The following is a 72,089-nucleotide window of genomic DNA, read 5'->3' as shown; positions in this document are numbered from 1 at the left end:
CTGGGTTCTGTTAAACAGGTCAGGAGACCATTACACGAAGGAAGCGATATACGGGTTAGCGGTGGTTGTGTGGAGCGGACTGGGCGGTTGTTTAGGTTAGAGGGTCTCTGGAAAGTGCAGAAAAGGCTTCAGTTTCAAAGGGTGCGCTACGAACACTGGAAGAAGGTAAACTGTGGTAGCTGTGTTGGAAAAGAGCCAGAGTTTCAATCGCTATTAGAAAGCACTAAATCTCGTATGTTATAGATACAGAAAACTGGCATTCGGGAGGATGACGGTTCAATCCCGCATCCGGCCATCCTGATTTAGGTTTTCCGTGATTTCCCTAAATCGCTCAAGGCAAATGCCGGGATGGTTCCTTTCAAAGGGCACGGCCGACTTCCTTCCTCGTCCTTCCCTAATCCGATGACACCGATGACCTCGCTGTCTGGTCTCCTTCCCCAAAAACAACCACCACGAACAACAACAACAACAGAAAGCTGGCTAGAGCTGGAAATATTTCACCCGAAATGTTTGCAAAGGACGTAACCGTGTTCAGAAAGGACAGAATAAATACAATTGGTAGTGGAGTGTTTATTCCTGTCAAAAGTAGTTTACCTGGCAGTGAAACTGAAGTAGATAGTTCCTGTGAGTTAGTACGGGTAGATTTTACACTTGTTTTCTCTTACCAACCCCTCCCTCCGACTCAGATGATAGAGTTGACAACAGTAAAAAAAAAAAAAAAAAAAACTTGAGTGTCATTTCATGTGAGTACTTCAATCTACCCTTTATATGTTGGCAAAAATACATGTTTAAAGCCACCGGCAGGAATCAAAACGTTGTCCGAAATCGCACTAATGCCTTCTCAGAAAATTATTTTGAACACCTAGTTCAGGAAACAACTCGAAGTTCAAATGATTGCGAAAACATACTTGACCTCTTAGCAAGAAATAATCCTAGCCAAACAAGGAGCATCATGACAGATACAGGAATTAGTGACCACAAGGTTGTTGTAGCTAGACTGAATACCGTATCATCCAAACCCACCAAAGATAAATGCTGAGTACATCTATTTAAAAGAAACAGATTAAAATTCGCTTGACAGCATCCTAAGAGATAGTCTCCACTTCTTCCAATCTGGTTACGTAAGCGTAGACCAGATGTGGTTTAGATTCAAAGAAATAGTATCGACGGAAATTGAAAGACATATATCAAATAAATTAATGAGAGATGGTACTGATCCCCCGTGGTACACAATTAGGTCAGAACACTACTGCAGAAGCAACGAAAAAAGCATGTAAAGAACACAAAACCCCTCAAGATTGTTAAAGTTTTATAGAAGCTCGAAATTTCAGTGCGTGATGCTTTGAATAATTTCCACAGCGAAACTCGGTCTCGAAATCTGGCAGAAAATCCGAAGACATTCTAGTCGTATGCAAAGTATACCAGTGACAAAACAGAAACAATACCGTCACTGCGCGATAACAATGGTAATATTATTGATGACAGGGCCACTAAAACAGTTACTAAACACGGTTTTCCGAAATTCCTTCACAAACGAAGACGATGTAAATACTGCAGAATTCAAATCAAGAACAACTGCCAACGTGAGTAACTTATAAGTATATATCTTTGGTGCAGCGAAGCAGCTTGAAACGCTTAACAAAGGCAAGGCATCCGATGGAGATTGTATACCTGTCAGTTTCCTTTCAGAGTATGCTGATACAATAGCTCCATACTTTGCAATCATACACAACCGCTCGCTCGTAGAAAGATCAGTACCCAAAGGCTGGAAAGTAGCGCAGGTCATATCAGTACCCAAGAAACGAAAGAGGAGTAATCCGATGGACTACAGACCCATATCACTAACGTCGATTTGCAATAGGATTTTGGAAAATATCCTGTGTCTGAATATTATGAATCACCTCGAAGAAAACGATTTATTGACAAATAGCCAACATGGATTCATAAAACATCGTTCTTCTGAAACGCACCTAGCTCAATGAGTGATATCGACAAGGGACGCCAAACTGATTTCTTATTTATAGATTTCCAGAAGGCTTTTGACACTGTTCCTCAAAAGCTACTTGCCGTCATTTATCATCCTGTAACGTCGTCAGGTGATCAAAACGAATTGCGGAATGATTTACACAAGATATCCGTATGGTGGAAAAAGTGGCAATTGACTCTAATCCATGAAATGTGTGAAGTCATTCACATGAGCACTAAAAAGAATTCGCTAAATTTCGGTTACACGATAAATCACACAAATCAAAAGTCTGTAAACTCAACTACTCACATCAAAAAAGTTTTGCATCACTTCGGTTCTGAGAGTTCTGGAACCTGTACAGAAAATTGGTATAGAGATCAACATAAACATCATTTCCCCCATTTTTACTGTTCATGAAAACCACACACTGCATGTTGTACCACCATACAGCGAGACCTTCAGAGGTGGTGGTAAAGATTGCTGCACACACCGGTACCTCTAATACCCAGTAGCACGTCCTCTTGCATTGATGCATGCCTGTATTCGTTGTAGTGGACTATCCACAAGTTCATGAACGCACTGTTGGTCCAGATTGTCCCACTCCTCAATGGAGATTCGGCGTAGATCCCTCAGAGTGGTTGGTGGATCACGTCGTCATAAACCGCCCTTTTCAATCTGTCTCAGGCATGTTCGATAGGGTTCATTTCTGGAGAACATGTTGGCCACACGAGTTGAAAGATGTCGTTGTCCTGAAGGAAGTAATTCACAAGATGTGCACAAAGGGGGCGCGAATTGTAGTCCATGAAGACGAATGCCTTGCCGATATGCTGCCGATATGGTCGCACTATCGGTCGGAGGATGGCATTCACATTCGTACAGCCGTTACGGCGCTTTCCATTACCACCAGCAGCGTATGTCGGTCCCACATAATGCCACCCCAAAACATCAGGGAACCTCCATGTTGCTGCACTCGCTGGACAGTGTGTCTATGGATTTCAGCCTGACCCTGTTGCCTCCAAACACGTCTCCGACGATTGTCTGGTTGAAGGCATATGCGACACTCACCGGTGAGGAGAACGTGATGCCAATCCTGGGCGGTCATTCGGTATGTTGTTGGACCCATCTGTACCGCGCTACATGGTGTGGTTGCAAATATTGACCTCGCCAGGGACGTCGGGAGTGAACTTGCTCATCATGCAGAATATTTCGCACAGTTTGAGTCGTAATACGACGTCCTGTGGCTGCACGAAAAGCATTATTCAACATGGTAGCGTTGCTGTCATGGTTCCTCCGAGCCATAACCCTTAGGTAGCTATCATTGACTGCAGTAGTAGCCCTTGGGCGGCCTGAGCGAGGCATGTCATCGACAGTTCCTGTCTCTCTGCATCTCTTCCATGTCCGAACAGCATCGCTTTGGTTCACTCTGAGACTCCTGGACACTTCCCTTGTTAAGTGCCCTTCCTGTCACAAACCTCGGCATTGACCGTCTAGGCATGGTTGAACTACAGACACCCCTCTTGGTGGAATGACTGGAACTGATCGGCTGTCGGACCCCTCCGTCTAATAGACGCTGCTCGTGCATGGTTGGTTACATCTTTGGGCGGGTTTAGTGACATCTCTGAACAGTCAAAGGGACTGTGTCTGTAATACAATATCCACAGTCGACGTCTATCTTCAGGAGTTCTGGGAACTGGGGTGATGCAAAACTATTTTTGGTGTCTGTATGTACTTAGGGATTACAGTTACGAATAACTTAAACTGGAACGATCACATAGTTAACGTTGTGGTGATAGCAAACCAAAGACTGTAATTTACTGGCAGAAGACTTATAAAATATATCAGGTCTCCGAAAGAGACTGCTTACACTACGGTTATCCGCCCTCTGCCGGAGTACTGCTGTGCGGTGTGGTATCGGCATCAGATAGGATTGACAAAGGACATCGAAAAAGTTCGAAGTGGGAAAGCTCGTTTTGTACTGTCACAAAATAGGGGAGAGAGTGCCACGGATATGATACACGAATTGGGGTGGCGGTCATTAAAACAAAGGTGTTTTTCGCTGCGGCAGCACCTTGTCATGAAATTCAGTCACCAACTTTCTCATCAGAGCGTGAAAATATTTTGTAGGCGCTCACCCACATAGGGAGAAATGACCATCATAATAAAATAAGAGAAATCAGAGCTCGCACGGACAAATGTAAGTGTTCATATTCCCACGCAATGTTCGAGAGTGGAACGGTAGAGAAGTAGCTTAAAGGTGGTCCGATGAATTCTGTGTCAGGGACTTATTTGTGAATTGCAGAGCTGTCATGCAGATGTATATGTAAATGTAGAGCAGTGTCCGATGTTGAAAACAGTCAATGGTTTGAAGATTTGAATGAACTGGCGTATCGCAATAGATATAGCAGTATAGTGCTTTTGTTAGTAATGATGAAACAGGACAAGAGTAGTTGTAAGCAGGCAGTAGAGCTTATCCATTGATAACAAAAAGATTGCTACGTTATTGCTACTAGTAAGTCCTTTATTATTTCAGGATTTTATTAAACCGGGTGTCTCTCCTAAGGGCCGGCAGGCTCATTTTCTCCGGTGTTTCGGCAGGTATTTGCAATTTCGTTTTTGCTACGTGTAGCTGGAGTCAGCCCAAACAAATACTGCTCATGACGCGTTTCATGCGACGCCCAATGTCAACAGAAAGCGCTGTTTTGTTTCCTGTTGCGATCAAAGTGATTTTTGAGGTGAAATATTACGTGCCCATTCGAAAGAGCTGTCCTAAATTAGTGAAGTGCGCTATTAGTTTTATCAGTACGTATTGACAGTAACAGAAAAAAAAAAGATTAATCAGTTCTGTAGCAGTGACTAAGCAGGACTGCTGCATGGCGGTAGCAGTCAGGTCGGGCAAGGCAGCGCTGTGGCTGCTGGAGTACAGAGCTCAGCATTTCGATGAAAACAACCGCTCGAGCATTTCCCATTTCGTGCCGCTGCTCGACGGCTGGGAAGGGCCCACGCTGCGATACTACTGTGGCCGTCTAATGCACCATGTGGCCGGTTGTCCTGCACCTGTCGGTTGTCGGTTGGACTGTCGAGCACTGCCGGGCGCTCGAGCGTACTCACAATCTCGACCGGTGACAGTACAACCGCCGCGCGCTCTACAGTGCCGAATCGCATTAGAAACCGTGTGTAAACGCAGTTGACGACCTGGCTTTGAGCAGCGCAGACAGCGTTATGGATAAACCAAGTATAGGTCGTAAACGTTCCATTCATGAAACGAAGAGAAGTATTACGGAGAGAATTAGGAGTGGCTCATTAGTCCTGAAGAAGAAAGACATGTCGGAAGAGGAGGCGAAAAGTGAAGCTTGGAAATCGTTTGCACTTGTAGTGGATCCTGTCACGCCGGCTTCTGCTCGTTTCGTGCAATGTACCACATGTGATACCATACTTTCGTACTAGTCAAGCACAACAGGTATGATTCGGCACTGCAAAAGTAAATGCGGAGCAGAAGTCCACCGGCCACTTGCAGTACCAAGTAGCATAAAGAAAGTTGTTGTTGATAGGTTGGTCGATATGAGTGGAATAGCTTTGCTGCCGTTAAATACTTTTAGTAAGATTGGCTTCAAGAATTATTCGCAGGAGCTCATCAATGTTGGCGCCACGTGCGGCAAAGTCAGTATAGAAGATGTTCTTCCGCATCCTACCACTGTATCGCGGCATATTAAAGAAAAGGCTGACAAAATACGGGTGACATTGATGCCCAAGCTAATATGTGCCTTAAGGGAAAAAAATGTGCGCTTTAGACGCTGATCTGTGGTCTGATAACTACAAGAAGAGAAAGTTTTTGACTGTGACGTCGCCGGCCGCGGTGGTCTAGCGGTTCAGGTGCTCAGTCCGGAACCGCGTGACTGCTACGGTCGCAGGTTCGAATCCTGCCTCGGCCATGGATGTGTGTGATGTCCTTAGGTTAGTTAGGTTTAAGTAGTTCTAAGTTCTAGGGGACTGATGACCATAGATGTTAAGTCCCATAGTGCTCAGAGCCATTTGAACCATTTGACTGTGACGTCGAATTATGTGAATGATGAGTGGCAGCTAGAAACGCTTGTTTTGATGACAACTGAGTTTCCGGACTTACCTAAGACAGGAGAGAACATACGGCACGAAATCGAAGAGCGGATGCTTGAGTTAGGAATTAACAAGAATGATCTTACGAAATGCTACTTTGTCACCGACCAAGGAGCTAATATGAAGAAGGCACTTGAATCTTACGACCGTTTGCCTTGCTTTGATCACTGCTTGATGACTGCGCTTCGTCACACATTTCAAGAGACGTTTTTAGAAGACGAAGCCCCTGAAATCCTGTCGTGTCTACTATCAGCAAGAGCTATAGTATGCTATTTGAAGAGATCGGGTCACTCGTGGCGTCTGCGACACTCTGTGAAGCAAGTAGCTGTAACTCGGTGGAACAGTATATTGCTAATGCTCAGTTCCGTCATAAGTCAAATCGACGATATTCGAGATCTACTAGAATCCCGGGGGCAATCGACACTCTTAGAAACCTTCCAAGAAGGGTGCGTACGAGACGTTGTCGCCTTTCTAACCCCCTTTGGAAACTGAAAAGATAACGCTGGAACGTCTGCTGCCGTGGTAAAAGAGTCTGTTACATCATTGTGAACCAATAGACAGTGACAACGAGGTAAGAACACTTTCTATAGGTTACGATCCTTTATACAACTGTTGAATTATCAGAGTGTAGTTATGTATATTGGATTTCCTTTTCAGCTCATGGCGAAAATAAAAAGGACAGCAGCATACTTCATCACAGAGAAGTGCAAAATTGAGGCTATCCATTACGTTGACAGGGTTCTATGACCATCACGGCGTCATTTGAAGAAACTCACAGCAGACGAAAAGCAAGCCGCGTTTGCTGAAGTTCGACGATTATACTCGGAACTGCCTGTAAATGGTAAGGTTCATTCACTGAAACCAATTAGTAGGCCGGCCGATGTGGCCGAGCGGTTCTAGGCGTTTCAGTCCGGAACCGCGCTGCTGCCACGGTCGCAGGTTCGAATCCTGCCTCGGGCATGGATGTGTGTGATGTCCTTAGGTTAGTTAGGTTCAAGTAGTTTCTAAGTCTAGGGGACTGATGATCTCAGATGTTAAGTCCCATACTGCTTAGAGCCATTTGAACCATTCACTTGAACCAATTAGTAAACGAATGTTTGTTTGTCTAATCTGCCATCTTTCGTTACATCAACATTTATTACGTCTGCAATGTGATATTTGGGAAAGGTTTCGCAGCTTAAACACTCCACAGTGCGTTTTGATGTAATTTGTGCGATATATATAAAATGTCACCGTAAATATAGTCGTTTAGTAACCAGTAATTCTAACTACGGTGTATACATATTTGAAGGTGACAGGAATCAGAATGAGATTTTCACTCTGCTGCGGAGTGTGCGCTTATATGAAACTTCCTGGCAGATTAAAACTATGTGCCGGACCGAGACTCGAAATCGGGACCTTTGCCTTTCGCGGGCATGTGCTCTACCAACTGAGCTACCCAAGAACGACTCACGCCCCGTCCTCACAGCGTTACTTCTGCCAGTACCTCGTCTCCTACCTTCCAAACTTTACAGAAGCTCTCCTGGAGAGTAAAGCTGTGAGGACGGGGCGTGAGTCGTGCTTGGGTAGCTCAGTTGGTAGAGCACTTGCCCGCGGTGACAGGAATATCTTACGGATGTTTTCATTCATGTTTAGAGTCCATTCAAGCAAACAGTGACCACGTTCTTCCCATGAAAAAGTCCAGGATGGACTGGAGTTCGGATGAGGACGACGAAGATGGACACACAGTTATTACCAATGAACTCGACAGGTACCTTTCGCTCTCCAAATCTGACTGTAGCTGTGCCGAAGGACAAGTTTTGCAGTGGTGGAAAACGCACGCGGGGTTATTTCCAAGGCTGTCGGTAGTAGCCAGAAGAGTTATCTGTATTCCTGCCACCAGTGCTGCCAGCGAGAGAAATTTTAGCCAGGCCGGTCACCTGCTGTCCAGCAAAAGATCGTGCTTGGAATCAGACAAGGTGGATGATCTCTTATTGATCCATCACAATTACGTAATTATTCAGAACATACCACGTAATCACAAGGAAGGAAACATTCCTCAAACTCTATAAATGTATGATTCCACTTTCATTGACTTCACAGGAAGAAGTTCAAACCACGAGCTGTAGTAATAGCTCCAGGAACACAAATGACGTCTGTGTATCAGGGAGCACCAATGGCGAAAAACGAATTGTATAGTCATGATTCACTTGTAACGTTATTTACAAGTCATAATTTGTTCAGAAATTAACGTTTGTGCAACAAAATTTCGTGAGTATTACTTTTAACTCCGTCATTCCTTCCCGATCCTGCATTCAATATTAGTACAACGTATACGTGGCCGAGTTTGGAGATAGGCTACACATAGTCCATGATGTGTTCCCGTTTGTCTACCGATCGGAACAAAATACTAAATACAGACATTACAGTTTTTAACGTTAGAATTACTGGAATACATGATAACCTGAAAGGCAGTAGTCTGCAACATATTAACAAACATCAAATGTAACATATACAAGCGTATTATTTAGGTCATAGAACTGGTAGTAAACAACGAAAGACATTTGTAAAAGAAATAAGTGAGTGGTTAATGTGAAGCGGTGGCCTCTGATCTCAAGGAGTGTGACGAAGCGCCGCTCGCCAACACTGAGTCCACCGGTTACTGGCGACCGGCCGAGCGTTTGGCGCACTCGGCCGGGCGCTGGCGATCGGCTGCCCACAGCCGTCGGAAGAGGACGCTCGGCCGCATACTCCCCAGAGCCAGAGGGGCGAGCGGGACTCGCCGGTAAAAATCGGAGATAATGCAGACCTCTAGTACAGGGTATTCTTTACGTTTTACTTTCCCTATTAATACACAGCGATAGAAAGAGTATCGGAAGAGACTAATTTCGGACCGCCCTGTCAAATGTGCACATGAAATTCCACTTTAAAAATAATTTTATTCGAAAAAAAAGAAAAACCAATGCTTTCTGTCGGCCCTGGGTGTCGCATGAAAGACGTGATGAGCAGTATTTGTTTGGGCTGACTCCAGTTACAAGAGGCAAAAAATAAATTGCAATATCTGCCGAAACACCAGAGAGAATGCGCCTGATAACTCTTAGGAGAAACATCCCATATATTAATAACTGTGAATTGTGGAATTCATTTGTGATAATTTTAACCCATCTCTTGATATTTTCTTTTTGAGTTTCGTACCAGTTTTTATTACTGTCATCAGAAAAGTTGTTTTTATTTTATGTAACTTAATCATCATCATGGGGCATTTGGCCTTCACCTCATGCAATGATGTAGCCTCACATAAGTTTTTCTCCTTGTGTTTCATGAAGTGCTATAGAAGCTTACTCGTCGTATAGGTCGTTTCTTACTATAAAGACTCCTCCAAAGAATTTTCTTCCCATATCTTCATCAGTTCTTCCGCCTCTTCACCCATTTTGATATTGTTTTTAGACTGAGGTAACAAAAGTCATAGGATAGCCGTATGCATATTTACCCCTGGTGGCAGTCGTATCATGTACGCAAGGTATAAAAGGATACTGCATTGAGGAGCTTTCATTTGTAATCAGATGCTTCATGTGAAAAAGTCCCTCGTGTGATTATGGCCGCAAGATGGAAATTAACAGACTTTGACCTCCTAGGGGGCTCACAGTTCTTTGGTGAGTTCGTGCGTGGCCCACAAAGGGCCCCCGAGCTATTGCAGCCCATTCTTCCTTCCCTGGCTGTCTTTCCTTCACTTCTCCTCCCTCACTATCCTGGCTTCTTCCCCGTTGCCTCCTCTTTCTTCTTTCTCAGTGTTCTGATTTATATCGACCTGGCTATCCACCTGGTTACCTGTTTTGCTTGCAATTCTGGTCCTTCTGTCTATTCTCTTTTATCCTTTTTTCATTTCTAAATTTTCTGTTTTTAGTGTGAGCCATTTGGGGAAGAATTCCCTCCCTACCATCTACAGTGGATTCCTCTCCCGTGTTTCTTCCCCTCTTCCTTCCCTGCCGTGCCCCCTCCACCCTGCTAGGTCACCAACACATGTAGCCAGTCCATATGGTGGGACTGTTATGTACCCACCTGACTGAGCCCCCTGATACCTTAGCTGTTACCATGTATGCCAAGGAGTGGTTGCTTGTCTTCCTGGAGCATCGGAACTCCCGGAAATGGCCGCCCCTTATCGGAGTAGGTGGTATCAGGGCAGATATTGGCACAAGAGGGGTTTCAAGCAGCAAAAATCTGGCCGTTCTCAAATGGCCGTCTCTTCAAACAGTGAAGGATCATTCAATGCTGATTCTTATGACCTGGTAGCCTTCCTTTGCCTGGCTATACCATGGGAGGTGGGCCAAACTCGCCGTCTTGGGATGAAACGGTTCCCCATTACCTCATCAATACTAGGAGGGATGGGGACACATTCATCACCACAATGCCATTGTTTTTTGTGGAGAATATAGAGGACAAGTTTGGTGAAATGGAGTCTCCAAGTAAGATGCGGTCAGGCTCCCTGTTGATCAAAGCTTCTTCCGCCACCCAATCTGCAGCTCTTCGTGCTTATGATCGTCTCGGCAATGTCCCAGTGTCTGTTACGCATAACCAATCTCTGAATATGATCTCGGGAGCGATTTTTCATAGGGACACCATCCTACAAACTGATGAGGAACTCCAGGCTAATCTGGAGTGACACGGTGTTCATTTTGTTTGATGTGAGTAGAATGGTTGCAAAGACAACCGCACCAATACCGGCGCCCTCATTCTGGCTTTCGAGGGAGATATTCTCCCAGGGAAGAACAAGGTTATGCGCTACAGACGTGACGTGAAGCCGTACATTCCACCAACCAAGAGCTTACGTTTTTAATCTGCCAGGAAGTTTCATATCAGCGCACACTCCGCTGCAGAGCGAAAATCTCATTCTGGAAACATCCCCCAGGCTGTGGCTCAGCCATGTCTCCGCAATATCCTCTCTTCCAGGAGTGCTAGCTCTGCAAGGTCTGCAGGAAAGCTTCTGTGAAGTCTGGAAGGTAGGAGACGAGGTACTGGCGGAATTAAAGCTGTGAGGACGGGTCGTAAGTCGTGCTTGGGTAGCTCAGATGGCAGAGCACTTGCCTGCGAAAGACAAAGGTCCCGAGTTCGAGTCTCGGTCCGGCACACAGTTTTAATCCGCCAGGAAGTTTCATATCAGCGCACACTCCGCTGCAGAGTGAAAATCTCATTCTGTATGACTCTTCACCATCTTTACTGTGCTCTGGTCTTGTCCAGACTAAATTATGGTAGTCAGGTTTATGGCTCAGCGGCTCCTTCCACTCTGCAAACACTTGACTCTGTTCACCATTGTCGGGAGCATCTGCCAGTGGTGCCTTTCGCACTAGCCCCATTGTCAGTCTCCTCACAGTAGTGGGGACTCTTTCTCTAAAAATACGTTGGAGCCAACTCCTATTTTCGTATGGAATCGGCATTCGCCAATTCCCTGACCATCCCCTGTAGCCTGTCCTCTTTGCAAACGAGGTATGTCTCCCTCCTGACAACCACCCATGTGTGGGATTGTCGGTTGGAATGCGCTTCACTCCCTTCTGTCAGGATCTCCATCTCCACTCGCCGAAATTCGCCCCATGTATTTACTCCCACGCACCCCCTTGGATGATGCCTAGACCACGGATTAAGACCGACCCATTCTGGGCTCCTAACGTCTCTGTCGTCCCTATGGTTTTCCGGCGTCTTGTATGTCACATCCTTGCAGAGTTTCACAGTGCCACCATCTTCTACACTTTCGTTGTAGGGCAATAGGTAAGGTGGGATAGGCTTTCTCGTGTCCTACTGACTTAGAATTCCATTTATTGCTGGGATCATATATTGTGTTCACGGCAGAGCTTCTAGCCATTCACAGAGGCCTTCATTTTGTTTCTCAGGCCTCCATCCACAGTGCTTCAAGTTGTACAGAGTCAATGAGCAGCCTGCAGGCTATCGACCGATGCTACTCGAATCATCCTTTGGTCTCTGCTACCCATGACCTTCTCTCTGTCCCTGGCCGTGCTGCCTGCTCAGTTGTCTTTCTCTGGGTCCTAAATCATGTAGGCATCCTGGGGAATGAACTGGCTGACCATTGCTAGAGAAGCAGATACTTATCCCCCCATTCGCTTTCATGAATCCAGCTATGGATATTCTGATCTCCATCAAATCTCTCTTTGCTCAAAAGTGGAATGACATCTGGTGCGCTACAGCTCACAGTAATAAACTCTGCTCAATCAAGAAGTCTACTGCAGTTTGGCGCTCTTCCTTCGGCCCCTCTCGGAAGAAGTCCACTGTTTTATGCTGTCTACGTATTGGTCATACCAGACTCACCCACTGTTTCCTCATGCATAATCAATTACCCCTACAATGTGGCTGTGGAGCCAGACTGACGGTACACCAAGTAGTGTCGGAATGTCCTCTTCTTTAGGCCCTTCATGCTAAGTAAAGTCTTCCAGATTCCTTAATTTCAATATTAACAAATGATTCATGGATGGTTGAACTGGTCCTCAGTTTCCTCCACGAAAGTGGTTTTTATTTCCAGATATAAGGTTTTGCTTTCCTCCAGGAACAGGGACAGGGTGGTTGTGGTTGAGACATCTCTTCATGTTTTCTTGGTCTGGGACCCCATGACCACTCCTCCATGGAAAGGCCGCTCTTTTTTCCGGTTTTTAGATTTGGTCTCACCTTTTATGCTTTTTACTGTGTATGTTTGAAGTTCATTGTTTTACAATTTGACTCACCTGACTGGATCCGTCCATTTTTAACGGACCCTTTTTCTTCTGTGAGTAACTTCGGAATTGTGGGGCTGACGACCTCGTCGTTTGGTTGCATAAACCCTCTCTATTAATCACTCAATCATCAGGAGACTTTGGACGTGGAATGGTAGTTGGAACTGGAAGCGTGAGACATTCCATTTCGGAAATCGTTATGGAAATCAATATTTCGCAGTCCGTAGTGTGAAGAGTATGTCGAGAATACCAAATTTCAGGCATTACCTCTCACCACTGGCAACGCAGTGGTCGACGGCGTTCACTTCACGACCGAGAGCAGCGGCGTCTACGTAGAGTTGTCAGTGGTAACAGACAAGCAACACTGCCTGAAGTAACCACAGAAATCAATGTGGGACGTACAACGAACGAATCCGCTGAGCAATGGTACGAAAGTGGGCGTTGATGGGCTGTGATAGCAGGCGACCGACGCAGATGCCTTTGCTAACAGCACGACATCGCCTGCAGTGCCTCTTCTGGGCTCGTGACCTTATCGGTTGGACCCTAGACGACTGGAAAACTGTGGTCTGATCAGATGAATCCAGATTTCAGTTGACAAGAGCCGATGGCAGGGTTACAGTGTAGCGGAGACCCCACGAAGCCATGGACCCAAATTGTCAACAAGGCACTGAGCAAGTTGGTGATGGCTCTGTAGTGGTGTAGGCTGTGTTTGCGGGTATGGGACTGGTCGTCTGGTCCAAATGAATCCAGAAAATCTGCACCCATTCATGAACTTCATGTTCCCAAACAACGATGAAATTCTAATGGATGGCAATGCGTCGTGTCACCAGGCCACAATTGTTCATGGTTTGAAGAACATTGTGGACAGTTCGAGCGAATGATTTGGCCATCCAGACGGCCCTACATAAGTTTCATCGAACGTTTATGGGACATCACCGAGAGGTCAGTTCGAGCACAAAATCCTGCACCGGCAGCACTTTCGCAGTTATGGACTGCTGTAGAGGCAACAGGGCTCAGTACTTCTGCAGGGGACTCTCAATCAACGAGCTGTTGAGTCCACGTCAAGTCGAGTTGTTGCGCTGCACCAGACAACAGGAGGTCCGGCACGATATTAGGAGGTATCCCGTGACTTTCGTCAGGGCAGTGTATACTCTTAGCATTTATACATTGTTCGAATAAAGAAACAAAGTGTTTGACAAGTAATTACTTTGCAGTATCATTCATACTTATGAAATGTTTCCCTATTGAGATATTGGTAGGGAATATTACGAGGGTAATCCCAAAAGTAATGTCACCTATTTTTTTTATAAGTACATAGACCTGTTTATTTCTACAACGGTTTACATCAGTTTACAGCTTGAACATTTAGCTATTTTCCGACATAACCACCATTTCTGTCGATGCATTTTTGTAGACGCTATGGCAGTTTTTGTATGCCCATGTCATACCAGCTCGCCGCCATGCTGTTCAGAAAGTTATGAACCTCTTCTTTCACCTCGTCGCCGGAGCTGAATCGCTGGGACCACAATTAACGCTGACAGGTACTGTGAACCTCAAACGGGCAATTCAGAACCGGAGAAGAGCAATGTTGAGCAAGGGCGTACACATTCTCCATGACAACGCTCGCCCACACATCGCTCGGTAAACCGTTGATCTCCTGCAACAGTTTCAGTGGAACATCATCACCCACCCATCCTATGATCCTAACTTGGCGCCCAGTGACTATCACCTGTTCGCTATGTTAAAAGAACATTTGGCCGGAAAGCGATTCAGCTCCTACGACGAGGTGAAAGAAAAGGGGTCATAACTTTCTTAACAGCATGGCGGCGAGCTGGTATGACATGGGCATACAAAAACTGCCGCAGCGTCTACAAAAATGCATCGACAGAAATTGTGATTATGTCGAAAAATAGCTAAATGTTGAAGCTGTAAACTGATGTAAACCACTGTAGAAATGAACAGATCTATGTACTTATAAAAAATAGGAGACCTTACTTTTGGGATTAGCCTCGTATTAGCGCTTGACACGGGAACACAATGGAAGGCAAACAATCTTTTCGTGTTTGAAGATGAATGTAATGTTGTTCACGTTTTTCTTTATTAAATCTCATGACAGATTTTACTAAACTAATTTCTGTCGCCTTATTATAATTGTTTACCAGTTTAGCAGCATTAAAATTTAGACTTTGTTTGTTTGTGTGTGTGTGTGTGTGTGTGTGTATGTGTGTGTGTGTGTCAAAAAGAGTGGATAAGAGGGGGAAAGGCGTAAATACAGCTCACTTCCCATCCGTAAAACTACTATTAAGCGGCCGGTGCTACTTCAGACGAGGTAAAAATTGAACAATTTAGCTGACTCATTTACTCTATATTATACACTGAATTTAATTACATTACTTGTAATACACCACAGTTTAATTTAGTCGCAGAAGCCCATTTCATATCGCAGGAATTTCGAGAACGGATGAGCACGTGAGTAGAATGGCAGGGCTTCAGGAAATGCAGGCACGTCATGCGGGGACGTGGTCGATCTGGACGCCAGCCACGTAGGAGATCCAGTCGAGGTAGAGCGAGACGACGGTGAAGCCGGTGACGGCGTTGTTGCAGCCGTCGCCGCCGGCGATGAAGGTGTTGACGCCGATCACCACGGCCGTCTCGTTTCTGTACTGCACCAGCGGGCTGCCGTAGTCGTCCTGCAACCACACGCGCACGTCCTCACGTGAGAAACAAGATTTTCGCGACGACGTTATTCTATAAATGTTTCTAAGCTATAATGCCGCGTCAGATTCGTTTGTATTTTCCAGCTTCCCAAGACTTCCTCTTTAGTCATCGACAGGAGTCGACGTCCGTGTTAACTGACCGTGTGTTGCTTAAAATAGGAAAATCTATGGAGTAAGCAAATAGAATTATTCTCGCCAACATACAGGATGATTATAATTAAACTTTCGCTATTTGAGAGGGCCCCTAAGAAAAACCACTGCTCGTAGGACAATGAAATTTTGTGGAAACTTCTGTAAGGACGTGCGGAAGAGAAATAACGAATAAAGCATTGAAAGAAACACATTTTAATTTCCACATGAGAGGGTAATATTGTACCGTGTTTACTTTCCAGGCTACAAAGGTTGCTCAGTGTGACGACCATCTGCATCCACGACAGCCTGTAACCACACTAGAGATTCCAGGATTGTTTGCAGCACATTTCGCATGGTGGCCAACTAATGTACGAGGGTGAGTCAAATGAAAACCTTAAATTTGGAATAACAAATGGAAATTTCGCTCCGTTATCCTGTAAGTTGGTAAACGTGCTACAAACTGCGTGCAGAATGACCTGTAGGTGGCAACATAGTGCAGATAGACACATACCGTCGCAGTTTCAGTATAAAGATGGCCGCCCTACTTGCGACTTGCATCAAGGAAGAACAGCGTTCTTTTATTCGGCTTTTGCGTAGTGCAGGTGTGAAACCTATTGAAATTCATCGACGAATGAAGGTTCAGTACGGTGACGCATATTTTGTCACAGCAGCAGGTCTATGAATGGAGTAGGAAGTTCGCAAATGGTGTGACTTCAGTGGAAGATGCTCCTCGCCCAGGTCAGGCACAACGAGTTGTGACTCCACGGAATATTGCAGCAGTTGAAGCAATAGTGAGGGAAAACCGCCGAGTGACACTGAATGACACTGCAGCATGTTTACAGATTAGTCATGGGTCGGCACACCACATTGTGCATGTTGTGCTCCAGTTTCACAAAGTGTCTGCAAGATGGGTGCCACAGGCACCTGACTCCTGAAATGAGAGAACGACATGTTGATCCTTGTGAAGAACTTCTTCGGCGCTTTGAACGAGAAGTTGATGGCTTCCTTGCAAGGATCGTTACTGGAGATGAAACCTGGGTTCACTTCAATCAACCAGAAACGAAGAGAGATAGCAAGGAATGGCGCCATTCCTCATCACCAAAACCAAAGAAGTTTCGAACAGAACCATCAGCAGGGAAGGTTATGCTGACTCTCTTTTGGGACGAAAAAGGCGTCATTTTGGAGCATTACATGCCTAGAGGGACCACTATCAGCAGTGCATCATACACAGGTCTAGTAAAAAATCATCTGCGGCCTGCAATCAAATCAAAGCGTTCTGATGAAAAGGTACGCCACGTGGTGCATGAGTGGTTGCGTGGTCTACCAAAAGAATTTTTTTCTAAAGGAATTTTTGCACTTTGTAAGCGCTGGAGGACTTGCGTTGAGCGTGGGGGAGAATATGTTGAAGAGTGATACAGCTTTGTACCACTTCTGCACAATAAATATTATTTAAAAAAATCTTTAGGTTTTCATTTGACTCATCCTCATACGTAGGTCTTCAAGAACAATGTAATAATTGCTATTTCAAAGAAAGCAGTTGCTGACTATCAGTTTAATAGGTCATGATTGCAAAATACTAATACGAATCCTGTACAGAAAATGGAAAAAATGGTAGAAGCCGATCTCGGCGAAGATCAGTCTGGATTCCGGAGAAATGTAGGAGCATGCGAGGTAATACTGATCCTCCGACTTATCTTAGGAGACAGGTTAAGGAAAGACAAACCTACGTATATAGCATTCGTAGACTTAGAGAAAGCTTTTGACAATGTTGACTGAGTACTCTCTTTCAAATTCTGAAGGTAGCAGAGGTAAAATACAGGGAGCGAAGGGCTATTTACAACTTGTACAGGAACCAGATGGCAGTTATACGAGTCGAAGGGCATGAAAGGGAAGCAGTGGTTGAGAAGGCAGTGAGACAGGGTTGTGGCCTACCCCCAATGTTATTCAATCTATACATTGAACAAGCGGTATAGGAAACCAAAGAAAAATCTGGAGTAGGGATTAAAGCTCAGGGGAAATAAATAAAAACTTTGACCTTTGCCGACGACATTGTAATTCCGTCAGAGTCAGCAAAGGACTTGGAAGAGCAGTTGAACAGTATGAACCGTGTCTTGAAAGGTGGGTGTAAGATGAACATCAACAAAAGCAAAAGAAGGATGATGGAATGTAGTCGAATAAATACAGGTGATGATGAGGGAATTTGATTAGCAAACGAGGCACTTACAGTAGTAGCTGAGTTTTGCTATTTGGGCAGCAAAATAACCGATTATGCTCGAAGTAGAGAGGTTATAAAATGTAGTCTGGTAATAGCAACAAAAGCATTTCTAAAGTACAGAAATTTGTTAACATTGGCTATAGATTTAAGTGTTAGGATTTTTTTCTAAAAATATTTGCTTGGAGCGTAGCCACGTATGTATGTGAAACACGGACAATAAACTGTTCAGACAAAAAGAGAACAGAAGCTTTCGAAATGTGGTTTTTCAGAAGAACGTCGAAGATTATGTGGATAAATCACCTAACTAACGAGGAAGTACTGAATAGAATTGGGGAGACAAGAAATTAGTGAAGCAAATTGACCAAAAGAAGAGATTGGTTGGTAGGACACATTCTGAGACATCAAGGACCACCAATTTAGCATTGGAGGGAAGTGTGGGAGGATAAAGATCGTAGACGGAGACCAAGAGGTGAATACAGTAAGCAGATTCAGAAGGTTGTAGGGTGCACTAGTTTTTCTGAGATGATGAAGCTCGAACAGGATAGAGACACACAATATTCCCCGTCTCCTTTTACACTGCCGCATAAGTTTCTGGTGACATCTGGTCGTCAGTTTCGTATTACACGGGGCTTCCGGATACTCCTGATCACGTAGAATATGTACAGATAAATTAATCATTTGTAAAAGTAACAGAGTTACTGCAGTGAAGTATATGTCTTGAAGGGACATAAGTTTCCAGTATTACTGCTTAAAACCTTTATTGGTTATTACGACAGCTGTTTCGCAAGATATGCACATTCAAGTACGTCTACGTTGTCCTGACGTATATATAACATCTGGCGTGACCGTAGCTGCTGACTGTTCTCGTTATATTTCATGTGAATTCTAAAATATCGATTTCTCGTCGATTTTATCTGTTTTATACAGTTCGTCTTAATATTCTGATATAATATTGTAAATATGGTGTATACTGTCAAAAAATTACACGAAATATTTACAGTACCATTTCAAAATGTTACGCCAGACAGTATAAAAGTTGCACCACACTGAACAAAACAGTATAAAATCGACGTGAAATAGAATTTTAGAATTTCACGTGAAATATAAGGAGAACAGTCACCAGATACAGTCACACGAGATGGTATATATACGTCAGGACAATGTAGACGTACTTGAGAATGTAAATCCTCCGAAACAGCAGTTATAATAATCAATAAATGTTTTAATCAGTGGTACTGGAACCTCACTAACAATAACAATTACATTCATAATACGAGTAAAACTCACACTAATCAGTTTCCAATTTTCCCAGAACAATGATTCAGTTTTAAAGTACGAGGGTTGGAACTTTAATAGGGGCAACTATTTATTTACAGAATGAGATTTTCACTCTGCAGCGGAGTGTGCGCTGATATGAAACTTCCTGGCAGATTAAAACTGTGTGCCCGACCGAGACTCGAACTCGGGACCTTTGCCTTTCGCGGGCAAGTGCTCTGGTAGGAAGGTAGGAGACGAGATACTGGCAGAAGTAAAGCTGTGAGGACCGGGCGTGAGTCGTGCTTCGGTAGCTCAGATAGTAGAGCACTTGCCCGCGAAAGGCAAAGGTCCCGAGTTCGAGTCTCTGTCGGGCACACAGTTTTAATCTGCCAGGAAGTTTCATATTTATTTACAGTTCGTAAAAAATAGATATCTGTTTCAAAGTTTTACTGATCTTCAAAGTAGTCACTAGCATTGTGTATAATCCGTTGCCAGCGATGTGGAAGTCATAGGATAGTCTTAGCAGTGCCAGTTGTGTTGACAGTTTGAGCGGCGCCGTCTATTGCCCGACGAATTTGTAGCAGTTCTGAAGTGAATACCTTGAAGTGTTTCCTTCAGTTTAGAATTCGAGTTGAACTCACGAGGGCTTAAGTTAAGGGAGTGCAGTAGGTGGTGTAGCACTTAGCACCCCGTCAGTCAAAGAAATCAATAACAGCTTGCACTGTAAGTGCTTGAGCATTGTCATGGAAAACGATGCTCAGGTCCTGCAGAAAGTGTCATCAGTCTCTAAGCTGGTCGTGGGTTGTGTTCCAAAACTGAACAGCATAATTAGTGGTGACACTTTCTGCAGGACCTGACCATCATTCTGCAGGACAATGCTTAAGCACGTACAGTGTAAACTGTTGCTGATTTGTTTGTTTGATGGGGCTGCTAAGTGCTATACCACCTACTGCACTCCCATGACTTAAGCCCTCCTGAGTACAGCTCGATTTCTAAAGTGAAGGAGACGCTTCATGGCATTCGCTTCAGAACTGCTACAAATTCGTCGGGCAATAGACCGCGCCGCTCGAACTGTCAACACAACTGGCACTGCTAAGAGTATCCTATGACTTCCACATCGCTGGCAACGGGTTATACACAATGCTAGTGACTACTTTGCAGGTCAGTAAAACTTTGAAACACGTATCTATTTTGTGCGAGCCGCAAATAAATAGTTGCCACTATTACAGTCCCAAACCTTGTACATTACCATCAAAGCCAGGAGCTCGGACCCCAACCCGATTTGACAGAGAGTAAATAGCCCAAGTTGCGACTTTACTAGTTTTCTTTTTTGCGTAATTATGCTAAGAGACTAGCAGGATGTCTGCCTGCATAAAGAATCCCAGACGCAGATGGCTGCGAAATCAGAAGACTTGCACTAAGGGCTGGCACACAACACCTCACAAAGGGGAGCGTGTGCCTTTATCCTTGTGATCAGATGGTTTTATGGAGTCAGTATTACAGCCGTACTTACACAGCCTGATTCTCCGTTGTGTCCCTTGGCACGCATGGCCCAACCTTCGTCTCCGTCGTCGATCACCTCCAGGGTCGCGTAGTTCAAACTGTAGTCGGAGATGGCGTCTGGAACACAACATGTAACTCATACTGTGGAAGAAAATCAAAAGTCGTTGGGATGGAATTGATGCATTAAATATGTAACATATTTACTTTGAAGTGAAAAGGTTCTGCCTGAAAAAAGGGGCGGGGTGTAAGTCAAATATCCTTCAAAATTCTCTTCAACTTTCAGCCGCATCAAGTCGTGTAAAATCATTGTAGATTTCAAACCACGTGACGCGGCTGGAAGTTCGAGAGAATTTTATCAGTACATATTGTCGAGAAACCTTAAATTTGGATATCAAATATCTTTTGCAGCAAAAGATCTAAGCTTTTTACAAATAAAGGTATAAACTTCGGTAGTAAATGATAAGCAGAAAAATATATCACCTGTAGTTTCAGTATAAAAACTCAGAAGGCAGAAGTGAGTTGTGGAATTGCAATGCGACACGATCTGACTGTGGAACTATTATTTTAACTTCACGTTCAGCTAGAGTTCACAATCGTATATCATTTTTGAAAGGACCCCATGATCGCCTTGGCTTTAAAATTATTTATTTATAAAATCTACTATTGCTGGAAGAAGCATACTGCTGAGCTCTTCTGCCACTTACGTTCAGCTACTTCTACTCTTTGCATGATGCTACTCTTGGAAACAAACCAATTAACTTCCTGGCACATTCTGGGTATTTCCACTCAGTTATGTCTAATGGAATAATTTTCTGGGGTAGCTCACCACAAAAACAACGTATTGATTGCACGTAAGCGAGCAGTAAGAATAATACACTACTGGTCATTAAAATTGCTACACCACGAAGATGACGTGCTACAGACGCGAAATTTAACCGACAGGAAGAAGATGCTTTGATGTGCAAATGATTAGCTTTTCAGAGCATTCACACAAGGTTGGCGCCGGTGGTGACACCTACAACGTACTGACATGAGGGAAGTTTCCAACCGATTTCTCATAAACAAACAGCAGTTGACCGGCGTTGCCTCATGAAACGTTGTTGTGATGCCTCGTGTAAGGAGGAAAAATGCGTACCGTCACGTTTTCGACTTTGATAAAGGTCGGACTGTAGCCTATCACGATTGCGGTTTATCGTATCGTGACATTGCTGCACGCGTTGGTCGAGATCCAATGACAGTTAGCAGGATAAGGAATCGGTGGGTTCAGGAGGGTAATACGGAACGCCGTGCTGGATCCCAACGGCCTCGTATCACTAGCAGTCGAGATGACAGGCATCTTATCCGCATGGCTGTAACGGATCGTGCAGCCACGTCTCGATCCCTGAGTCAACAGATGGGATCGTTTGCAAGTCAACAACCATCTGCACGAACAGTTCGACGATGTTTGCAGCAGCATGGACTATCAGCTCGGAGACCATGGCTGCGGTTCCCTTGACGCTGCATCACAGACAGGAGCGCCTGGGATGGTGTACTCTCAACGACGAACCTGGGTGCACGAATGGCAAAACGTCACTTTTTCGGATGAATCCAGTTCTGTTTACAGCATCATAATGGTCGCATCCGTGTTTGGCGACATCGCGGTGAACGCACATTGGAAGCGTGTATTCGTCATCGCCATACTGGTGTATAACCCGGCATGATAGTGTGGGGTGCCATTGGTTACACGTGTCGGTCACCTCTTGTTCGCATTGACGGCACTTTGAACAGTGGACGTGACATTTCAGATGTGTTACGACCCGTGGCTCTACCCTTCATTCGATCCCTGCGAAACCCTACATTTCAGCAGGATAATGCACGACCGCATGTTGCAGGTCCTGTACGGGCCTTTCTGGATGCAGAAAATGTTCGACTGCTGCCCTGGCCAGCACATTCTCCAGATCTCTCACTGATTGAAAACGTTTGGTCAATGGTGGCCGAGCAACTGGCTCATCACAATACGCCAGTCACTACTCTTGATGAACTGTAGTATCGTGTTGAAGCTGCATGGGCAGCTGTACCTGTACACGCCATCCAAGCTCTGTTTAACTCAATGCCCAGGCATATCAAAGCCAGAGGTGGTTGTTCTGGGTACTGATTTCTCAGGATCTATGCACCCACATTGAGTGAAAATGTAATCACATGTCAGTTCTAGTATAATATTTTTGTCCAATGAATACCCGTTTATCATTTGCATATCTTCTTGGTGTAGTAATTTTAATGGCCACTAGTGTACATGGACGGAAGAAATCGCAAAACCAAGGAGGAGTTGTTCGACGTAAACGAAAGTTGATAAACGTACTTCTAACATCTGAAAGATGATGTCTATTCAGATTTCACGCTATTCTCATAAGAGTGGCCCTAGTACGGTCACGATGAGGATGCGAATCAGGTTTCCTTTAAATACACACTGTAACAGTCTTGAACGTTAATTACCTTCCAGATTTGACGTGGTGAGTTGATGTCAGTCAATAACGCCATTAAGGCGACAAAGACCCCATTATTAGCACCTCACTGAGTTTGAATGGGGTCGTGTGATAGGGCTACGAGAAGTTGGATGTTCTTTCTACGATACTGCAGAACGACTTGGCGGGAATGTAGCCATTGTACATGCTTGCTGCCAGCGGTGGTCACCAGACTGTTCTGTTGCAAGAAGACCTGACGGCAACGTGGCACTACTGAGAGGGAAGACCATCGTGTTCTGCGTATGGTTCTAGTGCATCGTATTGCATCTGCAGCAGCAATGTGAGCCGCAGTTGGCACCACAGTGACACAACGGACTGTTACAAATCGGTTGCTTCAATGACAGCTCCGAGCCAGACGCTCTGCACCGTGCATTCCACTGACCCCAAACCATCGCCGTTAGTGACTTCAGAGGTGTCAAACGAGAGCTCATTGGAGGAGAGGGTGGAGGTATGTCGTGTTTTCTGATTGAAGCTGTTCCTGCCTCGGTGACAGTGACGGCCGTGTGTTGGTTAGAAGAAAGCCGGTTGAGGGCCTGCAAGCAACCTGTCTGACCTGGAGCTATGGTCAGGAGTATGATTTCGTATGACAGCAGGAGCGCTCTCGTGCTTATCCCACGCACCCTGACTGCAAATTTGTACGTCATTCTGGCGATTCTACTTGTATAGCCATTCATGAGCAGCGTTCTAGGGACTGTCTTCTAACAGGATAACGCTAGCCCAGATACTGATGTTGCAACTCAACATGATATACAGACTGCGACTTGTTGTCTTGGTCAGCTCGATTACCAGATCTGTCTCCCATCGAGAACATATGGGACATCATTGGACGACACCTGCAGAGTCATTCACAAACGGCATTAGCTATCCCTGTATTGACCGACCAAGGCATGGAATTCCATCCCACAACCTGACATCCGGCATCTGAACAATACAATGAATGCACGTTTATATGCTGGCGTTCAATATTCTGACGGTTACACTGGTTATTAACGTACCTGCATTTCACATCTGCAATGCGTATCTCGCGCTTACATTAACCTGTCATCTTGCAATGTCAGTCACTTACGAGTTACCAAGACAAGTGCATTCCCGAACTTTCCATACCCTAATTATTTTTTCCTGTTGCGATCTTTTCCATCAGTATATGTGGTTTTCACCCAGGCCGTCACGTAGATACTCCTTCACAGAGTTAGGCATTTTAGCTGTACCGTTGCAATAAATATATTCGCTAATAAATTCGTCGTAAGTAATCCATCACAATTTGCGAATAACAGTGATGTCCATACAAACAACATTAGAGGGGGAAAACGAAATTCATTACGTATCATTAAAGATATGAATGGCTCAGGAAGGAGTTCAAATGGCTCAAATGGCTCAGAGCACTATGGGACTTAACATCTGTGGTCATCAGTCCCCTAGAACTTAGAACTACTTAAACCTAACTAACCTAAGGACAGCACACACATCCATGCCCGAGGCAGGATTCGAACCTGCGACCGTAGCAGTCGCGCGGTTCCGGACTGAGCGCCTAGAACCGCTAGACCACCGCGGCCGGCTAAAGGAGTTCAATAACAGCAGCAAAAATTTTTGATCATTTGTCCAATAACATACAATAAAAAAGTTTTAAATATAATTTCTTCTGGAGAACTCTGTCCCATGAACGAATTTCTATTTGAAAGTTGAAAAACTGGTAGCCTGGAAAAGAAATTAATTGAATTTAACACCCTATACCTGTACGTTTCTTATAAAATGATTCGTTCCACGTCATTTCGATTAAAGAATCGTTCAAATGCACTGTGCAACATGTAACTAACTAACAATATCGTCCATGTGGTCATAATCAAATTGAGTACTATGAAAACTTTCTTCGGGATACGTCGAAACTTTAAAAAATACCTGACATGAAAAGCAGCATATGTTGGACATTTAGTTTAAAAAAGTGGGTATTTAATGAAAAATATTATTTTGCATCAACATAATGACCATATTTTCGGTATTTAAATAAAAAATTGGTTTGTGATTAAAAGTGCAATTTTACGACAGTGCGCGGTACTACTTGAAAGGCAACTACGTAATCTGAAGAAGGCTTGTGGTAGAAGGTTCTACGGGATATATTCCAGTTCAGAATGCTCTACAGAAAGCCACATCCGAAGGAGTTCTATAACTACAATAAAAACGAAATTCTTCATCGCTTATCGATTGGAAACAAACGGAAATTTAATTGTGAATTTCGTAGAAAGTTATTCAGTATAAAGTTAAGAAACATGGGATGCAATGCGACGCAATCTAAGCGAGATCTAAAGCAACCTCTACCTCTTACCGTGCCTGTATTTCGAAATTAACTATAGTTGCAGCAAGAATATTTATCACCCCGAAGTTTATTTTTATTCATCCAAAGGAAAACGAGCTACACCGTTAAAATTTTTAAGGTACTTTATCCATTTCTGAATTAGCATACGATGCAATTTCTGGAAGACTCGAACTGAATTTCGGAATTCGTTTCCCTCCCATGTTTACATGTTAATGCCTGGATCGATTTTGCTAGCCCCGTCAAATATCGGTTTTCCTATCGAAAGTTGTCTTACACGAATCGCTTCTAGAAATCAGCCCTTCCAGTTTGAAGTTACTCAGCGATTCTCCGCGTACTTTCCTCCCGGGTTCTACCCGCCTCTGCACAGAGCGTCGGTCGTTATTAACTCTGCAGAGGCGATATTTTGCAGTCTCTACCATGACGAAGTTTGGTCGCCATACACAACACACTGTTGTCTATTATAATTTGCAGTACATCAAGAATGTTTTGCAGTACTCCGAAATTGAAAACGTTTAATGACAAGAGACTGCAGCATTTCTGTACTTGCGGACGCAACAGTAGTGGTTCCAAATCCCACGAAGACGCCCTCCTGTCCCAAGTAGACCTTGCCGATCTCCGAGCGAGCGGGCAGTTTGGCTGGCTGCACGTAGGCTGCAACATAAACAAAGAACATGTTTTTTCACACGTCTTGTAGGATTCAAAGCTGATATATCACACTGTCAAGACGTGACTAAACACTAAGAGGAAACGAAACCCACAGGACAAAATATTAGTGACGCCCTTAAAATAGCATAATGGTAGCTTTGGAGTGCACCCATCATGTGACCCACCATTGCTGCCGTTTAAGTGACAGCCAAATGAAAACCGAACATTCAGGACAGCCGCACCGTGAAATCGTTCCATTCAAAAGCAATCACCACACACTTTAAGACATCTATTCCACTGGGAGGCGATACGATCAGTCCATGTTTCGTTAGAACGCGGTCGGCCGCTGAAGGATCCGCAGCTGCACACACTCTTACACTCCCTCTTCCGACTGAAACCGTCGTCCGCACATTCATTTCTGCAAGTAGCCAAATATGTGAAAATCGCATGATGTCCGGGCTGTACAGTGGATGTTACAGTGTTTCCTAACCAAATCGCTGAAGCGTATCCTTCGTCTGACTGGCAGTGTGATGGCGGGCGTTGCTTTATAACAGGATGATACCGTCCAACAGCATTCCTGAGCATTAATGCACATCGCAGCTACTGCAAGTGTCTTAATACCGCCGCTTATTGATTGTGGTTCCACGCTCGAGGAACTCGACGACCAGCCGACCTCTGTAGTTGAAGAAGAAGGTCATCATGAGCTTACCGGAACTTGTGTGAACAACTTTGGATTTCTTTGATGGGATAGATGAGGGGTGTTTCCACCGCTGGCTTCAGCGTATGCCCTCGGTTTGTCGTAATGCTGTTGGACGATATCATACTGTTGCAAGATAACACCCACTCACATATATTACCAATCAGGCGAAGGCTACGCCTCAGCGATTTGGTTGAGAAGTACTACAACATTCCCCCTACAGCCCACGTCCTTCACCGTTGATTTTCACATCTTTGGCGACCTGTGGAAAGGCGTGTGTCGACGCCAGTTTCAGTCGGACGAGTAACTGCAAGAGTGGGTACAGTTGTGCACCCGTCAGCGGCCGACCACGTTCTACAGATCAGGAACTGATCGTCTCGTCTCCCAGTAGGATAAATGTTTTATCGTGTGCTGTGGTTCCTTTTGAATAGAACCATTCTATGATCCTGTCATAGCGGGTGTTTGGTTTCCGATTGACTGCCTCTCGTAAGTCATGGCAGTAAAGTGGTGTACATTTGTCAGTCTACTGAATGGTATCAGGGCAGTGAGATGGGTCGACCGAGAGTCATACGAGTACGGTAACAAAACACCAGAGACAAGCAGCCGTGTTTGAGAGTGCCTATGACTATACGGAGAATAAAGTTGCCCGATTTGTAGATGTATCAATACGGACTGTCCAACGATTCTATAAACAATGGTGTATCACTTGCAGCAGTGTAACAGGGCGTAAGAACAGTGGTCTTAAAAAGATCCATACCGACAGTGACTGAAACGTGTGTGATGTGCTATCAGTGAAAAACGGTTTCAAACTCAACGGGAGTTGCTGCTGTCAGGTACAGCTCAACCAGTTTCCTACCGAACATAAGGTAGTATGAATGAAACGGAGAATGTACATTATTCTCGGAATTTCAGCGCACATTCTCACGTTCGCATGAATAAAGCGAGTCCGAGAATATACTTCATCTGAGAATGTTCTCAAGATGGATGTAAAAAGTTGTTCAATGAAGAAAACGTTCTCCGGTTTCATATGAATGAAACTAAACAAGTTTCCCACTAGCGGGGAACATTCTCGCTTTTTTTGAAGTGAGCGACATAACAGGCACTGAGATGACAAATGTCGTGGGATAGCTATGAGCAATTATACAGATGACATTAGTATCGCGTACCCAAGGTATAAAAGTACAGTGCATTGGCGAAGCTGTCATTTGTACCAAATTGATACATGTGAAAAGGCTTCCGACGTGATTATGGCCGCGCGACGGGAAGTAACAGACTTTGAGCGCGTAATGGAAGTTGCAGCTAGACGCATGGGACATTCCTTTTCGGAATTCGTTAGGGAATTCAATATTCTGCGATCCACAGTATCAGGAATACCAAATTTCAGGCATTACCTCTCACTAAAGCCAACGCACTGGCCCACGGCGTTCACTTCACGACCAAGAGCAGTGGCGTTTACCTAGAGTTGTCAGTGCTAACAGACGAGCAACACTGCCTGAAATAACGGCAGAAATCAATGTGGGGCGTACGACGAACGTATCTGTTAGGACAGTGCAGCGAAATTAGGCGTTAATGGGCTATGGTATCAGAAGACCGACGCGAGTGCTTTCGCTAATAGCACGACATCGCCTGCTGCGTTTCCGCGGGACTTGTGACAATATTGGTTGGATCCTAGACGACTAGAAAACCATGGCATGGTCAGATGACTCCCAGTTTCAGTTGGTAATGCCTGACCGTAGGGTTCGAAGGTGACGCTGACCCCACGAAGCCATGGACCCAAGTAGTCAACAAGGCACAATGCAAGCTAGTTGTGGCTCCATAATAGTATGGGCTGTCTTGACTAGAGAAGGTTATGTTCGGCTACTTGGAGACCATCAACAGCCATTCATGGACTTCATGTTCCCAAACAATGTCGGAATTCCTATTTCGCTAAGTTACTGAGCTACCGTTGTTTGAGTTTGATTTGAAGAACCTTCTGGACAATGGTCGAATGTCGTCGTTGTTGTTGTTGTTGTTGTGGTCTTCAGTCCTGAGACTGGTTTGATACAGCTCTCATGGTCGAATGGGCACTAAAAATTCCGTTTGAACTCATTTGGTTTTGTGACGGGAAACAAAAAACGCTTTCTGTTGACAGTAGGCATCGAATGAAACATGTGATGAGCGGTGTTTGTTTAGGCCGACTTCATCGACACATTTCAGAAATAAAATGGCAAATATCTGCCGAAACAACACAGAAAATGTGACTGAAGACTCTTAGTGAGGCACTTCATGCAATTAAAGCAATTACAAAATAGTATGTTTCCTTATTGCAGTATGCTAGCTATCGCTTGAGCCTTGACCTGCAGTGTCAGCCATCGTTAATCGGATTTGGCATGTTAATGTTTAAGGGGTGGCCCGAGTTCCCTTCCTGCCGCCACCCCGTTCCCCCTGGGACCGAATTAGTGCACCCCAGCTGTCTGCGTCGAGTATAAATCGTGAAATAGTGCGAAAGTGTTCAGATGTCTGCGAGCCGTGTAACTGAGGCGGAACATGGGGACCAGCCCGGTATTCACCTAGCGGGATGTGGAAAACCGCCTAAAAACCACATCCAGGCTGGCCGGCACACCGGCCCTCGTCGTTAATCCGCCGGGCGGATTCGATCTGGGGCCGGCGCTCCTACCCGAGCGGGTTATGTTTCCTTATTGCAGTATGCCTATCCTAAATAATTGCTGAAGCCTTAACTTTATGCCGGAAAAACTACATATTATTACTACTGTTATTATACACACTGAGGCGACAAAAGTCATGGAATACCTCCTAATATCGCGTCAGATCTTCTTTTGCCCGGCATAGTGCGGAAATTCGACGTGGCATAGACTGAAGGAGTCACTCGAAATTTCCTGCAGAAATATTGAGCCGTGATGCCTCTATAACCGTCCACAACTGTGAAAGTGTTGCCGGCGCATGATTTCGTACACGAACTGACCTCTCCATTATGACGCATAAATGTTCGATGAGATCTATGTCGGGCGATCTGGGTGGGCAAATCGTTCTCTCAAACTGTCCAGAATGTTCTTCAGACCAACTGCGACCAATTGTGGCCCGGTGACATAAGCATTGTCTCCATAAAAATTTCATTGTTTCGGAATGTGAAATCCATGAATGGCTGACAATGATCTTTATGTAGCCGAACATAACCATTTTCAGTCAATGGTCGTCTCATTTGGACTAGATGACCCAGTCCATTCCATGTAAACGCAGCTCACACCTTATGTAGCCTCCACTAGCTTGCACAGTGTCTTGTTGACGTACATGGCTTCGTGTGGTCTGCGCCACACTCGAACGCTATCATCAGCTCTTAGCGACGCCTCTGACCAGGCCACGTTTTTCCATTTGTTTAGGGTCCAACCGGTATGGTTCACGAGCCCAGGAGAGGCGCTGAAGGCATTGTCTTGCTGTTAGGACAGTCGCTGGCATCGGCCGTCTGCTGCCATAGTCCATTAAAGCCTAATTTTGCAGCTCTATCCTAATAGATACGTTCGTCGTAGGTCCGACATTGATTTCTGTGCTTATTTCACACAGTGTTATTTGACTGTTAACACTGACAACTCAACGCAATCGCCGCTGCTCTCGGTCGTTGTGTGAAGGCCATCGGCAATTGCGTTGTCCGTGGTGAGAAGTAATGTCTCAACTTTGGTATTCTCGGCACTCTCTTGACACTGTGGATCTCGGAGTATTGAATTGCGTAGCGATTTCCGAAGTGGAATGCCCCTTACGTCTAGTTCCAAGTACCATTCCGCGTTCGCAGTCTGTTAGTTCCCGTCGTGCAGCCGTAATCACGTCGGAAACCCTTCCACAAGAGTTACCTGAGTATAAAAGACAGCTCCGTCAATGCGCTGCCCTTTTAAACCTTGTCTAGGCGATACGACCGCCATCTGTGTATGATCATACCGATGTCCCATGACATTTTATGCTGTTCATTTTTGTAACACAACCTACGACAGCTTAGAAACACAAGTGATGACACTTTCTGCAGGACCTGACCATCATTTTGCAGGACAATGCTCAAGCACGTACAATGCAAGCTGTTACTGATTTGTTTGACTGATGGGGCTGCTAAGTGATATACCACCTACTGCACTCCCCTGACTTAAGCCCTCGTGAGTTCAACTCAGTTTCTAAACTGAATGAAACGCTTCACGGCATTCGCTTCAGAACTGCTACAAATTCGTCGGGCAATAGACCGCGTCACTCGAACTGTCAACACACCTGGTACTGCGGAGAGTAGCCTACGACTTCCACGTCGCTGGCAACGGGTTATACACAATGCTGGTGACTACTTCGAAGGTCAGTGAAACTTTGAAACACGTATCTGTTTTCTACGAGCTGTAAATAAAATGTTGCCACTATTAAAGCTCCAACCCTCGTATCATCTCAGTGTATAAAGGAACCGACAGTACTGTCCATAAACATATCACGTTGCTAATTCAGCTATCGTATCAGTTTATGAGTTACGATTTACTTCGAGTCATCTGGTCCTGGCGTGAAATGAATGAAGTAGTGGTAGTAATATGAGTCGGGTACTTGTAATATGGTACTGAGAAACCAGTGTGATGGTACTTACGGGAAAGCGGCACATTCGCGCCGAGGTCGATGAGTCCGATGTCGCTGGTGAGCCCAGTGAGTGCTGTGTCATAGCCGGGGTACTTGAGGCCCCTGACGGTGGTGACCACGGTGCGGCCCGGCTCCACGGCAGACAGGTCGGCTGCGCCCAGGTACACCTCCCAGTGGGTCAGCCTGCAATACCCACCAGGAAACTACAACCCTGCTTCTCTTGCAACCCTAAACTCCAGCCGCCCGGAGTGGCCGTGCGGTTCTAGGTGCTACAGTCTGGAGCCGAGCGACCGCTACGGTCGCAGGTTCGAATCCTGCCTCGGGCATGGATGTGTGTGATGTCCTTAGGTTAGTTAGGTTTAATTAGTTCTAAGTTCTAGGCGACTGATGACCTCAGAAGTTAAGTCGCATAGTGCTCAGAGCCATTTGAACCTAAACTCCAGAGCGCACTGCGGAAAGATCAACTGAATGCTTCGGTGCGCGGATATCATGTAGTTACCCTCCAAGTGCATTGATAATGCATACACAGGAATTATATGGGGGTTGCACGTACATACGGAAACAGCGCGAGAATGTATGCTTGAACGTAATGCAGATGCTACCGAAGCCAGCAGGATGTACTGTTGCGTTTGTACACTAACGGCAACTGTGTGATGTCATCTACACCGTCAAAGTGCCAGTTGTGATGCGAACAGTCTACTATGTGGTTGTGAGTGCATTGTGTCGGAGCTAAATGAATTCGAACGAGGTCAAATTCTTGGTGTTCGTGTGATCGGTGCTCCTTAAACAAGGGAGCCGAAGAGTTTGGTGTTTGAAGAGGCACCGCATCGATGATTTATGCTGCATACAGTGAACGTAGAAGACCATCATCCACCAAGTCACAACAGGGACGAATGTGTGTGTTGAGTGATTGACAGCGGAAAAAGTCACTAAAGAACTTAATGTCGAACTTGTTAACACTGTCAGCACCAAAACGACTCAAAGAGACCTCCATAAGTAGGGAACCGCAGAGTGATCTGGAATTCTTCAGTCATAGAAATGCCTGAAACAGGGAAACGTGGTGTCAAAACCGTAAAGCCTATACTATGAAGTAACGGAAGGAAGTAATTTGGTCGGCTGAGTCTTGTTGCGCACTGTTTCCAGCTTCTGCCGGAGTTTACGTCCCAAAGGTGAAATATGACGACCGTTCGATGATGATTTGGGCAGTCATATCGTAGTATTTGGTGGACACCATGGTACCCCAGAGAGGCGCATTACTACCAAGGATTATGTGACCATTTTGGCTAAACAGGTACATCGCATGGTACAATGTTTGTTTCCCAATAGTAATCCTGTGTTTCAAGACGACAGGGCACCTATGCACACAGCTCGCGACGCCCAGCACTGGGTTCGTGAGCGAAAGGCTAAATTGCCACATCTCCCCTGGACTCCTGCCACCCTTCTCAGTGTTATTGAATCTTCGTGGTATGCTTTGGGAAGAATGGTACATAGTCGCTATCCACCTCCATCATCAGTAGCCGAACTTGCCACTATTTTGGAGGAAGAATGGTACGACATTCCCTTCAAATCCATACAGGACTTCTATTTATCCATTGCAAGACGGCTGAACGCCATTGGGTTTTTTACACCGTATTAGGCATAGTAATGTCTTGTGTTCTTGGTATTTCCATAGTTCTGTCCAATCCTCTACATCTACATCTACATGGATACTCTGCAAGTCACATTTAAATGCCTTGCAGAGGGTTTATCGAACCACCTACACAATTCTCTATTATTCCAATCTCGTTTAGCGCGCGGAAAGAACGAACACCTATAGCTCCCTCTAGTACCATGGATGTTATTCCCTGTATGTCTAAGGCAGTCTCTCAACAACACTTTTCTGCTCATTGCCCTTCTTGCAGTGTTGTTATTGGTATCCTCAACCCACTTGGTATCTAGTTCGTAATTCCGGCTTGTAGGTGGAGGTCCTTCTGTCTGAGGGAATCCATTTCAAAATTCTTTTGTTACTTAGCTACCTTTTTTCCTCGACACCTTCGTAGTGAAGCAGAAATGATTGCGACTGGTTCCTTTACTCTCGTTAACGCACTTGTGATGATTCATTCCAGAGATATCACTTATTCTTCTCCAAATATGCACTTCCAGTGAGAATTTCGAATATATCGTTTTACCTTTAGTTCAACCCTTAAATTTGGACTTTCTGGCCCCACCAGTCATTTTATTCTTTATTTCACACAATAATAAAGACCAGACGTTGTTCATATCGTTATAAATCGTCACTAGAACTTCCCTTAGTGCAAGAGGTTTGGTACTCTGTATTCTGAGTCCACAGAGAGCGAAAAAAGGATGGGTAGCAATCTCGTGTCAGGAGGCAGCACGATTTATTTATTCATTTATTTTGAGTCGTCAGTCTTCTGACTGGTTTGATGCGTCCCACCACGAATTCCTCTCCTGTACCAACCTCTTCGTCTCAGAGTAGCACCTGCAACCTACATCCTCAGTTATTTGCTGGATGTATTCCCATCTCTGTTTCCCTCTACAGTTTTTACCCTCGAAAGCTCCCTCTAGTACCATGGAAGTCTTGACAGATGTCCTATCATCCACTCCCTTCTTCTTGACAGTGTTTGCCACATATTCCTTTCCTCTCCAATTCTGCGCAGAACCTCCTCATTCTTTATCTTATCAGACCATTCAACATTCGTCTGTAGCATCACATATTTCGATTCTCTTCCGTTTCGGATTTTCCACTGTCCACGTTTCACTACCATACAATGCTGAGCTCCAAACGTAGATTCTCAGAAATGTCTTCAAATTAAGGCCTATGTTTGATACTAGCAGATTTCGCTTGGCATGGATTACCCTTTTTTCCCGTGCTAGTCTGGTTTAGATGACCTCTCCGCTCCGTCCTTCATTGGTTATTTTGCTTCCTAGGCAGCAGAATTCCTTAACTTCATCTACTTCGCGAGCATCACTCTTGATGTTAAGTTTCTCGCTGTTCTCATTTCTGCTACTTCTCATTACTTTCGTCTTTCTTCGATTTACTCTCAATCCATATTCCGTACTCATTAGACTGCTCAATCCATTTAGCAGATCATGTAATTCTTCTTCACTTTCACACAGGAAAGCAATGTCATCAGCGGTTCGTATCATTGACATACGTTCACCTGAAATTTTAATTCCACTCCTGTACATTTCTTTTATTTCCATTGTTGCTTCTTCGATGTATCGATCGAACATTAGAAGCGAAAGACTACATACCTGTCTTACACTCTTTTTAATCCGTGTACTTTGTTCTTGGTTTTCCAGTCTTATTATTCCTTGTTGGTTCTTGTACGTGTTGTATATTACCCGTCTCTCCCTATAGCTTACCCCTATTTTCCTCAGAATTTCGAAAATCTTGCACCATTTGACACTGTCGAACCCTTTTTCCAGATCGACAAATCCTATGAACATGCATTGATTTTTCCTTAGTCTTGCTTCTATTATCAACCACAACGTGAGAGTTGCCACTCTGGTGCCTTTGCCTTTCCGAAAGCCAAACTGATCGTCGTCTAACACATCCTCAATTTTCTTTTCCATTCTTCTGTATATTATTCTTGTCAACAACTTGGATGCATGAACCGTTAAGCTGATTGTGATATAATGCTCGTACTTGTCAGCTCTTGCAGTCTTCGGTATTATGTGGATTACATTTTTCCGAAAGTCAGATGGTACATCGCCAGACTCATACATTCTACACTCGAACGTGAATATTCGTGTTTTTGCCACATTCCGATGGTATGTTATCTGTCCCGTCTACCTTATATGATCTTAAATCTTTCAAAGCTCTTTTAAATTCTTATTCGAATATTGGATCCCCTATCTCTTCTAAATCGATTCATGTTTCTTCTTCTATCACATCATACAAAACTTCCCCCTCATAGAGGCGTTCAGTGTACCCTTTCCGTTCCATCTACCTGCTCTCTCCTCTGCATTTAACAGTGGAATTCCCGTTGTACTCTTAATATTACCCATCCTTACATTTAATTACATCAAAGGTTGTTTTGACTTTGCTATATGCTGAATCAGTCCTTCTGACAATCATTTCCTTTCCGATTTCTTCACACGTTTCACGTAGCTGTTTCGTCTCAGCCTCCTTGCACTTTCTATTTATTTTATTCGTAAATCACCTGTATTTTGGTATTCCTGAATGCCCCTGATCATTTTTTTACTTCCTTATTTTGTCAATCAATTGAATTATTTCTTCTGCTGCCCAGGGTTTCATCACAATTATCTTCCTTGTACCTATTTTTTCCCCAACTTCCGTGATTGCTCTTTTTAGAAATGTCCATTCCTCTTCAACTGAACTGCCTACTGAGCTACTCACTATCGCAGTACCTACAGCCTTAGAGAACTTCAAGCGTATCTCTTCATTCCTCAGCACTTCCATATCCCACTTCTTTGCGCATTGATTATTCCCCACTAATCCCTTAAACTTCAGCGTACTCTTCATCATCACTAAATTGTGATCTTAGTCTATGCTGCTGTATGCGCCTTACAATCCAGTATCTGATTTCTGAACATGAAGTGATCTTGCTGCATTCTTCCGGCCTTTTCCAAGTATACCTCCTCCTCTTGTGATTCTTGAACAGAGTATTCGCTGTTACTAGCTGATTTTTATTACAGAACTCAGTTAGTCGTTCTCCCCTGCCATTCCTAGTTCCAAGTACACATTCTCCCCCCGTAACCCTTTTTTTACTCCTTCCCCTACAACTGCATTCCAACCCCCCATGACTATTAGATTTTCATCTCCCTTTACGTACTGAATTACTTGTTAAATATCCTCATATACTTTCTATACCTCCTCAGCTTGCGACGTCGGCATATATCCCTGAACTATCGTTGTCGCTGTTGGTTTGCCGTCGATTCTGATGAGAACAACCCGTCACTGAACTGTTCTCAGTAATACACTTTCTGCTCCACCTTCCTAGAGCATATCGAATCCTACTTCCGTTATACCACCATTTTCTGCTACTGTTGATATTACTTTATACTCATCTGACCAGGAATACTTGTCTACTTTTCATTTCACTTTATTGACCCCCACTATATCTAGACTAAGCCTTTGTTTTCCCTTTTCAGATTTATTGGCTCCCCTACCACTTTCAGGCTTCTAACATTCCACACTCCGGCTCGTAGAACGTTATCCTTTCGTTGGTTATTCAGTCTTTTTCTCGCGGTCACCTCCACTTCGTCAGTCACCTCCAGGAGATCCGAATGGGGAACCATTCCGGAATTTTTTTCCAATGGAGAGATCATCATGGCACTTTTTCAATTGCAGTCCACATGTCTTGTGGATACACGTTCTGTGTCTGTAACGCAATGGTTTCCATTGTCTTCTGCATCCTCATGTCGCTGATCATTGGTGATTCCCAAGGCGAGCAAATCTTCGTCCGAAGCAAGTTGACAGCCACGAATGTCTCCATGCGGTTTCATGGAAATCGCAAGGAGAGAGATTGAGACCATTTGGAGGACGTGTAAGGGCTTCCCCGCGAGACTTCTACAGTGTAATTGAAACAGCAGGTGCCTCAGCTCGGGGAAAGTCATGATGACCTTTTTCTTTGACTCCAAGGAATCACTGCTCATTGACTTCCTCGAACCCCGTGGCAGAATTAACGCACAGCGGAGCGTGCACACTTTGCAAAGATTGAAGCGCGCCATGAAGTCCAAGCGCCCTGGAATGTTGACAGATGGCAAAATTCTGTTGGAAGATAACCCTCTGCCACATGTTTTTAAGGTTGTTTCGGCAACGCTGCAGAAGTTTCGGGGGGGGGGGGGGGGGGGTCCCTTACACATCCTCCACATAGCACCAAACCCTCCCCACGCGACATCCATATTTTTGAAGCCATGAGGAAGACACTCGTCGCCGTTGATTTTCTTCGGACGAACAGGTACACGCTTGGGTACAATCATTGTTCCGTAGGCAACCACAGCACTTTTCCATGAAGGCACTGACCCTCTTTTCTCACAATGAGATAAATACGAGGGCTATTCCAAAAGTAAGGAACGATAGGTCGCGAAATGGAAACCACAGTGAAAATAAAAACTGTTTTATTTGCAACACTTTGCTACAACTTTCAGCTACTTATCCCGATAGTCGCCGATCCGACTTAGACGTTTGTCGTAGCGTTTTATCAACTTTCCAATACCCTCGTTATAGAAGGCAGCCGCCAGTGCTTTCCGCCAATTCTCTACACTGGCCTACAGTTCGTTGTCTGTGCCAAAATGTTGTCTTCATAACCAGCGGCTCATATGAGCAGAGATCAAACTCAGAGGGAAACAATTACAGGCTGTATTGTGGGTAATCAAACATTTCCAATTGAAAACGATGCAGGAGCATCTTCATTGGACCTGCAGATTGCGGCTGAGAAGTGTCTTGAAGAAGAAGACGCACGACAGTTATGCAATGTTGGCTGCATAGCTTCAGGCGAAATTTATCACCAGGCCCTCGTACCTGGCTGGAGACACTGTTGTCCTAATATGTTTATCTGGTCCCTGTGTGCTCAGAACTAAAAAGAACGACGTAACGCGATCGACGGGCATACTAGAGACACTGCCCAACACGCCTGTGCAAAACTTCATTGGATTTTCACTGTGGTTTCCATTTCACGACCGATCGTTCCTTACTTTCCGAATAACCCTCGTATATTAACACTTATGACTACTGCTTTTGAAACAGTAACAGTTAATTACTTTTTACCATCCATCTCATTTTCATTTGACGCCCCTTTCAAATGTAGAATGTTTAAGATTAAAATTAATGAACAGCTGTACGAGTATGTGAACTGTAATCTGAAGACAGTTCACTGTGGCTTCAGTTGGGCAATATTGTGTAGTTGTAACATTCTTTAAAACTGATCTCAGTATCCACGTAGAGCCGCGAGGGATTAGCCGAGCGGTCTAAGTCGCTGCAGTCATAGACTGTGCGACTGGTCCCGGTGGAGGTTCGAGTCCTCCCTCGGGCATGGGTGTGTGTGTTTGTCCCTAGGATAATTTAGGTTAAGTAGTGTGTAAGCTTAGCAGTTAAGTCCCATAAGATTTCACACTCATTTGAACATTTATCCACGTAGACCTTATGAAACGTATCCCTACGGACGCCCGGGTTCCCGGGTTCGATTCCCGGCGGGGTCAGGGATTTTCTCTGCCTCGTGATGGCTGGGTGTTGTGTGCTGTCCTTAGGTTAGTTAGGTTTAAGTAGTTCTAGGGGACTTATGACCACAGCAGTTGAGTCCCATAGTGCTCAGAGCCATTTGAACCATTTAAAAGGACGATGAAGGAGTTTACTCCGTGGCGCTTATGCACGTGACGCGGGCACTCACCCGTCGATGCACTGCGCTATGGTGAGGACGTATCTCTGCGAGATGAGCGCGCCGCCGCACACGTAGCCGTTGCTGTTGATGAACGCCGAGAACGGGAACTGTCCGCGCTCCGCGTGGCTGCCGCCGATGACGCGGCCCCCGCCGCGGTGGCCTGCACAGTGAAAAGAGCGCTCGTAATGACAAGTAGTTCCTATATTACAAACTATTCACAGCGATTATTACTTGTCACAAGTTCGGAATGAAAGGACAAGAGCCCATCACAGTTTCAGCTTCGTGTCTATCTGTGAGACGAACTCGAATCACGTAATTGGTGGCCCCGACTCGCGAACGACAGGGCTCCGAGTTCGCATCCTGTTCTAACACACAGTAATACATGTCACATAAAATCAAATATTAAACCCCTACATGTCACATGACACGTACAGTGTATTAGAAGAAGGTACGGCCAGACTTTCAGGAAACATTCCTCACACACAAAGAAAGAAAATATGTTATGTGGACATGTGTCCGGAACCGCTTACTTCCATGTTAGAGCTCATTTTATTACTTCTCTTCAAATCACATTGATCATGGAATGGAAACACACAGCAACAGAACGTACCAGAGTGACTTCAAACACTTTGTTACAGGAAATGTTCAAAATGTTCTCCGTCAGCGCGGATACATGCAGCCACCCTCCGTCGCATGGAATCCCTGATGCGCTGATGCAGCCCTGGAGAATGACGTATTGTATCACAGCCGTCCACAATACGAGCACGAAGAGTCTCTACATTTGGTACCGGGGTTGCGTAGACAAGATCTTTCAAATGCCCCCATAAAGGAAAGGCAAGAGGGTTGAGGTCAGGAGAGCGTGGAGGCCATGGAATTGGTCCGCCTCTACCAATCCATCGGTCACCGAATCTGTTGTTGAGAAGCGTACGAACACTTCGACTGAAATGTGCAGGAGCTCCATCGTGCATGAACTACGTGTTGTGTCGTACTTGTAAAGGCACATGTTCTAGCATCCCGTATGAAATCATGATAACGTGCTCCATTGAGCGTAGGTGGAAGACCATGGGGCCCAATCAGGACATCACCAACAATGCCTGCCCAAACGTTCACAGAAATCTGTGTTGATGACGTGCTTGCACAATTGGGTGCGTATTCTCGTCAGCCCACACATGTTGATTGTGAAAATTTACAATTTGATCACGTTGGAATGAAGCCTCATTCGTAAAGAGAACATTTGCACTGAAGTGAGGATTGACACATTGTTGGATGAACCATTCGCAGAAGTGTACCCGTGGATGCCAATCAGCTGCTGATAGTGCCTGCACACGCTGTACGTGGTAAGGAAACAACTGATTCTCCCGTAGCAGTCTCCATACAGTGACGTGGTCAACGATACCTTGTACAGCAGCAACTTCTCTGACGCTGACATTAGGGTTATCGTCAACTGCACGAAGAATTGCCTCGTCCATTGCAGGTGTCCTAGTCGTTTTAGGTCTTCCCCAGTCGCGAGTCATAGGCTGGAATGTTCCGTGCTCCCTAAGACGCCGATCAATTGCTTCGAACGCCTTCCTGTCGGGACACCTTCGTTCTGGAAATCTGTCTCGATACAAACGTACCGCGCCACGGCTATTGCCCCGTTCTAATCCATACATCAAATGGGCATCTGCCAACTCCGCATTTGTAAACATTGCACTGACTAACCTGTTGATGCTACGTACTGACGTGCTGTAGAGCAATGAGTCGCATGTCAACACAAGCACCGAACTCAACATTACCTTCCTTCAATTGGGCCAACTGGCGGTGAATCGAGGAAGTACAGTACATACTGACGAAACTAAAATGAGCTCTAACATGGAAATTAAGCGTTTCGGGACACATGCCCACGTAACATCATTTCTTTATTTGTGTGTGAGGAATGTTTCCTGAAAGTTTGGCACCCTGTATTAATTCACAATGTACACATTTTACACATATTTTTAATGTATCTCTACACGTTTCAAGCCTCAGTTAATTGTCAAGTATGCAGTCACATTGCATTAACCCTTTGTCTACTATCGGGACTTCTGTGTCCCACGATAGGTTATCGGAGGACGAATGGAATTTGTTGCATGTTATAGCTAATTATTAGTGTCCCATTGGTAGAGGAAAGCCTACTGACGGTTAGCAGAATTCTTATAGTTACAGATGGCACCTGTAGGTTGTACTGTCTTCGGGTTTCATTGTTAACCCTCGTCTCCGTGTTGCCGATAGTAGACAACTCAATAACCAGGTTCGCAAAGCGGATTGTCTTCACGTGTTCCCGGAAACATCGACTTGCACCCACGAGCTGACGTTGTCACATCACAAACGGAGCCCATATTGAGCACCTGTAGTGTGAATTACACACTTGGAGAGATGTTCTGTCCTCTGACGTGTGTCTGTTATCTGTAGGTCTTGTAGCTTTTGCGCAGTCGTTTTCTGAAGCTCTGCAGGTTTTTCTGAATAATCCTGTATGTCCTACGCCCTCCCTCAAGCCCCCTCGGTGAACGAAACGACGGGAAATATTCTTTTCATATCGTTACTTTTGACAAAGACATTAATTAAATTAACCATAAGGTAATGTTTTTGAAACAAAAATGGTAGTCAGGTGGTTAACACAGACACTTCCTTCTACATTAAAATGTATCTCACTTCTTACGTTCCAAACGCAGTCCGCTGCAGAGTGAAAATTCGTTCTAGAAAAAATACCCCAGGCTGTGGCTAAACCATATCTGCGTAATATCCTTTCATCCAAGAATGCCAGTCCCGCAAGAAGAACTTCGGAGAAATTTGGAAGATGGGAGGTGAGTTACTGGCGGAAGCAAGATCTCCGCTTCAGAGATAAAATTCATTCTGTTACACTAATACAGGCTTATATTAGGCTTAAGACACAGATTTCGAGCCGTTATTCGATAATGGCTTTTCTTATTTCTGTTATCCAGGATACTACTGAACTCCACCGGCGAAATTTTGCAGGTTTTTCAGGGATATTTTCTGAGTATTTGGTACAAGGGACGCATCGTCTCCGAGCGCTCGTTATAGAGAAATTTCCTTTCTTTTGATGTCTTGCCCTCATTTGTCTCCCTATCTGTATTGCCTTGAAAATATCTACGCAACAGTGCAAATGTCGAGGACATGTGCTGTGTATCTTGCTTGGAAATAAACTTGTTCTATTCGTTCTCAATACTTTGTTGTCCTCTTTTGTCTTCGCCCTTAAGCTTTCATTTAATTATGTTCGGTTCTGTCTCGGATTTGTTTCCCAGCAGTGTTAGTTCTAAGTTAACAGTGACAGGGTTACTAAATGTTCCCACAGCGACGGCAACCGCATCAAAGTGTATGCCTTTCGACTGAGAGTTGTTGTATTACTCTGTTCAGTGTTGAAAGTGTTGGTGTTTCCATGTTGAAGGCAATTTCACTGTTGTGAAGGTATTTTCACTGAAACAAAGGTAATTCGTGTAACAAACCCTTGTTATTCTGGTCTTGGTTTCTGGTTGTGATGTAGGTCTGCCACAGTACTCTATCCTGTGCAAGCTGTGAAGATACAGTCATTAGTGATAGGTAATTTTTTTCTCCTTTTTTGCAATTTCTTTCACTTTCTTAGAGTAAGTATTCATACTTCGGATAGTGTAGCATAGCTGGGTTCGGTAAAAATGTTAAAACGTAGCTGCAATTTATTTCTGTTTCTCTAATGGATAAATATGTTTTCTTATTATAATTTCTTTATTATTATTATTAATTATTTTATTATTTTTTATTATTATATCTAAAACTTTAAATTCTTTTGTTTATTTTATATGCATTTGTAATATTAGCTGTGATGTGAAGAACTGCTGTGTAAATCGTAGATACGTAAGCACAGAGGGCGATATCGAGAATAACACTTGAGCAGCGATATACAATGAGGGAGTATTAGTCAGTGTGTGTGTGTGTGTGTGTGTGTGTGTGTGTGTGCGGCAATATGGCGAACCGCGTGTTGTTGATATGATATGCGAAAACTTGCCGAGACAGCGAATCATGGAACTCTACGGCTGTTGATTCTGATTGCCGTCGCACTGCGTTATGAAAGCTGAATTGATGATTATGAGTAGAAAGATATAACGGTTTGAGTATTACTAAATGGTCTGTCTCAGCCGATACTGACAATGGTTTCACGATTTGACATTGTAGTCATTGCTACAATGTGAGTGAACAATGTGAGTAAAACGGCTTTTACATTTTAACCGTATTACGAGAGCCAAGCATCATGAAACTGTGTAATGTATTCGCCTTCTTCATGAAAAGCTGAGTAGTTTCGAGCCGTAACTGTTGCGGTGAACATAATTACAATTTTAGATCAGATGTAAGAACGGTTTTGCTGTCAAGGGAACCTCCCCATCGCACCCCCCTCAGATTTAGTTATAAGTTGGCACAGTGGATAGGCCTTCAAAAACTGAACACAGATCAATCGAGAAAACAGGAAGAAGTTGTGTGGAACTATGAAAAAAATAAGCAAAACATACAAACTGAGTAGTCCATGCTCAACATATATAACATTAAGGATAGTAATACCCGAGTAGCGCCGTGGTCCTGTGGTTAGCGTGAGCAGCTGCGGAATGAGAAGTCCTTGGTTGGAATCTTCCCCTGAGTGAAAATTTTAATTTTTTATTTTCAGACAATTATCAAAGTTCAGGCACACACACACAATCAACTTCGCTCTCCAGAATTCCAGGACATGTTCAGATTTGCTTGGACATATGCAGGATTTGACGGTCTACACACGGAAAAATTTGAAAACGTTAATAACACATGTTTTGACAGAGCACAGGGAAAACTGTGCGACTGTTGCAGTCATTTGTTGCAGTGTATGTGACAAACTCTTATGTTTTCATCACTTTTTTGGGAGTGATTATCACATCCACAAGAAAACCTAAATCGGGCAAGGTAGAAGAATCTTTTTACCCATTCGCCAAGTGTACAAGTTAGGTGGGTCGACAACATATTCCTGTCATGTGACGCACATGTCGTCACCAGTGTCGAATAGAATATATCAGACGTGTTTTCCTGTGGAGGAATCGGTTGACCTATGACCTTGCGATCAAATGTTTTCGGTTCGCATTGGAGAGGCACGTCCTTTCGTCTACTAATCGCACGGTTTTGCGGTGCGGTCGCAAAACACAGACACTAAACTTATTACAGTGAACAGAGACGTCAATGAACGAACGGACAGATCATAACTGCGAAAAGAAAGAAATTAAAATGTTTCACTCGAGGCAGGACTTGAACCAAGAATCTCTCATTCCACAGCTGCTCACGTTAACCACGGGACCACGGCGTTCCCGATCTCACATTCTCGTTGATGTTGCATATGTCACACAGACTACTCAGTTTGTATATTTTGCTTATTTTTTTCATAGTTCCACACAACTTCTTCCTGTTTTCTCGATTGATCTGTGTTCAGTTTTTCAAGGCCTATCCACTGTGCCAACTTATAACTAAATCTGAGGGGGGTGCGATGGGGAGGTTCACTTGTGAGTGTGATTTTACGATTGCGGAGAGCACATGCAAACGTGACGAAGAGTTACATCGCGGTCGGAAACCACCACGAGCAGTGTAGAAACTCCTGAAACAAGAACTAAGTGTGTATAACAAGTAATAAACGTGCTCTTGCTAAATCTATGAATTAGAACCAACAATTACGTCTGTTCGGCCAGTAGCCCGTTAAACGCCACTGTGGATGACTTTGCAACCTAACCGAGAAGAGACGTCACCAGCATACTTTGTTGTGGAAATACGACAAATGGAGTTGCTCTAATAACTTCGTTTGAAACATCAAGAGCCGCCGCCATCTCAACACGCCGCCACGCCTCTCCAACAACAAACAGATAAAAGAATTCAGTCGTTCAGATTGTAAAATTTTTGTTTCATTGTTGTTGTTGTTGTTGTGGTCTTCAGTCCTGAGACTGGTTTGATGCAGCTCTCCATGCTACTCTATCCTGTGCAAGCTTTTTCATCTCCCAGTATCTACTGCAGCCTACATCCTTCTGAATCTGCTTAGTATATTCATCTCTTGGTCTCCCTCTACGATTTTTACCCGCCACGCTGCCCTCCAATACTAAATTGGTGATCCCTTGATGCCTCAGAACATGTCCTACCAACCGATCCTTCTTCTGGTCAAGTTGTGCCACAAACTTCTCTTCTCCCCAATCCTATTCAATACCTCCTCATTAGTTATGTGATCTACCCATGTAATCTTCAGCATTCTTCTGTAGCACCACATTTCGAAAGCTTCTATTCTCTTCCTGTCCGAACTATTTATCGTCCATGTTTGACTTCCATACAATTACTTTCAGAAACGACTTCCTGACATTTAAATCTATACTCGATGTTAACAAATTTTTCTTCTTCAGAAACGCTTTCCTTGCCATTGCCAGTCTACATTTTATATCCTCTCTACTTCGACAATCATCAGTTATTTTGCTTCCCAAATAGCAAAACTCCTTTACTACTTTAAGTGTCTCATTTCCTGATCTAATTCCCTCAGCATCACCCGACTTAATTCGACTACATTCCATTACTCTCGTTTTGCTTATGTTGATGTTCATCTTATACCCTCCTTTCAAGACACTGTCCATTCCGTTCAACTGCCCTTCCAAGTTCTTTGCCGTTTCTGACAGAATTACAATGTCATCGGTGAACCTCAAAGTTTTTATTTCGTCACCATGGATTTTTATACCTACTCCGAACTTTTCTTTTGTTTCCTTTATTGCTTGCTCAATATACAGATTGAATAACATCGGGGATAGGCTACAACCCTGTCTCACTCCCTTCCCAACCACTGCTTCCCTTTCATACCCCTCGACTCTAATAACTGCCATCTGATTTCTGTACAAATTGTAAATAGGCTTTCGCTCCCTGTATTTTACCCCTGCCACCTTCAGAATTTGAAACAGAGTATTCCAATCAACATTGTCAAAAGCTTTCTCTAGGTCTACAAATGCTGGAAACGTAGGTTTTCCTTTCCTTAATCTGTCTTCTAAGATACGTCGTAGGGTCAGTATTGCCTCACGTGTTCCAACATTTCTTCGGAATCCAAACTGATCTTCCCCGAGGTCGTCTTGTTTCAGTTTTTCCATTCGTCTCTAAAGAATTCGCGTTAGAATTTTGCAGCTGTGACTTATTAAACTGATAGTTCGGTAATTTTCACAACACCTGCTTTCTTTGGGATTAGAATTATTAGTTTCTCCCTGAAGTCTGAGGGTATTTCGCCTGTCTCATAAATCTTGCTCACCAGATGGTAGAGTTTTGTCAGGACTGGCTCTCCCAAGGCTGTCAGTAGTTCTAATGGAATGTTGTCTACTCCAGGGGCCTTGTTTCGACTCAGGTCCTTCAGTGCTCTGTCAAACTCTTCACGCAGTATCGTATCTCCCATTTCATCTTCATCTACATCCTCTTCCATTTCCATAATATTGTCCTCAAGTACATCGCCCTTGTATAGGTCCTCTATATACTCCTTCCACCTTTCTGCTTTCCCTTCTTTGCTTAGAACTGGGTTTCCATCAAAGCTCTTGATATTCGTGCAAGTGGTTCTCCTTTCTCCAAAGGTCTCTTTAATTTTCCTGTAGGCAGTATCTATCTTACTCCTAGTGAGATAAACCTCTACATCCTTACATTTGTCCTCTAGCCATCCCTGCTTAGCCATTTTGCACTTCCTGTCGATCTCATTTTTGAGACGTTTGTATTCCTTTTTGCCTGCTTCATTTACTGCATTTTTATATTTTCTCCTTTAATGAATTAAATTCAATATTTTTTTCTGTTACCCAGGGGTTTCTACTAGCCCTCGTCTTTTTACCTATTTGATCCTCTGCTGCCTTCACTATTTCATTCCTCAAAGCTACCCATTCTTCTTCTACTGTATTTCTTTCCCCCATTCCTGTCAGTTGTTCCCTTATGCTCTCCCTGAAACTCTGTAAATCCTCTGGTTAGTCAGTTTATCCAGGTCCCATCTCCTTAAATTCCCATCTTTTTGCAGTTTCTTCAGTTTTAATCTACAGTTCATAACAAATAGATTGTGGTCAGAGTCCACATCTGCCCCTGGAAATGACTTACAGTTTAAAACCTGGTTCCTAAATCTCTGTCTTTCCATTATATAATCTATCTGATACCTTTTAGCATCTCCAGGGTTCTTCCATGTATACAACCTTCTTTCATGATTCTTGAACCAAGTGTTAGCTATGATTAAGTTATGCTCTGCGCAAAATTCTACCAGGCGGCTTCCTCTTTCATTTCTTAGCCCCGATCCATATTCACCTACTATGTTTCCTTCTCTCCCTTTTCCTACTCTCGCATTCCAATCACCCATGACTATTAAATTTTCGTCTCCCTTCACTACCTGAATAATTTGTTTTATTTCATCATACGTTTCATCAATTTCTTCATCATCTGCAGAGCTAGTTGGCATATAAACTTGTACTACTGTAGTAGGCGTGGGCTTCGTGTCTATCTTGGCCACAATAATGCGTTCACTACGCTGTTTGTAGTAGCTTACCCGTATTTTGATTTTGTATTTATAACCCTGTATTCACCTGACCAAAAGTCTTGTTCCTCCTGCCACCGAACTTCACTAATTCCCGCTATATCTAACTTGAACTTATCCATTTCCCTTTTTAAATTTTCTAACCTACCTGCCCGATTAAGGGATCTGACATTCCACGCTCCGTTCCGTAGAACGTTAGTTTTCTTTCTCCTGATAACGACGTCCTCCTGAGTAGTCCCCGCCCGGAGATCCGAATGGGGGACTATTTTACCTCCGGAATATTTTACCCAAGAGGCCGCCATCATCATTTAATCATACAGTAAACCTGCATGCCCTCGGGAAAAATTACGGCTGTAGTTTCCCCTTGCTTTCAGCCGTTCGCAGTACTAGCACAGCAAGGCTATTTTGGTTAGTGTTACAAGGCCAGATCAATCAATCATCCAGACTGTTGCCCCTGCAACTACTGAAAAGGCTGCTGCCCCTCTTCAGGAACCACACGTTTGTCTGCCCTCTCAACAGATACCCCTCCGTTGTGGTTGCACCTACGGTACGGCTATCTGTATCGTTGCGGCACGCAAGCCTCCCCGCCAACGGCAAGGTCCATTGTCTCATTACAAAACTATTTTCTCTCTTTTCCTTTTCTTAACTCTTGCTACGTCAGTTAAACTGCTTCAAGTGACTTATTAACTTTTAGTGTAGCTTTGTCGACCCACCATTAGTTATAAGTATTTTCATTTGTTAAACTATTTCTCTCTTTTAAATTAATGCTGCTGCAGTTTTGTGTGTTTTGCGTGCCTTTTGGAGGGAAGTATTACAATCGCGGGTATAGCGTTATCTTCAGGATGAGTTGGCATACCTTGATATTTGATGCGGTGCGGGCGTAAATCCCGGCGTCCGCCGTTAGTTTCTGGGCACCGACCAATAGAATTAAAGTTACTTGTTCCTTATTAGCCCAACTTCGCGGCGAGAACAAATTGAATGTAACAACTGTAAAACCGTGCAGGTTATATTTACGTCGCACTTACAGTCATGTTACTGCACTTTCACGAGTGTTGGTCAAATTAAATTGGGTGATGCTGAGGGGATTAGATTAGGAAATGAGACACTTAAAGTAGTAAAGGAGTTTTGCTATTTAAGGAGTAAAATAACTGATGAAGGTCGAAGTAGAGAGGATATAAAATGTAGACTGGCAAAGGCAAGGAAATCGTTTCTGAAGAAGAGAAATTTGTTAACATCGAGTATAGATTTAAGTGTCAGGAAGTCGTTTCTGAAAGTATTTGTATGCAGTGTAGCCATGTATGGAAGTGAAACATGGACGATAACCAGTTTGGACAGGAAGAGAATAGAAGCTTTCGAAATGTGGTGCTACAGAAGAATGCTTAAGATAAGGTGGGTAGATCACGTAACTAATGAGGAGGTATTGAATAGGATTGGGGAGAAGAGAAGTTTGCGGCACAACTTGACTAGAAGAAGGGATCGGTTGGTAGGACATGTTTTGAGGCATCAAGGGATCACAAATTTAGCATTGGAGGGCAGCGTGGAGGGTAAAAATCGTAGAGGGAGACCAAGAGATGAATACAATAAGCAGATTCAGAAGGATGTAGGTTGCAGTAGGTACTGCGAGATGAAGAAGCTTGCACAGGATAGAGTAGCATGGAGAGCTGCATCAAACCAGTCTCAGGACTGAAGACCACAACAACGACAACAACATATCGTGGCTGTTTTAGGTGGGGAGTGTTTTGAACTATGCTTGCGTAAGATACCGATAGACGTCGGGCATGAACTACCATTGCCAACAGCAGCAAACAGTTGCGCTGTACCGACTACCAAATGCTTCGTGTACTTCAGTTTCTTTTGTGTTGTGGATTGCATGTTTTCTTTTTCTTATTTTGAAATGAGTGACGAGACTAATTTTGGTGCATAAAGGGATTCAAATGCGACTCTCAACACAACAAAAACAATGAGCGATTACTGTGTCCGTTAACTCAGCTCTGCTTTCGTGGAAAAACAGAACGTGGACGTAGGACGGCAGCCCTTCGAGACAGAGGCGGGGCTTATTCCTCCGCACCGCTCTTCTTCCCTAGGACACTCTACGCTCTCCTTTGCTTACTAAAGCCTACATTCATTTGATTCTACTTGCTGCATTCGAGCCTTGGACTCAACCATTATCAGCTCTTCTACGCTTTCCAACATTAACAAATCGACGATTTCTTGGTGCCTCAGGATATGTCCTACCAACTATTCATTCTCTTAGGCAAGTTGCGCCATAGAAATCTTTTCTCTCCAATTCTGTTCGGTGCCTGCTCATTAATTACTTAATCTATACATCTAACTTCACATGCTTCTGCTGCACTACGTTTCAAAATCTCCCATTCTCTTCTTGTCTGAACTGTTTATCATCCACGTTTACTTCCGTGCTGGTTTACATTCCAGGCAAACTTCAAAAAAGACTTCTTAATTTTTAAATTTGTATTCAATATTAACACATTTTCTACATTTTAGATCCTCTCGACTTCGGTCACCGTCGGTTATTTTACTGCCCAAATAGCAGAACTCATCCACTATTTTTGCTGTCTCATTTCCTAATCTAATTCTGTCAGCATCAAATGGTTTAATTCGATTACATTCCATCACCTTCTTTTGCAGTGTTCATCTCCATCTTATAATCTGTTTTTACGGCGCTATCTATTCCGTGCAGCGGTTCTTCCAAGTCCTTTGCCATTTCTGGCAGGATTACAATGTCATCAACAAACCTCATACTTTTTATTTCTTCTCTCTGAACTTTGGTTACTTTTCTAAATTTCTCCCTAATTTCCTTCAAAGCTTACCCAGTGCGCAGATTAAATAACACAGACGACCGGCTACTTCTCGACTAGTTTTCTCTTTCATGTTCTTCGACTCTTATAATTGCAGGTCTGGTTTCCGTACCAGTTACAAATAATCTTTCGCTCCGGTTATTTGTTCTTGCTACTTCAGAATTTCAGAAAGTGTGTTACAGTCAACATTTTCAAAAGTGTTCTCTCAAGCTACAAAATCTATAAACGCAGGTTTGCCTTCCTTTAACCTACATTCTAAAACATATCGTAGGATCAGTCTTGTCTTATGTGTTTCAATAATCTTGGGAACCGAAACTGAACTTCCCTAAGATCGGCATCAACCAGTTTTTCCATTCTCCTGTAAATAATTAGTGTCAATATTTGCAAACATGACTTGTGGAGTAATAAATACACCTAAAATAACAATTGTGCTCGTTTTCTTAAAGTCTGCTTATTAAATTGATAGTTCCGTAGTACTCACATCTACTAGCACCTGCCGTTTTTGGAACTGCACTTACTACAGTCTTCTTGAAGTCTGGTCGTATTTCACCTTTCTCATACGTCTTGGAGGATACCAGGTGGAATTGTTCTTCCAATGCTCTGAGTGATTCTGAGGTCAAGGGGCCTTGTTTCGACTCAGGTCTTTCAGCACTCTGTCAAATTCTTCTCGCAGTGCACGACCATCCAGTCTGTAGCTTTACGCGAATGTGAAACATCATCACTCAGCTAAGAAGCTTAGACCTCTCCATCAGAGTACAAACAAGAGGACAGTGCGATTGAGTGACAGCGATAAAGACAGATCAAAGAAATCAAACTGCCATATTTAACAAGCTTTAAACGTCTGGGCAGAATATCATGGTCATGGGTTATAGAATGTGCTATTTACATATGAGCGATCCGCATACTATATCGCGTGATGGACGAAGGCAGAAGGTTTAAGAGCTAGAATAATGATCGTACGGCATTATAGAAAAGGCTTTCCAAGCAATAAGTTCTGCCAAAAACCGGGATCGGGAAGCATATAACAGTAAAAATTTGAAAGATTTAATGGAGGAACCGAAAACAGAGCCTTCTTTGTTAAGTTTTAGGAAATAAGTTGAAAATTTGCTGATTTTTGTGGATTTAATGAAGAATAATTATTCACAAAGTCTAACCATTGTGGTACTGGTAGTTACGGAGAGCTCTAATAATGGAATGCAGATACGTCGCGAAATAGCCTGGAAAAATCATTAGATATATTTTCTAACGATGACGAATCATAGGGATCCACGAACATATCTTGTATCATCAGAATAGGCCACAGTGCTCTTCTGACATAGCAATGGCTAGTAAGACCGGTGAGAAGTGAATCTCTAACACAGAGAGTAAGCAGATTTTTCTTCGAGATAAAGTTGTTGATTGCTATTTATCGCTGGCTGATAATAAGAACGCATTTAATATTAAAAGGTGGAGGCACTCGAGCGATTTAAAAGCTTCAAAGTTCGAATTACAAGAACAGCAAGGTACTTGAGTGATTTTCCTTCGAGATTCACGTTGCGTAGTATAGCGATACAAATTTTAAAAAATGTTTGATAAGAGAGAGAACCTGATAGTAATAATATCTAGAGGTAAATCTTCGAAGCTGTATGAAAGTAAAACGTGAAGTTTGGTGCCGAATGCGAATTGAAGACACATTTTTTGGGAGAATTCTGGGATAGTGAGATGTAACTTTTAAAGGAAGTGCATACAAGACGCTAGCACCATCAATTTTAGTGCACGGTTCCTGCGTGAGAAGTCGTTATCAAGTAGACATAACAGCAGATATGACAGCAACTAAGAAACTCTCTGGTAGAATAGTAAAATGTCGGTATGGCCTGTACGCAAGAGCAACAGATATACTAAGGGAAGCTAAGTGGCTGTCCTTGGAAGAAAGGCGAGGTTGTTCCCGAGAAACCTCCTCAGATTAAGTTTTAGAAACGATATTCGATCCATGCAACAATTCTTCTATATCTCGCTTTTAAGGAAGATGGAATGCCGTAAGCTTGGTGCTTGAGGTGCTTGTGGAGGTGCACCATCTGCCACTCACTTTAAATAGTATTGCACAATACAGTTATACATATAGGTGTAGAAGAAACCAACATGCCTTACTAATTATTGTTTAGCTTGCAGGCGTGACCTTTTCCCTTGCTTCAACATCAGAACCATTTCACCCACACTGCCACTGTTTGAGGGTGAGAATGAAGGGGCAGGGGAAAGATGGAGGTGGGGGGAGGAAGTGGAACGAGGAAGGCTGGTAGCCTTCACTTAATGTTTCACATATGAAACATTAAGTGAGTACTTCATCATTTTTCTAAGGTTGTACCTTCAAGGGTGTTCTTTATCAACATCTGTTTGCGAATTAGGTCTTCACTTATAATGTTTTTATTTTCTGTATGATGTTAATTTCTGTCCCTTAATTGTTGATGTCACTTAGTCTGTGCTCGTTATATTTGAATTAGATTGTAATTCCTTTCTCTTTTGTATCCACATCTCCACCGTTTCTGTTTTACTTTCACATTCACCCAGATTCCACAGTTTACGACCATAGTATCAGACGCACTTGACAGCGTCTGGATCAATTTCTTCCTCATTTCTGTGTTAATATGGTTGTTGATAAGTTACTTTTATTTCTGAAGGCTTGTTTGCTTATTGAGATTCTTCTTTTAATATCTGTTACATATCTTTTATTGGTACTGGTTATTCCTGTCATAATTTTTGCACTGTTGTAGTTACCACATTTATCTCTCACCACAGTTTTGAATGTGTTTGTCCGTATCTCTGCCATTAATCTGGGTTCTTCGCCAAGTTATTAATCACATTTTATTGAGACGATGGGCGTAGGGCCGTTTGGTTTGAAACGTGGCGGACGGAATAGTTTTCACCATTTCGAAATGCATGGGTTGACACCGTCTATAGAAAAACCTAACAGAATATTAAAGTTAGATGGTGTTACTCTCCAGTTCCGGCAAGAAGGGTATTCCAAAACCAGTTCACCCTTGAAAATAAATAAAAGTATAAAATAAAATAAAGATGGATGAAATTAGTGCATTCATTGCACACACCTGGTTGCTTCCGTATCATCAGTAAGCCTACATAACTGAATAACATAGGTGCTTGATTTTAGATCACGTGATCTGGTTAGTCGAAAAAACAGGATACTCAGTTCCATCTATTCCACACATGTTGGTTAACTTAAGAGAACATTATTTTTCTGCTCCCATCGGAAGAAACTATTTTGAATAATGTGTTTATGGCGCTTGGAAGCTGTATTTATAATATAACCATTGAGTTAGAAGGCGTAGAGTTTAGTACAATGGATTCGCATATGGTTGGAAAGGGATTCAAATTTTCGTCTGCGTAACTAGATATATGTTCTTAAATTTCTCTAAATCAGTTGTGATGAATGCCGAGATGCTACTTTTGAAAAGAACATAGTCGGTTTCCTTTTCTACCCAAACCTTATCCGAACTTCTCCTCCGCCTTTAATGATCTCATCGTGGGTGGACCATTCAGTCCTAATCTCCCTTGTTTGTTTTCAGATGTGTGAACAAAACAATTATTATTTCCCATACAGACCACAAAGACTCGGAATTTCACATCCTGCTACTACAGACTTCAGGGAAGATGTGCTATGTGATCCTCATTTTCATCAAACCAATGTTGGATGCTTGCAGCTGTGTTATTATGGGCCTGATCATCTTGAAAATTTAAACCCCTGCTGAAACAATGCTTATGCCAGTGTATGAAGGCGTTGACCTAAAATAATTTCGTAGAGTGAAACACTTGATCTTTCTATTGAGTACGACTATAGGACCGGTTGGAAACCACTACATGACCACCCATATCATCCCAGAATCCCTATCACGCTTCACAGTTGGAAGATAGCAGTCTGAATTGTACGCCTCCTCTGCCACAGAGAATAGTTTAACAGCAAATTCCTCTAACCATCTTACATGTTTCTGTTGATCGGTCGTCTAGGTTGTGTGCGCCTTCTTTGTACTCATTTAGTTAAGAAGAGTGAGTACTCTCAGTGCTGCCATTCTTCTCTAGATGTGTGTTAAACTAAGTAGTCACTTTCGTGGCAGTGGCCTTCCCTTTAGATCTTCCTTACCGCCCCCCTTGCGTGCGGTTTCTCAGAATCTCTGCTTGCTATAATAACACAGATGCCCAAGATGTATAAACTTCCGGTACATTTGCGGTTCTTGTCTGGCTACGCCAAATAAGCAGTCAGCGAAAGTAGAACATGCAGCCATGTTTCCTGAGATACTGTGAAGCCGAAAGTCTTGAACTTACCTGGGTTCTTCAGAGAGTGGATCATCGTCTTTTGTGGCACGGCCTGTGGAAGCACAGACAAACGTTACTTAGTTCAGAGATTAACTTTAACAACTTTTATTCCTTTTTACAACATGAAAAGTTTCAAGGTTGATACAAAGATAAGTAATTCTATGACTGCGTTCTTGGTACGTTTCTGGACCATAGATAATACCGAAAACTGACGAGAGTGCAAGTATACGATAATAGAGAAATGTTCCAGTAAACAGGTGTCCACGAAACGAGTGATTTGCGACATTGTTAAAAATGTGTGGTCTGTAGTTACGAGCCATCATTGTAGTCAATATGAAATTTTGTCCAAGTTAGTATACATGAATGGAAAGGGAAGTTTTTCGATTACACTCCTATTAACTGAGCTAAACTTTCACCCACGGCCCATGGTTGCGGAATGCTGTAGAATCCTGTTGGGGTACCGGCGTCTATGATGCTGATGTAGGATGTCTGCTGGATCAGAATGGTCGAAGATGGATAGGCCTCCAAGATCATATGTCCTCAATACTCCGGATTTTTCTGTCTAGACTGAATTATACTGCACTTCCATTGATAAATATGAAGAAGTAGAACAGCGAATTTTGCATTCTTGTAGGAGATGGTCCTGGTGTGTGTGACAGAATTCGTAACTGCCTCCAGACACGAGTGGATTATGCATCCAAATGCGAGTACAGCACTTGGAACAACTCCTTTGACAGGCACGAGACTATGGTGAATTGTAACATGTAAATAATGCTAAAGGCTTTGTTAAGGTAGTCCATGAATGGAATTTGCGTCCAATCAGATGGGGAATTAATCGAAAAGTTTATGTTTTAATTAAATTTGTATTAACTAGGGCAACATTTCATACTGAAGTCAGCCATAGATCGTCTATAGCAGAAACGTCTCGTTTGCAGATCCATGGTTACTGGAAAGTTTTCGCTTTTACTGTCGTATACTTTCATCTGTATCAGCTTTCGCTATCAGTCATGATATAATCATATATCTGACTATTGGTATAAATAGGAAATCGATCGTGACGTCTTACATGATATTTCGACAAAAAACATAATGCTTCGTAAGTAGGTACAACAAACTATAATTGGATAATTCCATGGATATTCACACTTTTCGAATATGTTTTGACAAAACAAATACAATCTCTTAATAAGTAGGCATAGAGAGTCTTTATTTTGAATTTACTGAAGCAGCATGCATATTGACAATTTTTTCAAGTAAATTTAAATACATGAAGAGAAAGACATTATGTATGTGTGGGTATTTTCCTCCGATTCCTCACGCTTTCGAAATAACGCAGTTTATCATTCCCGCTCTTGCTTTGGTGTGTTGTAGTACGTCACTATATTATTATGGGAAAGGTACGTTCGTGACAGCAAAGTATTCTAAGCATACACGTCGTACACAGATTCGTAGCTTTGCTAACCAGCTTACAGTAAGACGTATCTGCACTGAACAAACAGCCATGTAATTTTTAAACCTGACCGTACAAGCCACGTAATATTTGAATAAGAACAAACCACGGTGATATCACACACGTCGGGCACTGAGGTATGTTTTTGCGGGATCTGAGAAGAAAATAGTTTGTTTTGCAAAAGACGGAAATCTAAGAAACTTAAATCTATCACGCTTCTGGATTTTACGTTTGCAGACCGTTGCGAAACAAACACAATGCACCTAAATATCGTATTTACCAGTTGAGTGTTTGCCTTATAACAGCAATGACAAAAGACAGTTTAGCGTTTGATTGTAATTCTTAACCCTGTCATGTAGGGTATACTATTAAACCTACACTATCATTAAAATAAGAAATGACAAAACGCTGCACGCTGGACGAAGTAAAAATCAAGTAGCGAGCATGAAAAGGTTATTAATATCTGAAATTAATCTTCCTCAATGTTAGGAACTGCATCGTATAATACACAGTTTTACTTATTATTTTGTTTAGAGTATCGATTTCGGTCAAATTCAGACTATCTTTGGGGCATCTGTATATAAAGAGAACAAATTATATATGAATTCGATACAATAACTCCACATACTGTCTCATAAGATATTATTTATACATGCATTTTATGTGCATTACGCACAGAACGTCGTATAATTAAAGAAATAATCCAACTTACAAAACGTTTTTAACTGCACATTGCACAATTGCAATGACTAATCATTCTGAAGTGTTGTATTTAGGTATAACATGGTTATAACAAATGCATTCTCTGTCCTGTAATGTAAACGCTAATGTTACTGAAACAAATATGAACTCATAGTGTATTAGTACTATTGTCCAAAGACCATAAATTACTGTCGGAGTTACCATAAATTACTGTTGAAGTTAAAACTTCAAAATTTATTTACTGACTAATTATAACATGAGAATATATGTAATTTTGAGAGTGCAATCAGTCGCCTGTTTATTTTTGTTAGTTACATTTTAAATAATAATTTTGATAACAAGTTACTGAGACTATTTTTATTATTTTTTATTATTACATACAAACATAGTCGCCTTATAAAAATAAAGCAGTACATGGATGCATCAAACCCACTTGAGAAGTTGTACTGTAAGAGCTTAATAAGTTATCAGTGCCTTTACTTTAAACTGAACAGCAAGTCTCAGTAAAGAAGTGTTGTTGGAGATTTGTACACTAGAATGGGCATAATTCATATATAAACATAATCAAAGTTTTTGAAGAGTTATAATTTGATCTATCTGTATAGCTATTGTCATCAAATTATATTTATATTAATATTTGTCATTATATTAACATTTTTCATATGTTATTAACATTTTCATGCCCAATCAGGTACTCAAACACATGCCATAGAACTGTAAGATGATAAATGCATTAAAATATTTAATTCTACTTTACATCCACCTACATTTCCTAAGGAACATAAAATAAAAGGAATTCATATACAACCTCTCCCCTCCCTACATATGGCAAACACACACACACACACACACACAAACACACAGATATACTCCTATGCATTTACGCTTACATAATACAGATGTATAGCACTCTGCTCTATTTTAAACTCCTTAAGACATGTAGGTAGGTATAAAGATATATTAAACGTTTTATGCATTTCTATCATCTTACAGTCTGATGTTATACCTGATTACAACGTCAGGCATGGTATTCTACAGTTACACAGGCCAAAGTAGTAACAGTTGGATAAATTTTCTTATATCTTTACACTTGTGCCAGTGTATTTATGTCAAATATTAATAGGTACTTTGGTGAATACAATATAAATGGGCGAAAATTGCTTTATACCGAGAGTAAATTATAACTTTCAAGGAATTCTGATTATACTTAATAGATGAATAGTGACATTTCAAATTTAAATGACTCTGGCATAATTCCTTCACTGAGGTTTGATGCTTGATTTAAAATAAAGGTACTGATAACTCATTAAGTTCTTAAGTACACCTCCCCAGTTGGGTTTGAGCATCTGCATATAGTTTGCTTTTTATAATGCATTTCTATCATCTTACAGTCTGATGTTATACCTGATTACAACATTAGGCATGGTATTCTACAGTTACACAGACCAAAGTAATAACAGTTGGATAAATTTTCTTATATCTTTACAGTTGTGCCAGTGTATTTATGTTAAATATTAATAGGTACTTTGGTCAATACAGTATAAATGGGCGAAAATTGCTTTATACCGAGAATAAATTATAACTTTCAAGGAATTCTGATTATACTTAATAGATGAATAGTGACATTTCAAATTTGAATGCCTCTGGCGTAATTCCTTTACTGAGATTTGATGCTTGATTTAAAATAAGTGTATTGATAACTGATTAAGCTCTTAAGTACACCTCCCCAGTTGGGTTTGACGCATCTGCGTGTAGTTTGCTTTTTATGATGCAACTGTATTTTTTGTAATAATAAAAAAATGTCAGTGACATGTTTTCGCTGTGGTTAAGATGATCCTAATAGAAATACATAGAAAAATGACTGTACCCATATATAATAACGTATATTGACCTGTTATAGTTGTATTTAGTTCTATGTTGTCATTAATCAGTAAATGATTTTTCAAGTTTTAACTGTCTGGAATATCTTTGAGCCTGTAACATAACGTCTTTGGACAGAAGTTGCAATAAATCCGGTACTGAGTCTTTTCTGGACACATGACAGAGGACATGTTTATTTTAACACATTTCAGAATGATTAGCTATTGCAATTAGAGAACGTCAGTTGAAGAGATATTGTAAGTATGTTTTTCGTATTATTTTCTTACACTCTGTGCGTAATACGTTTATAATATGTACAAAAAAATGGTTATACTGGTCTGTGTGGAATGGAAGAAACCTTAATATATGGTTCAGTGATAAGAACAATCTGCCACGCACATCATAGTAGTTTGCAGAATATAGCTGTACATGTAGATGTCTATGCAGATGTAGAAGGCTGTATAGAAAAAAGAAAAACATTTCAGTTACCAAAAGAGCGCCAACCGAAGAATAATATTCCCACTGACACCTAACTCAACATCTGTACATATTACAAAGTCCGTCGCTGCGATTTTCTGTCTGTACGTGAAGCCTAATCTCAGGAACTCCTGGAGGGATTTCAATACGGATGTGACTAATAGAGAGACTGATAAACTGGTCGACAAGGAAAGTTTATGTAATAACTTACAATTACAGGTATGATGAGTGTGTAGTACATGTATTTTTATCTGTTCCATATTTGTTTGGCTTCTGGTGTGACATCTCTTGGTAATGATGAGAGCTGTGAGGTGGTCAGCTACAGAGGAGGTGATATCTGGCGGGAAAAAAACAGTTAAGTAAACAGGCGTCGCAAACCCAGAGAGCTGCGAAGCTTGACGAGCATCTATATACATCAGTAGCTAAATATTATACAAAGTCTGGAAACTTCGGTGAATGGTCCCAGAATGAAATTTTTGCTCTGCAGCGGAGTGTGCGCTGATCTTAAACTTTCTGGAAGATTAAAACTACACTCCTGGAAATTGAAATAAGAACACCGTGAATTCATTGTCCCAGGAAGGGGAAACTTTATTGACACATTCCTGGGGTCAGATACATCACATGATCACACTGACAGAACCACAGGCACATAGACACAGGCAACAGAGCATGCACAATGTCGGCACTAGTACAGTGTATATCCACCTTTCGCAGCAACGCAGGCTGCTATTCTCCCATGGAGACGATCGTAGAGATGCTGGATGTAGTCCTGTGGAACGGCTTGCCATGCCATTTCCACCTGGCGCCTCAGTTGGACCAGCGTTCGTGCTGGACGTGCAGACCGCGTGAGACGACGCTTCATCCAGTCCCAACCATGCTCAATGGGGGACAGATCCGGAGATCTTGCTGGCCAGGGTAGTTGACTTACACCTTCTAGAGCACGTTGGGTGGCACGGGATACATGCGGACGTACATTGTCCTGTTGGAACAGCAAGTTCCCTTGCCGGTCTAGGAATGGTAGAACGATGGGTTCGATGACGGTTTGGATGTACCGTGCACTATTCAGTGTCCCCTCGACGATCACCAGTGGTGTACGGCCAGTGTAGGAGATCGCTCCCCACACCATGATGCCGGGTGTTGGCCCTGTGTGCCTCGGTCGTATGCAGTCCTGATTGTGGCGCTCACCTGCACGGCGCCAAACACGCATACGACCATCATTGGCACCAAGGCAGAAGCGACTCTCATCGCTGAAGACGACACGTCTCCATTCGTCCCTCCATTCACGCCTGTCGCGACACCACTGGAGGCGGGCTGCACGATGTTGGGGCGTGAGCGGAAGACGGCCTAACGGTGTGCGGGACCGTAGCCCAGCTTCATGGAGACGGTTGCGAATGGTCCTCGCCGATACCCCAGAGCAACAGTGTCCCTAATTTGCTGGGAAGTGGCGGTGCGGTCCCCTACGTCACTGCGTAGGATCCTACGGTCTTGGCGTGCATCCGTGCGTCGCTGCGGTCCGGTCCCAGGTCGACGGGCACGTGCACCTTCCGCCGACCACTGGCGACAACATCGATGTACTGTGGAGACCTCACGCCCCACCTGTTGAGCAATTCGGCGGTACGTCCACCCGGCCTCCCGCATGCCCACTATACGCCCTAGCTCAAAGTCCGTCAACTGCACATACGGTTCACGTCCACGCTGTCGCGGCATGCTACCAGTGTTAAAGACTGCGATGGAGCTCCGTATGCCACGGCAAACTGGCTGACACTGACGGCGGCGGTGCACAGATGCTGCGCAGCTAGCGCCATTCGACGGCCAACACCGCGGTTCCTGGTGTGTCCGCTGTGCCGTGCGTGTGATCATTGCTTGTACAGCCCTCTCGCAGTGTCCGGAGCAAGTATGGTGGGTCTGACACACCGGTGTCAATGTGTTCTTTTTTCCATTTCCAGGAGTGTATGTGCTGGAACGAGACTCGCACTCGGAAACTTTGCCTTTCGCGGGTATGTGCTCTACCACCTGAACTACCCAAGCACGACTCACGCCCCGTCCTCGCCGCTTTACTTCCGTCAGTACCTTGTCTCTTACCTTCCAAACTTCTCAGAGGCTCTCTTGCGAACGTTGCAAGACTTCCTTTCAGCCAGAAGTGCTAGTCTTGCAAGGTCTCAGGAGAGTTTCTGTGAAGAAGTTTGGAAGGTAGAGGACTAGGTACTAGCGGACGTAAAGCTGCGAGTGGGGGGGGGGGGGGGGGGGGGTGAGGCGTTCTTGGGTAACTCAGTTGGTAGAGCACTTGCCCACAAAAGGTAAAGACATTGAATTCGATTCTCGGTCCGAGACACAGTTTTAATCCGCCAGAAAGTTTCATATCCGCGCACACTCCGCTGCATAGTGGAAATTTCATTCTGGAACTATCTCCGAGGCTGTGGCTAAGCCATGTCTTCGCAATATCCTTTCTTCCAGAAGTGTCAGTCTTGAGAGGTTCGCAGGAGAGCTTCTGTGGAGTCTGGAAGGTAGGAGACGAGGTACTGTCGGAAGTAAAGCTGTGAGGACGGGACGTGAGTCGTGCTTGGGTAGCTCAGATGGTGGAGAACTTGCCCGCGAAAGGCAGAGATCTCGATTTCGAGTCTCAGTCCGGTACACACTTTCAATCGGTCAGGAAGTTTCGATGAATGGTCTCATAAAATACAGGAAACAAGTGACAGACAACATATCTTTACTCACCTTCAAAGAAGTCATTGGCTACAACACACTCCGGACATTGATTTTAAAGTTGTTGGAAACTGACAGCAAACGCTTCCTGTGGAATCACAGTGGCCACACATTATTAAAAATCCGAATCATTACAGGAGTTGAGGCCTGCTTGTACGAATACGATCCAGAGACAAAGCCACTTTCAGCGGCATGGTGTCCAACGCCTTCCCCGCGTCCTATAAATAGTCGATTGACAAAATCCAAACTGTAGATGACGTTGATCGCCTTTTCCGACAGCAATGGCTTGATCAGTCATGTGTGGCAAGACGTAGAAGAAGACAGCACCATCGAATGACGCCTGGTCTCCGTAGCCTATTGGCAGCACCAGGTGTCATCTCCAGTGATGATGCAGATATCCAACAACGTGTGACCGCGGTGCTTTGAGTAATACCACAAGAAACGTCTGCTGATGCCAAAAGTGTATTATAGCTAATGGTGATTACTTTGAAGTCCAGTACACGTATCTAGTTTGCAACACTTGTTTCTGTTATTTTCTGAGATCGATCACCGAACTTTCCAGATGTTCCTTGTATATTAAAGTCCCCCACCTCGTTTTTCTGTCGGAATGTGAAGGTAGATCTCAGGAAGTACAGAACTGATTTTCACATGGTTTTCACTGACAGATAGAGTGATTCACGAGGGAGGTTTGTATACATGTATATGCAATTTAATATCGGTACACCAGGCATGTCGTTCGTCTGTACGTACTTAGCTTAACCTGCACGAAGCCAGGGCAGGCGTCAGCAGTATATGTGGCGTCTTCTGTCACCGTCCAGCGCCGTGACATGCTAGGGTGTTTGAAAGTACAGTGCGGCGAAACTTTCCCGCTGGACGCCAGAGACGCAATACACAAGCAACATTTCTTCTGTGTTTTATTGTTGATTTCTGTTCCACGTTCTACTCCGTGGCGAAAGCGTGAATCCAAGTGTGTTAGATACGGAATAATTTACCGTACTGAACTTTTCTCACGCCTTCGCACGAGTTGTCGGTTGCAGTGTATTATTGTCTGTTCCGACAGCACGGCTTCGTTAGTAAATTATTCCATCAAGCTGAGACAAGCCTACTTCTCTCATTCAGCCTACAAGCACACGAAGATGTTAAAGCGTCGATCGCGGTAATTCATCCCGGTACCTACAGTATATCTAGGGACAGGGTGAAACAGCTAATCTGTTCATCTCGAATATTTCCGGAACAGTCCTGTTTTCACCCAGATGAATTGTCAAAAACTAATTAACGACGGGTAGTCTCTTCTCATGGCTACATTAATTACAGAGGTATCACTGTCAACATAGCTTTTTCAAATGTAACTATGGTAATATCTGTTGCTAGTATCGTACTTCTAAAAGAGACGAATTCAACAGCGATTCACTCTTCAAAACCAGATAAGAAGCCTCAGAGGAATTATGGTATTTAGAAGTTAGGATTTATCTGTTTTGAATATGAAACTGCTTCTGTCGTATGTGAAAGTTTCATACCCAAATAAGGAAATATGCCAAGTCAGGTAAGGCGGAAACAAGAGTGCCGCACCGATACAGGTATAAAAGAGACTGAGTGTAAATGTAGCTTCCATTCTGTGTCACTCACATGTGTCGTGAGCTAGTCCGGTACCCTTTCACAAACTAAGAGAAACTTCATATGGCACTTCTTAGCATGCATAAGGAACTCAAGTTATACCCACAAAGGTATCTCGACAAACGGTGTTCGGTATCCAAGAATGACAAATCGGCGAATGTGAAAAAAAAAGCCGGCACCGAGCGGAGCAAGCAAACGCATTAGATGTAGTGCCAACTGTTTCTCACAATACACGTATGAGCACCAGAGCTCCAGAAAAATTGCGAATGTTCTGGAATAAATCTGCCCAATGTTCATCTAGCCAATAGCCTCCACCCGAGGCAAGTGTTGCTTCACATCCAAATCAACCAGCGGCGTTACAGAATTCTGTCGCTCGGTTGTGATGCTACCTCAGGACAACAGGTTCTTTCTTCAAACAACTCCTTTTATACAAGATGCTGCGACTACAAATCATGCGAATCTGAATGTAAGAAACGTGCGTCACTGAGATTCAGTAAACATGCACTGCCTAAGACCGGCTGAACATCAGAGGCAGTAGAATGGTTCAAATGGCTCTGAGCACTATGGGACTTAACATCTATGGTCATCAGTCCCCTAGAACTTAGAACTACTTAAACCTAACTAACCTAAGGACAGCACACAACACCCAGCCATCACGAGGCAGAGAAAATCCCTGACCCCGCCGGGAATCGAACCCGGGAACCCGGGCGTGGGAAGCGAGAACGCTACCGCACGACCACGAGATGCGGGCTAGAGGCAGTAGAGTATGCACGTTTGGTGCGGTGTTTTTGGAGACTAAGTGATTCGTCATTATCTCAGCGAAGAAGCCTTAACGTCTCGAAGAAACGTGCAATTTCTTACCAAAGTCTGCTGGCTTTCCTGGAGGACGTACCACTTAAAATGCGTAACTGTATGTGTACCAGCGCGATGGCTCGCTACTAGCCTTTGGTAGGAAAGCGCTCACCTGACCCTTTCCTGGTCGCTATAAAGTAGGTCAAAGCTTTATCACTTGGCCTTCACGTTTGCCTGGTTTTTCTCTGTGATTAACTCAAAGAAGAAATCAGTGCGCAAATAATGACCCAAGAGGATTTGCAACATAAGTGTTGCAGCGTGTAAAATGGTGCCGAAAGAATCTCTTTTGTCTGATGAAAGGTACGCCCACTAGCGACTGGAAATGTGTATTACATTAAACAGTAATCATTTCAAATATTTGATGACATACATGGAATTTTAAGGACGACATTATGACCAAATTCTTTCCAGATTTTCTTTTTGTTGCTGTTGCTGATTTAATTTTGCAATGCGAGTGTGTACCTTTACATTAAACTCAATATTTAACAGTCTTAATATTTCCATTCCCTTTTTTAAAAAACCTATTCCATTCTTGACTAGCACTTTTCTTTCTAAGCTCTGGCAGAAATAATACACTGCGGACAAATAGGGAATTTAAAACCACGCATTGACGCAAAGGTTGATGCCTAATACATTTATACTATCACCTCCTGTTACCTCCTAAACACACACCTCGGAAGTTTTACCACGACCCGTCTGCCGAGCGCTGTTGGCAAGCGGGGTGCACTCAGCTCTTGTGAGGCAAACTAAGGAGCTACTTGACTGCGATGTAGCGGGTCCGGCTTATAAACTGACATACAGGCCGGGAGAGCGGTGTACGGACCACATGCCCTCCGCATCCACGTCGAGTGACGGCTCTTGGTCGAGGATGACACGGCAGCCGGTCGGTACCGTTGGACCTTCATGCTCTGTTTGGGAGGAGTTTAGTTTAGTTTTAGAGCTCTAACCGGGTAACTCCAAGCAAGGGAGCGAGCGAGGTGGAGCAGTGGTTAGCACAGTGGATTCGCATTCGGGAGGACGACCGTTCAAGCCCGCGTCCGGCCGTCCTGTTTTAGGTTCTCCGTGATTTCCCTAAATCGCTTCAGGCTAATGCCGGGTTGGTTGCCTTGACAGGGCACGGCTGACTTCCTTCCCTAATCCGATGAGACTGACGGCCTCGTTGTTTGGTCCCCTCCCCTTAATCAATCAACCAACCAACCAACAAATCCAACTCATGCGTCATTGCACAGAAGTCTGATGTAGCCAGGGCTATAGGGACTTGTGCCAATCTGATTTGGCGACCTGCTTTTCTGCTCCAAAAGCTTTCACACGAGAGGTGAAATACAGGGCGTTTCAAAAAGAAAGAGCAGATTTCAAACATTTATTTCTCAAAAACTACAAATGATAGAAACACAATTCCAACGGTCCTTCACTCAATATGAGTACCAAATGTTACACAACAAATATCAAAACTGTACCTCAATATGAGCACCATTTGTTACACGACAAATATCAAACCGGTATCTCATTTCTTGCCACACACGACGCAACTGGTCTTTAGTTACCGAATTCACGGCCGCAACAATTCGATGTCGTACCTCTTGAAGAGTAGCGGGCATAGGTGGGACATAAACACAGTCCTTTATGTACCCCCACAAATAAAAATCGCAGGGAGTAAGGTCTGGTGACCTGGGAGGCCACAGACGATGACATTGATCTTGTGCTCCTGCTCTTCCAATCCACCGTCCTGGAATGGTGTTATTTAGGTACCGTCGTACAGGTTCAGAGAAGTGTGGTGGGGCGCCATCTTGCATGAAGATGAAGTGATTTGAATCTTCCTGAAGTTGAGGAAATAGCCAGTTTTCTAACATGTCCAGGTAAATGGTTCCTGTGATAGTTTTCTCCATGAAAAAGAAAGGTCCATAAACTTTGTTTACCGAAATTGCACAAAAGACGTTAACCTTTGGTGAGTCTCTTTCATGTTGAATAACGTCCCTCGGAGTTTCACTCGCCCAAATTCGTACGTTATGCCGATTAACTTTACCAGAAATGTGAAACGTTGATTCATCTGAAAAAATTAATCGTTCGGCAAAATTGTCCTCTTCCATGTCCTGTAGAATTGCAGTTGAAAATTCGAACCTTTTGTTGTGGTCGTCAGGACGCAATGCTTGCAATAACTGCAGTTTGTACGGCTTCATGTGCAGACGGTTACTCAGAACGCGCCATACCGTTGTTTTAGACATGTTTAGTTCGTGACTTGCCCGTGCCGTGGATTTTCTAGGGCTCCTTTCGTAAGCTGCACGGACACGCTCGACATTTTCATCCGATGTGCGTGGACGACCCGTGCTTTTTCGCTTGCAGATGCAACCATCTTCTACGAATCTGTGATGCCACTCATAAATTTGCTTGTGACGAGGCGGCTGTTTGTTGAATTGACGGCGGAATGCACGTTGCACACCAACAATGGACTCTAACTTTGCAAATTGCAGCACACAAAATGATCGTTCCTGTGGTGTCGTCGCCATTTTCCTACAAACAAACGCCAGCGCCACTGCGGATTTGCATGGAACTTCTGCGCGGACCATTGAAAAACTTTGAACCTTTCTCTGACAAGAAACGTTTGAATTGTGTTTCTATCATTTGTAGTTTTTGAGAAATAAATGTTTGAAATCTGCTCTTTCTTTTTGAAACGCCCTGTATGTGTTGAATTACTTGTTATACACCGATGAGCCAAAACATTGTGATACCTGCTTAATAGATTATTTGTCCGTCTTTGGAAAGAAGTGCGTCACTGATTCCATCAGCGATCCGACAGTTTGTTGGTAGGTTCGTGGAGGTATGTGGCATTAGACGTCTACGCACACGTCATGCAATTAACGTAAATGACGGGCAGCTGAGCTGATTCGTTTATGCGGTAATGACGCCCGATAGCAAACCAGATGGGTTCCATAGGATTTACATCAGGTCAATTTGATTGCCAAGGCATCACCGTGAGTTCACTACAATGCTCCTCAAACCACTGTAGCACAGTTCTGGCTCCAAGACAGGGACAATTATACGCTGAAATATGACATCACCGTCAGGGAAGACATGAAGCATGAAGGGATGCAGGCGGTTCGCAGCTGTCAGCGTATCTTCGATTACCATCACAGGTCCCATACACAAGCGCAGGACAATGTCTTCCATAGCATAATACTGCGTCCGTAGCGCGTTCACCTCCATGATGGCGTTTATGGAGACGACCATTGACCCAGAAATATGATTGACCCGAAGAGCGGACACAATTTCCATTGATCGACGATAGAATCCCGATGAGCCCTTGCACACTGCAATCGCAGTTGACAATGTCGTTGGGTCAACATGTGAACACGAAGGGGTGGTCTGCCACGGAGCTCCATGTTCAGGAATATACGATGGACGGTGTGGTCCGAAACACTTGAGTGGAGCAGCATTGTGCCCTTTCGGCAGATATGCCACAGATCACCATCTATCCTATTTTATAGAGCAGACAAGCCTCCACACTCCACGTTCTGCGAAGAGTCGTAGACGTGCAACCATTTAGCGCCTAGTGGTAGTTTTACTGTCCTTCTAGATCTTTCCGCAGATGCTCACGACAGTAGTTCGTGAACATTCGACCAGAGTCGGCGTTTTCGACATATCCGTTCACAGGCTCTGCGTGATAATAATCTGTCAAAGTCTTTTATCTCAATGGATTTCCCCGTTTGCAGCCCATATCTTCGCTAGGGTGATCCCCGGTCGGTACCTGCTCCGCTTACGTATTTTTGCTACCACGTCACGTGCTCTCAACGCCACCAGGCGGCATTCAACGTCAGGTGGGCAGTGGCGTAATGTTTTGTCTGATCAGTGTATGATAATTCATATCACAATCAATAAATATGGATGCGTTCGACTGAGCTTGTCACTTGCGCACAGGCCGTTTCAGTACCAGTTGCAACATAAATCTTATGGACTTTGTATCCGAATAAATATTGTATTTCGTAAGGTCTTCGGCAACAGCCCTTTCAGTATATTAAATCCACTAGATATTATGATTCATCTGCTCAATTACGACTGGCTTATACGATTTGAAAATTGTCAGACGCTCGAGCATAACTTTACTTCCAGTGCAAAAATAGACGTGTTTTCGGCATTTGGTCCTGGTCATCATTCTCTACATATACCGGGTGTCCCTCCTAAGAGTCGCCGATGTCAACGCTTGTTGTTCTTCAGGTCGCCAAAGATATGAAAATCAAGTAGCGAAAGATCCGGGCTGTACAGAGGATGTTGCATTACTTCCCAACCAAATCGCTGAAGCGTAGCCTTCGTCCGATTAACTGTGCGGATGCCGGTGTTATCGTGCAGTAGGATGATTCCGTCCGACGGCATTTCGGCAGTCGAGAGCAAGCGATAGGGCAATCAGCGGAAACATCCCACGTCTCCCCAGCCACAAAAATCCAAAGATGTTTACACAAGTTTCAGTAAGGTCATGCTGACCTCCTCCTTCGACTGTAGATGCCCTCTGCTCGTCGACTTCCTCGGGTGTGGAACCACAGTCTATGCACAGCCCTATGAAGAAACTTTGGAGAAACTGCGACGCGTCATAGAGTCAAAACACCCAGGAATGCAGTCGGACGGAATCATTTTGTTGCAATATAACTCCCACCCCTACAGTGCTAATCGAACGAAGGCTATGCTTCAGCGGTTTGGTTGGGAAACTTTGCAATATCCTCCGTACAGTACGGATCCTTCACTGTGTGATTTTCACATGTTTAACTACCCGACTGCGTTCTACAAAATAGGAAGTGATCGTGTCGTCTCACAGTGGGATAAATGTCTTAACGCGTGTGGTGATTATTTTTGTGGACACATTGCGGCGGGTGTTCGGTTTTCGCCGGCCGTTGTGGCCGAGCGGTTCTAGGGGCTTCAGTCCGGAACCGCGCGACCGCTACGGTCGGAGGTTCGAATCCTGCCTAGGGCATGGATGTGTGTTATGTAGTTAGGTTAGTTAGGTTTAAGTACTAAGTTCTAGGGTACTGACGACCTCAGATGTTAAGCCCCATAGTGCTCAGATCCATTTGAGCCATTTTTTTCGGTTTTCATTTGACTGCCCCTTAAACACTGACCGCTCAGAACATTGCGACCATCGACCCACTATCGATATAAACCAGTCCAGGATGTAGCAGCGTCACCTGGTGAGGAATGACTGCTAGTCAGACACACACGCGGTGCATGACGTATCACTGAGCGTGCTCTCCGAGTGTAGAATAGGGAAGGCGCATGATCTATCTGAGTTTGACAGGGCAGAATTTGATGGCCCACAGGCCGGGCCCGCATCTCGTGGTCGTGCGGTAGCGTTCTCGCTTCCCACGCCCGGGTTCCCGGGTTCGATTCCCGGCGGGGTCAGGGATTTTCTCTGCCTCGTGATGGCTGGGTGTTATGTGCTGTCCTTAGGTTAGTTAGGTTTAAGTAGTTCTAAGTTCTAGGGGACTTATGACCACAGCAGTTGAGTCCCATAGTGCTCAGAGCCATTTTGAACAGGCCGGCACAAGCATTTCAAACTCTTCACGACGTTCAGTGTTCGAGGTGTGCAGTGGTGAATGTCTTCAACACGTGGCGAAACCAAGGCGAAACCACGTCCAGACCTGGTAGGATTGGGGGGGGCCAGCCCTCGTTACACATGTCGGACGTCATAGGTTGCGCAGACTGGTAAAACAGGACAGTCGACAAACTGTGGCGGAACTAACACCAGGCTATAATGCTGGGCAGAGTATGAGTGTGTCTGAATATTCTGCGCACCGTAATACTACTAACGATGGGCACGTATCGATCAGCACTGAACGTTGGCGCAGTGGTAGGGCGTTGCATGGTCTGATGAATCCCAATAACTTCTTCATCATGCCGATGAGAGGGCGCGAATGCGTCGCCTTCCAGGGGAACTGCTCCATGACACCTGTACTGCAGCCTGGAGACAAACTGACAGCGGCTCCATTATGGTCTGGGGAACATTCACGTGGGCATCCATCGGTCCAATGGAGCTCTTGCAAGGCATCATGACAGACAAGGAGTATCGTACACTGGCTGCAAACCACATATACCCCTTCATGATGATCATGTTTCCTGACGGAGGAACACAGTGACGAGTTCCAGTTGATGTGCTGTCCCCGCAGTTCGCCAGATCGAACACATTTGGGATGTAATATAACGTGGCGTCAGAGCTCTTCACCCCCTCCCCGGAATTTACGGGAATTAAGTGACTTGTGTGTGCAGATGTGGTGCCAACTCCGTCCAGCGACCTAGCAAGGCCTCATTACTTTCATGCTACTACGCGTTGCCGCTGTTATCTGTGCCAAAGCTTTTCTAATGACTATTAGGTAGGTGGTCATAATGTTCTGGCTGATCAATGTACATCTACTGTTGGCGGCATATCGTAGAACAATGCAAGCGCTGTTCCACATGAATGTTTTTCCCTAAATCCGTGATGATTATTCGACAGAAGCTTGTTTTGCTCCATGAACATCATATTATTAGAACATTCTCTAGGATCTTACAGGACTCGAGCATCAGCGATATTCGTCTGGTATTTTGTTCATTTCGTCTTTTACATCTTTTCTAAATGTGGTTTATTTGTCCTTTTCTTCAGTCACTCGGGACTGTTAGCTTCGCGAGAGCTTTATCCACTGTTGCTCTTATTACTTTCTTTTTTGTCTTTGGTCACGTCTGTGGCTGAACGGTCAGTGCGACTAAGTTTCAGACGAAGAAATGGCCAGTACCGTCAATGAGGCAGTCAAAATTCGTGCGGGAAACTGAGGAGCCACTCGAAGATATGTCGGCTCCGGTCGGCCTTTACAACCAGTGTGTCGACTACCTGTCACCAGAACACTGCAATGCAATATTGCCTACTGCGGCGTATGACGCAAAGGTCCGTCTATAGATCCTGATTGTACACACACCAAGAGGTAAGGTCTTATCACCTTTTATTGTGGCGTACATTATGTACAATAAACGGGTGAAATCTAAATCAGCAGTAGGGCACACAGTGATCCTGAAGTACTCTCGTCGACGCAGAAGTTACTCCAGCTTCGTGAGCAACAACTCGGAAAAGAATCTGGATGTCTGCCGCTTGGCTAAATCAATTTTATAGCGAATGTGGTGCTCAAAAATTATTTTAACACGTTAACAGTAAGAACCGAAACGTAAATGTACTAGAACATAAAAAATACATATTTTCCTGAAGGGTGACAACCTATAAAGTGAGATACCACACGATATTCTGGTACCAATTTAATTTAACCGCAGAGTGATGGAAAGGGTGCTACTTTGCGAGCTAGAGCAGTGGTACGTCTACTTACAGCCGCAGCCACCAGCAGAGCCGCAATCACACACAGGCGCATCATCTTTCCTGGAAAAGCCTCAACAGATCCGCCTGGTCGGCAGGACGGCTTCTTATATCACGCACACCCTTATCATCAGCGGCACAGATTCCCCGCTAAAAGCTGCCATCCGAAATGATAGGAGCTTCGTATGATTGGCAGGTGTTAAAAGTCTATCGAAGCTTCTTGGTACTACTTGTAATGATTGACGTCAAATTCATAAACAGGCTTCCGTAAACGGCCGATTGCTAGTGGTTCAGGTGTTGCGCACATTGGGAAATAAATCACTCGGAAATGCTTAAGCGGCGTAATACATTTCAGTCGGAAAAAATGTTAACGTTGCATATTCCACTGTATTCACAGTTTGGATTCCGTAGAAACACTGGAACACGTGAGGCAATACTGACCTTACGACTTATCTTAGAAGAAAGATTAAGGAAAGGCAAACCTACGTTTCTAGCATTTGTAGACTTAGAGAAAGCTTTTGACAATGTTGACTGGAATACTCTCTTTCAAATTCTAAAGGTGGCAGGGGTAAAATACAGGGAGCGAAAGGCTATTTACAATTTGTACAGAAACCAGATGGCAGTTATAAGAGTCGAGGGACATGAAAGGGAAGCAGTGGTTGGGAAGGGAGTAAGACAGGGTTGTAGCCTCTCCCCGATGTTGTTCAATCTGTATATTGAGCAAGCAGTAAAGGAAACAAAAGAAAAATTCGGAGTAGGTATTAAAATTCATGGAGAAGAAATAAA

The 72,089-nt window shown here is 43.8% G+C and overlaps 1 protein-coding gene across 1 annotated transcript; it reads right to left on the bottom strand.

The window, feature by feature from the left end:
• Positions 1-15,268: 15,268 nt before the first annotated feature.
• LOC126455723 (chymotrypsin-2-like) lies at positions 15,269-71,369 on the bottom strand. The gene is made up of 7 exons (XM_050091492.1): positions 71,317-71,369; positions 54,340-54,382; positions 38,692-38,842; positions 31,347-31,519; positions 25,948-26,055; positions 20,603-20,709; positions 15,269-15,458 (listed from the first exon to the last, which is right to left on the bottom strand). Exons 1-7 carry the CDS (start codon positions 71,359-71,361, stop codon positions 15,276-15,278), a joined length of 810 nt encoding a protein of 269 aa, XP_049947449.1. The 5' UTR covers positions 71,362-71,369; the 3' UTR covers positions 15,269-15,275.
• Between the last annotated feature and the right edge of the window lie 720 nt (positions 71,370-72,089).

This window comes from Schistocerca serialis, chromosome 2 (assembly GCF_023864345.2).
Source record: "Schistocerca serialis cubense isolate TAMUIC-IGC-003099 chromosome 2, iqSchSeri2.2, whole genome shotgun sequence".
NCBI classification, from domain to species: domain Eukaryota; kingdom Metazoa; phylum Arthropoda; class Insecta; order Orthoptera; family Acrididae; genus Schistocerca; species Schistocerca serialis.
This window is presented reverse-complemented; position numbering and strand designations above follow the sequence as displayed.

What these genes read in the sequence shown, in the direction of transcription:
- LOC126455723 (XM_050091492.1), bottom strand. Translation starts at nt 71,361, where the DNA reads ATGATGCGCCTGTGTGTGATTGCGGCTCTGCTGGTGGCTGCGGCT. An exon ending in CCACTCTCTGAAGAACCCAG is followed by an intron (nt 38,843 to 54,339) that starts GTAAGTTCAAGA and finishes TTCACTGTGCAG; the next exon opens with GCCACCGCGGCGGGGGCCGC. An exon ending in CACTACTGTTGCGTCCGCAA is followed by an intron (nt 20,710 to 25,947) that starts GTACAGAAATGC and finishes GTTGTGTTCCAG; the next exon opens with ACGCCATCTCCGACTACAGT.